This window comes from Oncorhynchus kisutch, linkage group LG7 (genome assembly GCF_002021735.2).
Source record: "Oncorhynchus kisutch isolate 150728-3 linkage group LG7, Okis_V2, whole genome shotgun sequence".
In the NCBI taxonomy this organism is placed as follows: Eukaryota; Metazoa; Chordata; class Actinopteri; order Salmoniformes; family Salmonidae; genus Oncorhynchus; species Oncorhynchus kisutch.
In genome coordinates, this window is record NC_034180.2 from 21,270,610 (window position 1) to 21,342,698 (window position 72,089).

The following is a 72,089-nucleotide window of genomic DNA, read 5'->3' on the forward strand; positions in this document are numbered from 1 at the left end:
GACATATTACATTCTTAACATGAATTGGTGATCCTAACTGACCTAAAACAGGGAATCTTTACTAGGATTAAATGTCAGGGATTGTGAATAACTTAGTTAAAATGTATTTGGCTAAGGTGTATGTAAACTTCAAACTTCAACTGTATATTTTTTTTATATATTTTTTTATTTTACCTTTATTTAACCAGGCAAGTCAGTTAAGAACACATTCTTATTTTCAATGACGGCCTAGGAACAGTGGGTTAACTGCCTGTTCAGGGGCAGTTAACGACAGATTTGTACCTTGTCAGCTCGGGGGTTTGAACTCACAACCTTCCGGTTACTAGTCCAACGCTCTAACCACTGGGCTACGCTGCCACCCATATGAGGGATACAACCATCCCAGCTCTGCAGATTTTGCTACGAAGTGACAGAATCATTTGATAATTTGTTTGGGTTCTGTCCATATGTATCTTGTTTTTGGTCACAGGTTCAGGAATGGTTGAAGAAGTGCAACATTTACCTGGAGCTAACTCTGCAGATAGCACTGCTGGGTGATTTGAAAAGTCATAGTCAGTCGATCAATAATATAATACGTTTCGTAAAACATTTTATCTTTGATTTACAATCTGTAGAATAGAAAGGTTCAGAAGTTTCAAGAAACATCACTGCACAGTTGAAATATACATGGAAATTTGAATAGAAAATGGATGGTGTTGGGGGATAGATTGGAGGGGTTGAGTATAGCTGAAGGGTGGGATTAAAAACAGCAAGATAACTCATGTAAAATACCCTGTGTCTGTAAAATCTATTTGGGTTCGGAACATTTATGAAATAGCACAGATAAAAATATATGGCAAAGTAGAAATCAAGCAGGATGTGCTTTGGAGATGGATGGGAGGGGTTGATGGTAGGGGGAGGATGTGATTTAAAAACAAACAAAATGTAACTATTGTAAGGTGCTTTGTGTCCGTAAAATTCATATAGAATGTATAAGCTGGAAGTAGAAGCCTAAGTGGTGTGGTCCATTATTTTACTCAAATTAGGAGAGGGGTGGGTAGGGTTAGGAGAAAATAAAATATATTTAAAAAAGATATGTATGTATATATAGTACCAGTCAAAAGTGTGGACACACCTACTCATTCCAGGGTCTTTCTTTATTTGTACTATTTTCTACATTGTAGAAGAATAATTGAGACATCAAAACTATGAAATAACACCTATGGAATCATGTAGTAACCAAAATAAGTGTTAAACAAATCAAAATATATTTCATATTTGAGATTCTTTAAAGTAGCCACCCTTCAGCGACATCTCATGTGTTTTTAAATTCTGTGAACGACATGCTGTAGCTTCCAAACTGTTCCTGTTTCTCTCACCATAGTTGACAAGTTTGAAGTGCTAGACTGCAATATGCAGTAACAGCCCAGTAGCTCAAATCTCAGTCTATCCAACCCTCCAGTGCTGGTGTGTTCTCTTCCCCCTCCCTATTGGTATTCATATGGCTCTCAAAAACAGTGGCTCACTAGTTCATAATAGCCCCCGCAGAATCCCTTCCTTAGAATGGATATTAAACTCCTGTAATGTTGAGAATGGAAGAAAAAGTATGCTGCATTTTAAACTACAACATATCTGTCGACTTCAGAATCAGGGAATTATATTTTTATAGCAATAGCACTACCATCTTTATTACATACAGTACCAGTCAAAAGTTTGGACACACCTGCTCATTCAAGGATTTGTTTTACATTGTAGAATAAACTAGAAGACATCAAACTATGAAATAACACATATGGAATCATGTAGTAACCAAAAAAAGTGTTAATACCTTTTTGGGCTAGGTGGGATGCTAGCGCCCCATCTCGACAACATCCGGTGAAATTGCAGAGCGCGAAATTCAAAATAGAAAAATCGTAATATTAAACATTCATTAAAATACAAGTGTCATACATAATTTAAAAGCGTAACGTCTTGTTAATCTAGTCGCTTTGTCAGTTTTCAAAAAGGTTTTACGGCAAAAGCATACCATGCTATTATCTGAGGACAGCGCCCCGCATACAGAAGCATAAAAACATTTTCCAATCCAGCAGGGGAGCGATAAAATACATCACTTACCTTTGAAGATATTCCTCTGTTTGCAATCCCAAGGGTCCCAGCTGCACAACAAATGGTCGTTTTGTTCGATAAAGTCCTTCTTTATATCCCAAAAGGTCAGTTTAGTTGGTGCGTTTGATTCAGTAATCCACCAGTTCCACTCATTCAACATGCATACAAAGGAATCCCAAAAATGACCAATAAACTTCATCCATACAAGTCATACAACGATTCTAATCAATCCACAGGTACCCTAATATGTAAATAAACAATACAATTTAAGACTGAATGTAGTATGTTCAATACCGGAGATAAATAACAAAGTGCGTGCCCTCATCCATGCGTGTCATAAGTCCAAAATGAGAGCCACCGTGAAAAACTAAAATGATTAACTCATTTATTAACTCATTTTTCAAAAACAAGCCTGAAACCCTTTCTAAAGACTGTTGACATCTAGTGGAAGTCTGCAATTTGAGAGGAACTGCAATTTGGGAGGTATTCCTTTGAATATCCCATAAATAAGCATTTGAATGGGATGTGACCTCAACAAACAAAACATTCAGGATGGATTCTCCTCGGGTTTTTGCCAGCCTTATCAGTTCTGTTATACTCATAGACATTATTTTAACAGTTTTATAAACTTCAGAGTGTTTTCTATCCAATTCTACCAATTATATGCATTTTGGTTCAAACCGCAATGTCTTTGTGAGACACAGAATAGGTGAACAGACTATCCCTGCATGTGTGGTTACCACTGTGATGTATGGAAGAGGAGGTGTGATGGTGTGGAGGTGCTTTGCTGGTGGCACTGTCAGTGATTAATTTAGAATTCAAGGTACACTTAACCAGCATAGCTACCTCAGCATTCTGCAACGATTCACGATCCAATCTGGTTTGCGCTTAGTGGGACTATAATTGTTTTTTCAACAGTACAATGACCCAAACAAAAACACACCTCCAGGCTCTCCAGAAGGAGAGTGATGGAGTGCTGCGTCAGATGACCTGGCCTCCACACTCCCTCGACCTCAACCCAATTGAGATGGTATGAGATGAGTTGGACCGCAGAGTGAAGGAAAGGCAGCCAACGTGTGCTCAGCATATGTGGGAACACCTTCAAGACTGTTGGAAAAGCAGTCCATGTGACTACCAAGAGTGTGCAAAGCTGTCATCAAGACAAAGGGTGGGTAATTTGAAGAATCTTAAATACAAAATATATTTTGATTTGTTTAACACTTTTTAATAATTCCATATGTGTTATTTCATAGTTTATGTCTCCACAATTATTCTACAACGTAGAAAATAGCTAAATTAAAGAAACACCCTTGAATGAATAGGTGTATCCAAAATGTTGATTGGGACTGTATATGTATGTATACTATATATTCAGTTGAAGCCTGAAGTTTACGTACACATTAGCCAAATACATTTAAACTTAGTTTTTCACAATTTCTGACATTTAAACCTAGTAAAAATTCCCTGTCTTAGGTCAGTTAGGATCACCACTTCATTTTAAGAATGTGAAATGTCAGAATAATTGTATAGAGAGTGATTTATTTCAGATTTTATTTATTTAATCTCATTCCCAGTGGGTCAGAAGTTTACATACACTCAATTTGTATTTGGTAGCATTGCCTTTAAATTGTTTAACTTGGGTCAAACATTTCGGGTAGCCTTCCACAAGCTTCCCACCAGCTCCTGACAGAGATAACTGAGTAACTGAGTCAGGTTGGTAGGCCTCCTTGCTAGCACACGCTTTTTCAGTTCTGCCCACACATTTTCTGTAGGCTTGAGGTCAGGGCTTTGTGATGGCCCCCTTTAGGATCTTTGGAAGGCTATTCCAGAGGCTGGGGGGCATAATAATTCAAGGCTGCCTCTCCATTCCTCTTGGTCCTAAGCTAAAAAAGTGAAGAATGCAGGAATCACTTTACATTATATTATTGGTGCATATAACTATCCACCTGCAAATAACCTCATCTGGATCTGTGAAGTACATTCCACTTCAAAACGATCACACTTCCTGAACTAGACATATCCATGGTAAAGCTATGGTCTCAGCAGGAGTGTATCTTCTGGCATCACAACCATTTGTCAACTCTTTCTGTTAGGGATTCAAATGCAATAAATACAACCTTAGAAGTTACAGCATGAGTGATGTCTAACACCATCATATCTCTATCAGTCCCAACACTGCCACTGCTTTTCCGATTGGAAAAAAAGAATAACATGAACAGTTTGAGCTGTTAGATCCAGTGCACCAGTACACTGGCGGTACTTGGCCTATCCACAGGGGGTACTTGAGAAGACTCATGAGACCATAGGCTTACTGGTAAAATGCATATGTGGGGGTACTTCAGGGATACTATGGGCAGAGCAGAATTCAGTTGGTGGTACAGTAACCAAAAAAGGTTGGGAACCACTGCACTACACAGTACGTTCATTACTGTCAATGTGGCCCCACTCGCAGAGTCCCAAATGGTACCCTATTCCCTATGTAGTGCACTACTTTTGACCAGGACCCATATGACCCACTGCCATTGTTCCTAATAGACATTACATTTGATAGGGGGAAGGGGGAATTGACTACGATGGAAAAGCATAATTTAAACAATCCAACCTCTTTCTGTATTATGAAGTTCAGCTATCACAGGCACAGTGCTATCAGGGATATTTCCTTTCTCTCACCACCACGCTGTATCGCTCTTCTAATAAGCCAACCGTCTAACTCAAAATAGTGTTATCTAACGGACAGCTACGAAGACGTGACAAAGCCATTAACATTTTATTACCTAACCTTTGTGTCCAAAATGATTCATTTAGATTGTGTCAGGCTTGGGGTTTAACACTGGCTCACTGATGTATTTTCAAAAGCCACTTCTCAATGAAGAATATATGAGAGGCGTCGAGATGTAAAATGTCACTATTAAAAGGCACGACATTGCCCATAAGAAGACACAGTATGCGCCTCCTCCCCGTGAGGGTGAAACATTTTAATTGAGCATGGGTCGCTCCCTGGATTGAGCGGGGAAAATGGAGCAGAGAGCGAGTTGATTCAGGAGTTAAATTAATACTAAATTAATACCGTGCTTCTACACCTGCATTGCTTGCTGTTTGGGGTTTTAGGCTGGGTTTCTGTACAGCACTTTGAGATATCAGCTGATGTACGAAGGGCTATATAAATAATTTTGATTTGATTTGAATACTCAGTGGTGTAAAAGAACCGAAGTGTTAGTGTTAATAGCCAGTGTTGAGTGTGAGAGTGTGATTGTGTTTGTTTTACTCTGTGCTGAGTAAAATGATTCCATCATTACCACGCCCAACGTTATCATATTTCCCAATATGCTCTATTGCAGCTAGATTTTTTTGGGGGGGGATTGTTTTAATTATCTGTGTTTTTAATTTATTGATTCATCTTATGCAACTCAAAGATAAATAACATACATTTTTCTAAACTAATTCAATCAGTTAGTTAGATTTATTGAACCCGTTACTGAAATGACTGTTTCAGTTTAAATGGTTTAGCTAGTCTCCTTTATCAATGCCCTTAACCCAGAAAGTCATTCTGAAAGCAGGTTGTGGGTCAATAAAAATTCAAACTGTTTGTTCCAATTCTGTCTGGATTCCAATAGGAGTTACACATCAATTTACAAGCCAGCATAATGTGACTTGCAGGCCTATTTTTGGCCTCCCATTAGTGGAAGTATTGTACCAGTTTAAGTGGTCTATGGTTATTTTAGTTCAAGTATGATCATGTCTGTTGCTAATGCTGATGTCTTTTATAAACGCTTACATAAGAGCATGTGATAATAACACCATTGGTGCAAACTGTATACACTTCCTAGTGTTAAAGGTAACACAAAATCATGTTTTTCATGAAATCGAATGATAAAAGATGAAAAATGACTTGCTTCTACAGTGTTAAAGTTTCATCATAAAATGACCCCTACCCCATGCCAAACAATTGGATTCATTATTAATGGGACACCTTACACTCATTTTAATACACCAATAGTAACACGATATTCTCTTAACTAATTTAAATAATACCGCCTTGTAACCAACATCGGAAAAGGTATATTTGCAGATAGGCGCGGTTTATAGAGCTACTCTAGATAGCTCCTCTACTGATGCCAAAATTCTACTGTAGGGTGTCAGCAAATATAATTTAAAGTTTACCCTATTCACATATGGCAAATATACTTACATGTTTCCCCTTTCATCTGTGTCTGATGTTGCCCAGTTAAGTCTTCAGCTAGCATGGAACAAAAGGCGGGGAAGGGTCTACAAACTTCTGACGAAGTCATGTCAACACATCTGTCAGTGCTGCTATGAATTGCATCACTAGAGACATGCCAAATGGGAGATGTAACTCAATGTTGTTTGAGTTACTTTGTGTATCACCAAATTAGCTTGAGATGATCTGACTGCAACACTGATCATCTCATCCAAGTTTCTTAACATAGGTGTTTCAAAGAGCTATCAGTCTTTGACTGGTGAACTCATGAATATAAGCTCCCTGCCCACTCAGCCTGTCTTTTCAAACTTCCTGGTAGTTAGCCATACATTTTTTTGCAATTATATCCCCCAAACATATTCTGGGTGATATTTCGGTACCACAAAAGGCTATTTTACATGGAAACCAGAATGACTGTCCGGGACCTTTAACACTGGAGAATTTGCTGTGCAGTGGAATGAAGTCAGTGAGCGGCTTGGCTGGCCTGAAAATGTGGAGTTGTGGATGAGGATGAGCTCATGGGAAGGTAGAGGAGGGTCAAGCATAATACCTGGCTGCATATGGCTCGATAGGGAGCAGTTGATATGTACATACACAGCAAATGCTCTATCAGCAAGTGAGATCCTAAGCTGATATATTATCATTAAAACATAATTTTGTATTTAAAGCTGCAATATGTAACATTTTGGGCGATCCAACCAAATTCACATAGAAATGTGTGTTATATCCCAAGATGGCATAGCAGTCAGACGTCCTTGTCCTCGTCTTGTTGTGTCCCGTTTATATGTATATATATATTTACACCTTTCTTCGCATATCTTTGATATATTTTATTTTCCAAAAACTCAACTTCAAAACACTCTCCTGCAACCCGCGTCACCAATTTAAAAAATAAGTATTATTTACCTCAAATCTGAAATCCACAATAGAAGTTAGCCAGAAGCTAACCAGTTTACTGGCTAACGTTAGTATTCAGCTAACCACGGTTTGTGGTCATCAGCTATCCGTTAGCTCGAAAATCTTTCGCCAGTTATGTACAACCCGACTCAGACCAGATCAAACAGGACCTATTTTTCTCTCCATATCCCCGGATTTCAACTGCAAGCTCTGGACATTTACACCTGGATCTCGCAGCTAGCTAGCTGCTATCCGTGTGACTATTGGCTTACTTCGATCCCGGAGCAAATATCAATTATTTAGGAGCTAGCCAGCTGAAGAGTTCCATCAGCCACTCCTGGGCTACAATCACCTATCCGGATTCTACTATTCTACTGCCGATGCGGAGCCCCACCAGGCCTTCACGACTGGACTACCGACGTTATCTGCCCAAGGGAGTTATCCAATTGGCCCCTCCGTCGCGACGTTACCTGAACGCCCATCTGCGGCCTGCTAATCGTTAGCTGTCTTATCGGCTGCTATCTGAATAGATCTGTCACTATAACTATATCTATTTTGCCAATTGGATTGATCCCCTCTACCACACAGAACCCCACTAATCTACCGGAGAAAACACACGAGGTGGCTAAAAACAGACCTCCATCCTCTGCCAGCTTGCTACCCATGGCCCAGCTAGCTGTCTGAATCGCCGTGACCCCAACCAACCTCACTACTCACTGGACCCTTATGATCACTCGACTAATCATGCCTCTCCTTAATGTAAATATGCCTTGTCCATTGCTGTTCTGGTTAGTGTTTATTGGCTTATTTCACTATGGAGCCTCTAGCCCTGCTCATATACCTTATCCAACATTTCAGTTCCACCACCCACACATGCGATGACATCACCTGGTTTCAGTGATGTTTCTAGAGACAATATCTCTCATCATCATCACTCAGTACCTAGGTTTACCTACACTGTATTCACATCCTACCATACCTTTGTCTGTACATTATACCTTGAAGCTATTTTATCGCCCCCAGAAACCTCCTTTTTCTGTTCCGGACGTTCTAGACAACCAATCCTCATAGCCATACCCTTATCCTACTCCTCCTCTGTTCCTCTGGGGATGTAGAGGTGAATCCAGGCCCTGCAGTGCCTAGCTCCACTCAAATTCCCCAGGCGCTCTCTTTTGATGACTTCTGTAACCGTAATAGCCTTGATTTCATGCATGTTAACATTAGAAGCCTCCAGCCTAAGTTTGTTTTATTCACTGCTTTAGCACACTCTGCCGACCCGTATGTTCTAGCCGTGTCTGAATCCTGGCTTTGGAACACCACCAAAAATTCTGAAATCTTCATCCCTAACTACAACATTTTCAGACAAGATAGAACGGCCAAAGGGGGCGGTGTTGCAATCTACTGCAGAGATAGCCTGCAGAGTTCTGTCCTACTATCCAGGTCTGTACCCAAACAATTTGAACTTCTACTTTTAAAAATCCACCTCTCTAAAAACAAGTCTCTCACCGTTGCCGCCTGCTATAGACCACCCTCTAACCCCAGCTGTGCTCTGGACACCATATGTGAACTGATTGCCCCCCATCTATTTTCAGAGCTCATGCTGCTAGATGACCTAAACTGGAACATGCTTAACACCCCAGCCATCCTACAATCTAAACTTGATGCCCTCAATCTCACACAAATTATCAATGAATCTACCAGGTACCACCCCAAAGCCGTAAACACGGGCACCCTCATAGATATCATCCTAACAAACTTGCCCTCTAAACACACCTCTGCTGTTTTCAACCAAGATCTCAGCGCTCACTGCCTCATTGCCTGCATCCATAATGGGTCAGTGGTCAAACGACCACCACTCATCACTATCAAACGCTCCCTGAAACACTTCAGCGAGCAGGCCTTTCTAATCGACCTGGAAGGATATTGACCTCATCCCGTCAGTAGAGGATGCCTGTTTTTTTTTAAACGCCTTCCTCGCCATCTTAAATAAGCATGCCCCATTCAAGAAACTTAGAACCAGGAACAGATATAGCATAGCCCTTGGTTCTCTCCAGACCTGACTGCCCTTAACCAACACAAAAACATCCTATCGCGTTCTGCATTAGCATCGAACAGCCCCCGTGATATGCAACTTTTCAGGGAAGCTAGAAACCAATATACACAGGCAGTTAGATAAGCCAAGGCTAGCTTTTTCAAGCAGAAATTTGCTTCCTGCAACACAAACTCATAAAAGTTCTGGGACACTAATGTCCATGGAGAATAAGAACACCTCCTCCCAGCTGCCCACTGCACTGAGGATGGGAAACACTGTCACCACCGATAAATCCACTATAATTGAGAATTTCTATAAGCATTTTTCTACCCCGTTCAACGGCACGGCATACTCACAGCAACTCACCCAAGCTTTCTCCTTCTCCCAAATCCATTCAGCTGATGTTCTGAAAGAGCTGCAAAATCTTGACCCCTACAAATCAGCCAGGCTAGACAATCTGGACCCTTTCTTTCTAAAAATTATCTGCCAAATTGTTGCAACCCCTATTACTAGCCTGTTCAACCTCTCTTTCGTGTCGTCTGAGATTCCCAAAGATTGGAAAGCAGCTGCGGTCATCCCCCTCATCAAAGGGGGGGACACTCTTGACCCAAACTAATACAGACCTACAGTGCCTTGCGAAAGTATTCGGCCCCCTTGAACTTTGCGACCTTTTGCCACATTTCAGGCTTCAAACATAAAGATATAAAACTGTATTTTTTTGTGAAGAATCAACAACAAGTGGGACACAATCATGAAGTGGAACGACATTTGGATATTTCAAACTTTTTTAACAAATCAAAAACTGAAAAATTGGGCGTGCAAAATTATTCAGCCCCCTTAAGTTAATACTTTGTAGCGCCACCTTTTGCTGCGATTACAGCTGTAAGTCGCTTGGGGTATGTCTCTATCAGTTTTGCACATCGAGAGACTGAAATGTTTTCCCATTCCTCCTTGCAAAACAGCTCAAGCTCAGTGAGGTTGGATGGAGAGCATTTGTGAACAGCAGTTTTCAGTTCTTTCCACAGATTCTCGATTGGATTCAGGTCTGGACTTTGACTTGGCCATTCTAACACCTGGATATGTTTATTTTTGAACCATTCAATTGTAGATTTTGCTTTATGTTTTGGATCATTGTCTTGTTGGAAGACAAATCTCAGGTCTTTTGCAGACTCCATCAGGTTTTCTTCCAGAATGGTCCTGTATTTGGCTCCATCCATCTTCCCATCAATTTTAACCATCTTCCCTGTCCCTGCTGAAGAAAAGCAGGCCCAAACCATGATGCTGCCACCACCATGTTTGACAGTGGGGATGTGTGTTCAGGGTGATGAGCTGTGTTGCTTTAACGCCAAACATAACGTTTTGCATTGTTGCCAAAAAGTTCAATTTTGGTTTAATCTGACCAGAGCACCTTCTTCCACATGTTTGGTGTGTCTCCCAGGTGGCTTGTGGCAAACTTTAAACGACACTTTTTATGGATATCTTTAAGAAATTTCTTTCTTCTTGCCACTCTTCCATAAAGGCCAGATTTGTGCAATAAACGACTGATTGCTGTCTGCAGTTCATCCAGAGTGATCATGGGCCTCTTGGCTGCATCTCTGATCAGTCTTCTCCTTGTATGAGCTGAAAGTTTAGAGGGACGGCCAGGTCTTGGTAGATTTGCAGTGGTCTGATACTCCTTCCATTTCAATATTATCGCTTGCACAGTGCTCCTTGGGATGTTTAAAGCTTTGGAAATCTTTTTGTATCCAAATCCGGCTTTAAACTTCTTCACAACAGTATCTCGGACCTGCCTGGTGTGTTCCTTGTTCTTCATGATGCTCTCTGCGCTATTAACGGACCTCTGAGACTATCACAGTGCAGGTGCATTTATATGGAGACTTGATTACACACAGGTGGATTGTATTTATCATCATTAGTCATTTAGGTCAACATTGGATCATTCAGAGATCCTCACTGAACTTCTGGAGAGAGTTTGCTGAATAATTTTGCACGCCCAATTTCTCCGTTTTTGATGGTGGTGGCAGCATCATGGTTTGGGCCTGCTTTTCTTCAGCAGGGACAGGGAAGATGGTTAAAATTGATGGGAAGATGGATGGAGCCAAATACAGGACCATTCTGGAAGAAAACCTGATGGAGTCTGCAAAAGACCTGAGACTGGGACGCAGATTTGTCTTCCAACAAGACAATGATCCAAAACATAAAGCAAAATCTACAATGGAATGGTTCAAAAATAAACATATCCAGGTGTTAGAATGGCCAAGTCAAAGTCCAGATCTGAATCCAATCGAGAATCTGTGGAAAGAACTGAAAACTGCTGTTCACAAATGCTCTCCATCCAACCTCACTGAGCTCGAGCTGTTTTGCAAGGAGGAATGGGAAAAAATGTCAGTCTCTCGATGTGCAAAACTGATAGAGACATACCCCAAGCGACTTACAGCTGTAATCGCAGCAAAAGGTGGCGCTACAAAGTGCTAACTTAAGGGGGCTGAATAATTTTGCACGCCCAATTTTTCAGTTTTTGATTTGTTAAAAAAGTTTGAAATATCCAATAAATGTCGTTCCACTTCATGATTGTGTCCCACTTGTTGTTGATTCTTCACAAAAAAATACAGTTTTATATCTTTATGTTTGAACCTGAAATGTGGCAAAGTTCAAGGGGGCCGAATACTTTCGCAAGGCACTGTATATCTATCCTACCCTGCCTTTCTAAGGTCTTTGAAAACCAAGTCAACAAACAGATTACTGACCATTTCGAATTCCACCAATCCTTTCTCCGCTATTCAATCTAGTTTCAGAGCTGGTAATGGGTGCACCTCAGCCACGCTCAAGGTCCTAAACGATATCTTAACCGCCATCGATAATAAACAATACTGTGCAGCCGTATTAATTGATCTGGCCAAGGCTTTCGACTCTGTCAATCACCACATCCTCATCGGCAGACTCGATAGCCTTGGTTTCTCAAGTGATTGCCTCGCCTGGTTCACCAACTACTTCTCTGATAGAGTTCAGTGTGTTAAATCGGAGGGCCTGTTGTCCGGGCCTCTGGCAGTCTCTATGGGGGTGCCTCAGGGTTCAATTCTTGGACCGACTCTCTTCTCTGTATACATAAATGATGTCGCCCTTGCTGCTGGTGTGTCTCTGATCCACCTCTATGCAGACAACATCATTCTGTATACTTCTGGCCCTTCTTTGGACACTGTGTTAACAACCCTCCAGATGAGCTTCAATGCCATACAACTCTCCCTCCGTGGTGTCATGACGTTGGCCTGGGGGGTAGGTTTATGAGTCATAAATACCTCTTCCCCCCTTTTTCCTCTGTTCCCTACTGATGTTAGATTTGCAAAACCCTTGGTTAACCTGTCTAGGACACAGGTTCCTCTAACGGAATCCTCCCCCAACATTCCGCTGAAAAGGCAGCGCGGGAAATTCACACATTAACAAGTCCAATACAGCAAATGAAAGAAACATCTTGTTAATCTACCCATCGTGTCCGATTTTAAAATGTTTTACAGCGAAAACACAACATATATTTACGTTAGATCACCACCAAATCCAAAAAAACAGTCATTTTTCCCAGCCAAAGATAGAATCATAAAAGCAGAATTAGAGATGAAATGAATCACTAACCTTTGATAATCTTCATCAGATGACACCAATATGACATCATGTTACACAATACATTAATGTTTTGTTCGATAATATGCATATTTATATCCACAAATCTCGGTTTACATTGGCGCCATGTTCAGAAATGCCTACAAAATATCCGGAGTAATTACAGAGAGCTACGTCAGATAACAGAAATACTCATCATAAACTTTGACGAAAGATACATGTTTTACATATAATTAAGCACCAGCTGTCCGAGCAGCTCACAGATTACTGCACCTGTACATAGCCCATCTATAATTTAGCCAAACAACTACCTCTCCCTTGACTGTATTTATTTATTTATTTTGCTCCTTTGCACCCCATTATTTCTCTCTACTTTGCACATTCTTCCACTGCAAATCTACCATTCCAGTGTTTTACTTGCTATATTGTATTTACTTTGCCACCATGACCTTTTTTTTGTTGCCTTTACCTCCCTTATCTCACCTCATTTGCTCACATTGTATATAGACTTATTTTTCTACTGCATTATTGTCTGTATGTTTGTTTTACTCCATGTGGAACTCTGTGTTGTTGTATGTGTCGAACTGCTATGCTTTATCTTGGCCAGGTAGGAATTGTAAATGAGAACTTGTTTACCTGGTACTCTCTGGGATAGGCGTGACGCAAATGTCCCACCTTGTCAATTGCCAGGGAAAATGCAGATATTTCAAATTCAAATAAAATACTATAAAATTCACACTTTCATTAAATCACACATGCAAGATACCAAGTTAAATCTACTAATCCAGCCAACATATCAGATTTCAAAAAGGCTTTTCGGCAAAAGCATAAGAAGCTATTATCTGATGATAGCACAACAGTAAACAAAGAGAGAATAGCATATTTCAACCCTGCAGGCACCACACAAAACGCAGAAATAAAATATAAATCATGCCTTACCTTTGACGAGCTTCTTTTGTTGACACTCCAATATGTCCCATAAACATCACAAATGGTCCTTTTGTTCGATTAATTCCGTCGATATATATCCAAAATGTCCATTTATTTGGCGTGTTTGATCCAGAAAAAAAACTGCTTCCATTTTGCGCAACGTCACTACAAAATATCTCAAAAGTTACCTGTAAATTTTGCCAAACATTTCAAACTACTTTTGTAATTCAACTTTAGGTATTTTTAAACGTTAATAATCGATCAAATTGAAGACGGGTCTATCTGTTTTCAATACAGGAGGGTCACAAACTAACGCTACTTTTCTCAAACAGTACACATAACGTTACCCTGATCCAAGATGGCCGTACTTCTTCATTCCACAAAGGAATAACCTCAACCAATTTCCAAAAACTGGTGACATCCAGTGGAAGCGGTAGGTTCTGCAAACAAGTGCCTTAGAAATCTCGTTTCCCAATGAAAAGGCATTGAATGGACAGTGACCTCAAAAAAAAGAAATTCTGAATGGTTAGTCCTCGGTGTTTTGCCTGCTACATAAGTTTTGTTATACTCAGCGACATGATTCAAACAGTTTTAGAAACTGTCAGAGTGTTTGCTATCCAAATCTACTAATAGTATGCATATCTTATATTTTTGTCATGAGTAGCAGGAAGTTGAAATTGGGCACGCTATTTATCCAAAAGTGAAAATGCTGCCCCCTATCCCAATGATAAAGGTGAAATAAAAAAATAGATTTGTCATTCTCATTGAAAGCAAATCTAAGAAGAGGTAGATCTGTTTTATGTGCCCTCCTTCTATGCTTCCTGTTCTTAAGTTTCCTTTTTTAGGTCTTTTAAAACAGCTGAAATACAATATTTAGATTTATGGAAAATATATTTCACAACAATTGGAATGATTATGTACACTATACTTGCTTTGTCACATAAACTGAAATTAGTCAAACTACTAGAATTTTGTTAACCAGGAAATGGAGTAATATCTGGATATCACATCTTTAATAAGACCTTATTTTGAGGGCCTAGTTTTACCCTTTACAGTGGCCTTAAACTCACGGAAAATCACATTATGACAGCTTGTATAGCAGTGTGTAATTCCTGTTGGAATCCAACCAGAATGGGAATAGTCAGCAACTTGAAATTTTACTCACTGACAAAATTGTATTCAGAATGGCTGCAGTATTATGAATAATTGACGTATCACAACCATCTAAACTGGAACAACCATTTCTGTAACGGGTGCAATAAATCCAAGTAACAGATTGGATTAGTTTAGGAAAATGTATTTTATTTATATTTGAGTAGCATAATATTAATTAATCAATTAAATGTACTGTAAATGCAAAAACATAGATTGAGCTCAACAACAACAACAACAACAAAAATCTACCTGCAATAGAGCATGCTGGGAAATATGATAATGATAGCATGGTTTTTGGTGAACACTGGTTATTAACACCAACACTGGGTTTATTTTACACCAATATGTAATAATTTTAACACCTGAATCAACTCTAGAAAAATCAACACTAGGTAACAATGGCCAACTGTAGAACATTTAGATTTTTCTAAACTACTGTAGCCACAAAGATCATATATTTCATTCAGAGGATCACTGTATAGCCGTAATTTTATGACTGAAGCATTCTTAGAATTTCCTAAAATACTATAGCATTCTCAGAATGTCCTAATAACAGTGCCATTTTATCTGTCATTCCAGGGTTAAAAAATGACCTAAAAATGACTCTGAGTTTATCCATCTTTACAGAGAGACTGCGCTCAATGGACATTCAATCCAGCCAACACTGTCTCCAATCCAGTGCTATGGGTGAGAACATAAAAGCCCAAACTGACAATCAATCGAGAATGAGCCGAGTGTGCGATTCCTCTGCGGTCGCGTTGGTCTCGTCTCAGCTTCCATTTGTAAAGCTGTCCCTCAGTTCACCCCATGCATCTGTCTCAATCAATGAGGGTAATAACCAGAGGCACCAGACAGGCCGTCTGTCTGTCTGCCTGTCCCTGACGTTCACTCTCCCATCTGGGGTTACAGAGAGCGGGCACGAGACTGTGCGAGGCTGCTGAAAGGCCCACTCAGCACTGGGTCATGCTTCACAAATCATTATTAGGGCCTGGAGGTTGATATCATCTCTACACAACACAATTGTATGTAGCTAACACAACTCCGTCTCAGGGGAGTGGTGCTGGTGCTGGAATAGGGGGCAGTTGCACTTGAAGCAGGATTAGAAGTGATGAGTTAACACCCTACTGTGGAAGACTACAAGGGCAATACTAAGGGAAAACAATACTACTTTGCATGTTCAGGACAGTAGCTGGTGTAGAATTTGTGTGTAAGAAAGTCAGTATATAGCAATAAAACAAGGTTTTACCTTCCTCCGAAGTATAGACTTATAGAGCCCGATAATGTACCTGATTTCCTGACCTGGGGAAAAGGTATATAATTGAAACTGGGAGAGGTGTACAGGGAGGTCCTTCTAAAGACATGCTCCAAGACACGCTCCACTACTTTGCGCAGAGGTGGGACCAAGTCACTATTATTCAAATTACAAAAATAATTTGAAATTAATTTGAAATTGACAAATTTAGAACAGCCTATAAATAAAAACAGCCTTGGTTTGAGGGCAGCGTGGATTAAATGTACTGTTGCGTAACAATCACATTCTGGAATGGAGAGAACATCACGTGCATCTAACATCACGTGCATAAAAAACTCACGCTGGGGTGACCGTTAGAGATATTTGGAACTCACACATGTAATCATTAATGAGGGACTTGCCATCACCAAATGGACAGGCTGAAATCAATACCAACGAGCAATGGAGAGGAACCACTATCACTTCTCGGCCATCCCGAATTCAACGAGTCAGTCAATTGGGCAGTTCTGCAGTATATTAGAGCATGTCCAATTCAGAATGGTAAATGCCCATTGTCAGACATTGCAAATGGACGGTGTGCAATTGTACATTTCCAATGTGTTCAATGAGGGATTTTCCATCACCAAATGGACAGGCTGAAATCAACACCAACGTGCGATTGGACAGTGTCCATCACACATATGCTATATTGTTAGTGTGAGCATGCTCTTCTGTAAGTTGAGTGTCCATTGCCATTGTATATTCATAAGGACTTCCCATTACGAAATGGATATGCTGAATCAACATCAACAAGAAATGTGTACTTCCTATGATGAAACATGACAAATAGAAATTCTAGGTTGATTCAGGGCTTAACATAGTGTTACATATCATTTGGTCAGTATATATGCCATTTGGACAGTTCTTATGCCCCTTGGACATGTTTAACTGACTTTTGGGTTCGGAAGCCAACTTCCTATGATTATATATGGCAAATGGACATAACATCCTGATTTGATACTTTCAATGCATATATATTTGCCAGCTGGACGTTTCTAATGGAATTTGGACATGGTACACTGACATTTTGGTTCAGAAGGCGACTTCCTATGATCATATATGGCAAATGGACAAAACACATAAGATAAATGTATGTCTATACTGTGGCAGACCAGGGGGTTGGGTCAAAATATTTACACAGATCAGACAAGGACAGAGTAGGATTAGCTCAGTTTCAAAGCTGTTTATTAAAATAATAGTTCGGAAGAAAATAATAGGTCTCCACCAAGAGACCCTCTCCGGGATACCGTCTTCTGGGCTCCGGGTATTGCTGTATCCTGTGGGGATCAAAAACTGAAATCCCTTATGTTCCTGTTACCATCCCCAACTATACAGGTGTCCTTTCCTCCCCTAGTCTCTCCCCTGTGTGCTGCTCTTCTGGCAGCTTTATGGGACTCGTACGGCTGGTGAGCAATCAGCCCTTGATTACTCACCAACCCCAATTAGTCCTGGCCGGAGAACACGTCGAGACCTGGCACGTCAAGCAGAGGGAGCCATCGCCTCGTGATGTATACTTCGTTGACGAGTCTCCCCCTGGTGCCTGACCTGCTGTCTTCCACAATACGGTTACTATGAATGTACATTGGGGCAAAAAAGTATTTAGTCAGCCACCAATTGTGCAAGTTCTCCCACTTAAAAAAGATGAGAGAGGCCTGTAATTTTCATCATAGGTACACTTCAACGACGATAGACAAAATGAGAAAAAAATATCCAGAATATCACATTGTAGGATTTTTAATGAATTTATTTGCAAATTATGGTGGAAAATTAGTATTTGATCAATAACAAAAGTTCATCTCAATACTTTGTTATTTACCATTTGTTGGCAATGACAGAGGTCAAACGTTTTCTGTAAGTCTTCAATGTTTTCATACACTGTTGCTGGTATTTTGGCCCATTCCTCCATGCAGATCTCCTCTACAGCAGTGATGTTTTGGGGCTGTTGCTGGGCAACACGGACTTTCAACTCCCTCCAAAGACTTTCTATGGGGTTGAGATCTGGAGACTGGCTAGGCCACTCCAGGACCTTGAAATGCTTCTTATGAAGCCACTCCTTCGTTGCCCGGGCGGTGTGTTTGGGATCATTGTCATGCTGAAAGACCCAGCCATGTTTCATCTTCAATGCCCTTGCTGATGGAAGGAGGTTTTCACTCAAAATCTCACAATACATGGCCCCATTCATTCTTTCCTTTACACGGATCAGTTGTCCTGATCCCTTTCCAGAAAAACAGCCCCAAAGCATGATGTTTCCACCCCCATGCTTCACAGTAGGTATGGTGTTTTTTGGATGCACCTCAGCAATCTTTGTCCTCCAAACACGATGAGTTGAGTTTTTACCAAAAAGTTATTTTTTGGTTTCATCTGACCATATAACATTCTCCCAATCTTCTTCGGGATCATCCAAATGCTCTCTAGCAAACTTCAGACGGGCCTGGACATGTACGGCTTAAGCAGGGGTACACGTCTGGCACTGCAGGATTTGAGTCCCTGGAGGCGTAGTGTGTTACTGATGGTAGGCTTTGTTACTTTGGTCCCAGCTCTCTGCAGGTCATTCACTAGGTCCCCCCGTGTGGTTCTGGGATTTTTGACCCCACGGGGTGAGATCTTGCATGGAGCCCCAGATCGAGGGAGATTATCAGTGGTCTTGTATGTCTTCCATTTCCTAATAATTGCTCCCACAGTTGATTTCTTCAAACCAAGCTGCTTACCTATTGCAGATTCAGTCTTCTCAGCCTGGTGCAGGTCTACAATTTTGTTTCTGGTGTCCTTTGACAGCTCTTTGGTCTTGGCCATAGTGGAGTTTGGAGTGTGACTGTTTGAGGTTGTGGACAGGTGTCTTTTATACCGATAACAAGTTCAAACAGGTGCCATTAATACAGGTAACGAGTGGAGGACAGAGAAGCCTCTTAAATAAGAAGTTACAGGTCTGTGAGAGCCAGAAATCTTGCTTGTTTGTAGGTGGCCAAATACTTATTTTCCACCATAATTTGCAAATAGGGGGGCATGCTGTCCGGTCCTCTGGCAGTCTCTATGGGGGTGCCACAGGGTTCAATTCTCGGGCCGACTCTTTTCTCTGTGTATATCAATGATGTTGCTCTTGCTGCGGGCGATTCCCTGATCCACCTCTACGCAGACGACACCATTCTATATACTTTCGGCCCGTCTTTGGACACTGTGCTATCTAACCTCCAAACAAGCTTCAATGCCATACAACACTCCTTCCGTGGCCTCCAACTGCTCTTAAACGCTAGTAAGACCAAATGCATGCTTTTCAACCGGTCGCTGCCTGCACCTGCATGCCCGACTAGCATCACCACCCTGGATGGTTCCGACCTAGAATATGTGGACGTCTATAAGTACCTAGGTGTCTGGCTAGACTGCAAACTCTCCTTCCAGACTCATATCAAACATCTCCAATCGAAAATCAAATCAAGAGTCGGCTTTCTATTCCGCAACAAAGCCTCCTTCACTCAAGCCGCCAAGCTTACCCTAGTAAAACTGACTATCCTACCGATCCTCGACTTCGGCGATGTCATCTACAAAATGGCTTCCAACACTCTACTCAGCAAACTGGATGCAGTCTATCACAGTGCCATCCGTTTTGTCACTAAAGCACCTTATACTACCCACCACTGCGACTTGTATGCTCTAGTCGGCTGGCCCTCGCTACATATTCGTCGCCAGACCCACTGGCTCCAGGTCATCTACAAGTCTATGCTAGGTAAAGCTCCGCCTTATCTCAGCTCACTGGTCACGATGGCAACACCCATCCGTAGCACGCGCTCCAGCAGGTGTATCTCACTGATCATCCCTAAAGCCAACACCTCATTTGGCCGCCTTTCGTTCCAGTACTCTGCTGCCTGTGACTGGAACGAATTGCAAAAATCGCTGAAGTTGGAGACTTTTATCTCCCTCACCAACTTCAAACATCAGCTATCTGAGCAGCTAACCGATCGCTGCAGCTGTACATAGTCTATTGGTAAATAGCCCACCCTTTTCACCTACCTCATCCCCGTACTGTTTCTATTTATTTACTTTTCTGCTCTTCTGCACACCAATATCTCTACCTGTACATGACCATCTGATCTTTTATCACTCCAGTGTTAATCTGCAAAATTGTAATTATTTGCCTACCTCCTCATGCCTTTTGCACACATTGTATATAGACCCCCCCTTCGTTTTCTACTGTGTTATTGACTTGTTAATTGTTTACTCCATGTGTAACTCTTTGTTGTATGCTCACACTGCTATGCTTTATCTTGGCCAGGTCGCAGTTGCAAATGAGAACTTGTTCTCAACTAGCCTACCTGGTTAAATAAAGGTGAAATAAAAAAATAAAAAATAAAAAATTCATAAAAAATCCTACAATGTGATTTTCTGGATTTCTTTTCTCATTTTGTCTGTCATAGTTGAAGTGTACCTATGATGAAAATTACAGGCCTCTCTCATCTTTTTAATTGGGAGAACTTGCACAATTGGTGGCTGACTAAATACTTTTTTGCCCCACTGTATAATTGACAAAGAAATTGAAAAATATTTGTTTTTAAATGTTGAAAATACTTTTCACACTTGGGACCTGACTTTGTGACCACGCTCTCACCCCCTATAGGATTTTTAGTTCATGACATTTGGCATTTGCAATGTTCCGGTTGCAATATGATTTTGATGAACTTCTGTCCATTTGAGTGGTATTTGCGATTGTGCATATGGTTCGCCCAATGCCATTACGTTACCATTCATTTTTGTCCATTTGTATTTATTTTTTTCGGTGGGAATGATATCGCTTCCGGAAGCCGCTACAGGCTCTCATGCCACAGACAGATAGCCAGGCTCCCCTGCCTCAGCCGGTTCATCAGGCTCTCATACCACAGCCAGATCGCCAGGCTCCCCTGCTATAGCCGGCTCGTCTGACTTTCATGCCTTCACCGGATCGCCAGGCTCCCATGCCTCAGCTGGCTTGACAGGTAGCCATGCCTCAGCGGGTTCGATAGGCCCCCATGCCTCAGCTGGCTCAATAGGCTCCCATGGCTCAGAGAGATCAATAGGCTCCCATGGCTCAGCTCTAGGTCACCAGGTGCCCACCCACCTGTCACCATTGTTACGCGCATCAGCGCATTATGACACTCACCTGGACTCTACCTCCTTGATTACCTGCCCTATATATGCCACTCCCTTTGGTTCCTTCCCCAGGTGTCATTGTTTCTGTTTCTAGTTCTGTTTCTTGTCTGTGTGATGTTCAAGTTTCTTGTTTTGTATTATGTTCCGTTTATTTATCATAACACTCACTCCCTGAACTTGCCTCCCGACTCTCAGCGCACATCGTTACAGACGAGATTGACTTTATAACCAAAATTATCCTATTTACTCTTTGTAGTCCATTTTGAAACTAGAATAAATGTTTCTGACTCATATCGATGCCACATACTCCGTTTTCAAAAAAGTAGCTTTTAATTGTAAATCACTCTTTAAGACCCTTGATATTTAATAGAAAGGAGCATCAAGAATATCACTGTGCACTTACAAATTTGGTAAAACATCTAAAAACAAAGTGGTATTTGTTTTGTTGTTTTTTGTTAGGGGGGGTTCAGGTATAAATGTCAAATTATAAGTACCCAACCCATAGGTTGCCACTCAAAATATAAAAAATAACAATTAAAAATACATACAGAGTTTAATAACAAATAATACATTCAGGAAAATCAGGAAAAGAAAAGAAAAAATAAGTGGACCTCCACCCCCAACCTTCCATCCCCCCAACATGACTCAATGCCCCCACTCCCGGAAACTCGGTTTCCCACCCATTGCCACCCCTGCTAGCAACTAGGGTTGCTCGTCAGTCACCAACCTTGGTGAACAGTTGGGAGTTGGGGCCAATTTCATCAGAAAACATTTATTTGGTGTTAAATTGACAGTTTTGATTAAGGAATGCCAAGGTCATATTTTTCCATATTTGGGTCCATTTAATTGTTGATCAGATTCAATTAGATATCTGGACCATACTATTGTAATGACTTGCTCAGAATATGAGCTCTCCAAAAGTTGTTTTTCATACAGTATATAATAGACATCCCAGATCATGTATTTATAAATCCCATCATTGGATGGTTCGGTAGTTGGGTTTCTTTATGAGACTCCAAAGGCCAGCATAGCTGGTTGAAAAAAAAAAGATTTGCCTGGTAATGTGTATGTGTCTTTCAAAGCTTGGAATGATATCGGCAAGGGTACTGATTTCACATGTAAACAGTGAAGCACTTAATATGGAAGTGGTCTGATGAAGCAGATGCTAAACTACACGACTGTTTCATTAGAATATGTTCCAAGATTCATCCAATAACATTGAGGAGTTTACCACATCAGTCACCGGCTTCATTAATAAGTGCATCAATGATGTCGTCCCCACAGAGACCGTACGTACATACCCCAACCAGAAGCCATGGGTCTTGGACTTACTGACCGGCTACCCCAGGCGGGGAGGGTATTTGGCAACACATTCGTCGCGCTGACCATCAACACGGGGGCCCCTCAACGGTGTATGTTTAGTCCACTCCTATACTGCGTGGCTGCGTACACCTCCAACACTATCAAGGTTTGCTGACGACACAACAGTGATATGACTGATCACTGACAATGAGGAAGCAGGCTATAGGGAGGAGGGCAGAGACCTAGCAGTGTGCTGCCACGACAACAACCTCTCTCCCAACGTCAGCAAGACTGATCGTGGACTACAGGAAATAGAGGGGCGAGTATGCCCCCATCCACATCGATGGGGCTGTAGTGGAGTGGGTCGAGAGCTTCAAGTTCCTCCGTGTCCACGTCACTAAGGAATTAACATGGTCCACACACACCCACACAGATGTGACGACGGCACGGTAGCACTTCTTCCCCCTCAGGAGGCTGAAAAGATTTTGCATGGGCCGTCAGAAAATCCTACTGCTGCACCACTGACAGCTTCTTCACTGGCTGCATCACCATTTGGTACGGCGACTGCAAGACAACCAACAGCAAGGCACTACAGAGGGTGGTGAGTACAGCCCAGTAAATCACTGGTGCCAAGCTCCCTTCAATCCAGGACCTCTATACCAGGCCGTGTCAGAAGAACGCCTCAAAAATTGTCAAATACTCCAGCCACCCAAGCCATAGACATGTCTCTCTGCTACCGCATGGCAACCGGTATACGTGCAGTCTGGAACCAACAGAACCCTTAACAGCTTCTACCCCCAAGCCTGCCATAAGACTGCTAAACAAGACTGCTAAATAGCTAATCAAATGACTACCCGGACTGCCTGCATTGACCCTTCTCTAGTACTGACACCATGCACACAAACTGGACACCCCAACAGATACATATACACACCCCAGCACATGCACTTTTTTTTTTACATTAAATCTCCTGCACTGACTCTATGCACACACATCGGACTGACACCTTAAAACACACACACGCACACACATACGCCCACACAAACATAACACGCGGACACATACTGATGCCACACACATACACTTTCACACTCACCACATGTCGCTGCTTCTGTCTATTACCTATCCTGTTGCCTTGTCACTTTACCCCTACTCTATGTACATAGCTACCTCAATTACCTCGTATCCCTGCACATCCCTGCATACTCCCAGTATATACAGTAGCCATGTTAATTATTTTATTGTTATTGTTATTCATAATTCACTGTGTATTTATACCTCCTGTCACTTAGGACAGCTAAATAAATAAAGGTTAAATTTGTAAAAAAAAAGATAAAAAAATATGACAAATCTTTAAGTCTGTATTGTTGGAAATGGACCCGTAAGCATTTCACTGTTAGTCTACACCTGTTGTTTACGAAACACGGACAAATAAAATTGGATTTGACGTAAACATGAACTGTGAAAAAGCATGAACATGTTTGCTTAACCCGTTTTTTTCCTAACACCACGTTGTGTCATGTAATTCGAAGATCTGTATACACAACTACAATGAAGGCATTATAATGAATTCTGCGAACTACCGTTGGCTTGAAGTATTTTAAACTACAAATATGCTGTGACCTATCCCATATGTTGATAATGAGAGTTAATAAGAGCATACAAAGTCACTGTACATTGCATTGTTTCTTCACTTTTTTTCCTCACTAAAATACTTGTACAGTGTACTCCTCAAGACCTTGATTAGCTACACCAGGTGTCTTAGTGCTGAGCTAGGACAAAACCTTCTCCAAATATACATCGAAGCCAAACTATGTCAATCACCGGGATGCATGGTTATGTGATATAATAAAGGGAATGTTAACTTGTTTTGAATTAAAACTTGAATTTACTGCTATTCTGAAAATTCAACAACTATACGGTATTTAAACCTTGGAGACATACCTAGGTATGAAACATGAAATACCCCTAGATCCTAGACTAACGGCAGCATAACATAAAACAGCTATGGTCTGGGTCCTTTTTCACCATGTCAATTAAAACAATGGCCTACTAAAGCCTCAAGCCCCTACCGTAGCTCTTACATTATGAATAAATGACTTCTAGGGTTAACCAAGCATGCATCTTAAATTAAACCCAGTGTTCTATTCAAAATTTGATTTGTGGCTGTAATTGCAAAGGGATTGGAAGCAAGCGGTTCAATTACTGTGAAATGATCGATCGGTAAGTGGCATGTCGCATCACGTGTTTGTTATCGAGGAAACGACAGAGGGAAACAACAATGATCCTGTGTGACTGTTCAACTGATCTGAAACCACATCCAAAAGTAGTCCTTTGTGTCTTAACTTAAAGAGGTCAAGTAGAAATAGATGTTTGCCCGCTAATGCCTCTCTCCCACTGTAACATGTCCTAAATGTTCTGGTTGCTGGCAGAGTCATACATATATGACAAAGCTTAGCCGAGTGGGAGGATGGGGTATTAGATAGGGGGTTTAATTTAAGACTATGCCTCAGGCCATTAGCGCTTTTGGGAATGATGGGAAATGGGTTGAGGTAAAAATCTGGTTCAGCAACATTGAATGCATATGTAGACAGAGTGTGCATTCCAAATGGCCCTTCTCCTTATATAGTGCACTAGCAATAGAGCCCGGGTCAAAATGAATGGACTATATCGGGTGCCATTTTGGATGCACACTTTGTGATGCTGTAACATTACTATTTCCTGTCAGCAGTTACTTATTCATGATTTGCTCTGAATATGTAGAGATAGCCACCGTTTTATAGCATTGCAAAGACTGATATATTTCAATGTACTTTCTTAGTGTCACACTGACTTATGTGTCTTATAAAAAGCAACAGGGGTATGAGGACTCTCTGTACTTTCAATTAAATTGTCTTTGCTTTCATAGCGCTTGACGGTTTTATTCATAGCCTTGTTATATGACAACATCAAGCCCTATCTCTTGGCTGCATATTGTACAGAAAAGTAGCAGACATATATGTACTTATGTTCTGGCGTTTAATCGTGTCTCCTCACCAACTCTGCAGTATCATGGCGTTAGGGGTGCTGCTGCTTTACGGCTCTCAGGATTTTGAATATTGTTTTGTACATTTCAGGAGATACCCTACTCGCTTTTTTTATGTCAGTTTGATTTGTCACAAGCAACACCTCACCCTAATGGGGTAATACTGTAGCTATGCATGGATGTATTTTCAGGATGGGCAAATGCAGTATTTGTGTATGTTTTCACCATCTTATCAATCAATTTTGCTTCACAGTACATGCATTAAGGTCTAACAGTCAGGATGCATATGCCGTAGGTATCTATGTTGTGTCTCTTCATCTCACCTATCGACTGTATTACACTCACCTTTGGGTCCTTCCATGTTTTCATGTTCTGCCTGCTTTCTACTTCAACGCAGGTGGTTAGGTTGAGAAGGTCACAGAATCAGCAAGCATTTCTCTCAGGAGGCCATTGGCTTTCTGCTGATGCCTGGCTTGCTGCGTTGTCAGTTTCCTCTTCCCCTGCACTGTCACTGGCTAGGTTTGTTATGTCTGGCCCACCTGAGGGAAGGGGAGAAGGGCCTCTGTAAGGTTAATTGCACCGTGGAAGCAGTATGTTACAAAACGTTTAGTGTCAGAGAGCTGCAACAGTGTTGCCCCAGAAATCATTATCATTCAGAGTACAACTCTCTGTTACAGGATGTCCTGACAAAAATATGTTTCTTTGTCTTTGTGCAAAAATCTTTCATTAGCATCAGAATTACATTACCCCCATTGTCTCTGTACAGAATATATATATTATTTTAACCAATATTAATAATAATACAATTCATTGATATCCTGAAAAAGTCTGTTAGTTTGTTTCTGTAACAGAGAGTCATCATGTTTCAAGGTCAGCCAGTGCTTGACTTAGAATTAAATAGGTGCCATTACTCATTTTGGGTGCCAGTACTGTTTATATTTACACTGAACAAAAATATAAATGTAATATGCAACAATTTCAAAGATTTTACTGCGTTAGAGTTCATATAAGAAAAATCTGTAATTTTAAATAAATGTATTAGTCCCTAATCTATGGATTTCACATGACTGGGAATACAGACATTCATGTATTGGTCACAGATATCTTCTTTTTAAGGTAGGTGCCTGGATCAGAAAAACAGTCAGTATCTGGTGTGACCACCAATTGCATAATGCAGCGCGACACATCTCCTTCGCATAGATTGTTGATTGTGGCCAAGATGTCACTGAATGAACAAGAGCACCTCCTCCCAGCTGCCCACTGCACTGAGGCTAGGTAACACGGTCACCACCGATAAATCCATGATTATCGAAAACTTCAATAAGCATTTCTCAACGGCTGGCCATGCCTTCCGCCTGGCTACTCCAACCTCGGCCAACAGCTCCGCCCCCCCCGCCGCTCCTCGCCCAAGCCTCTCCAGGTTCTCCTTTACCCAAATCCAGATAGCAGATGTTCTGAAAGAGCTGCAAAACCTGGACCCGTACAAATCAGCTGGGCTTGATAATCTGGACCCTCTATTTCTGAAACTATCCGCCGCCATTGTCGCAACCCCTATTACCAGCCTGTTCAACCTCTCTTCCATATCGTCTGAGATCCCCAAGGATTGGAAAGCTGCCGCAGTCATCCCCCTCTTCAAAGGGGGAGACACCCTGGACCCAAACTGTTACAGACCTATATCCATCCTGCCCTGCCTATCTAAGGTCTTCGAAAGCCAAGTCAACAAACAGGTCACTGACCATCTCGAATCCCATCGTACCTTCTCCGCTGTGCAATCTGGTTTCCGAGCCGGTCACGGGTGCACCTCAGCCACACTCAAGGTACTAAACGATATAATTTCCGCCATCGATAAAAGACAGTACTGTGCAGCCGTCTTCATCGACCTTGCCAAGGCTTTCGACTCTGTCAATCACCATATTCTTATCGGCAGACTCAGTAGCCTCGGTTTTTCGGATGACTGCCTTGCCTGGTTCACCAATTACTTTGCAGACAGAGTTCAGTGTGTCAAATCGGAGGGCATGCTGTCCGGTCCTCTGGCAGTCTCTATGGGGGTGCCACAGGGTTCAATTCTCGGGCCGACTCTTTTCTCTGTACATATCAATGATGTTGCTCTTGCTGCGGGCGATTCCCTGATCCACCTCTACGCAGACGACAGCATTCTATATACTTTCGGCCCGTCATTGGACACTGTGCTATCTAACCTCCAAACGAGCTTCAATGCCATACAACACTCCTTCCGTTCCAACTGCTCTTAAACGCTAGTAAAACACTTTTCTGCTCTTTTGCACACCAATATCTCTACCTGTACATGACCATCTGACCATTTATCACTCCAGTGTTAATCTGCAAAATTGTAATTATTCGCCTACCTCCTCATGCCTTTTGCACACATTGTATATAGACTCCCCCTTTTTTTCTACTGTGTTATTGACTTGTTAATTGTTTACTCCATGTGTAACTCTGTGTTGTCTGTTCACACTGCTATGCTTTATCTTGGCCAGGTCGCAGTTGCAAATTAGAACTTGTTCTCAACTAGCCTACCTGGTTAAATAAAGGTGAAATAAATAAATTAAATAAATAAATTAAAATGTTGTCCCACTCTTCAATGGCTGTGTGAAGTTTCTGGATATTGTCAGGACCTGGAACAAGCTGTTGTACAGACCATCCCAAACATGCTCAGTGGGTGACATGTCCGGTGAGTATGTCGACCATGGAAGAACTGGAACATATTCAGCTTCCAAGAGTAGTGTACAGATCCTTGCGACGTGGGGTGGTGCATTATCATGCTGAAACATGAGGTAACAGCAGAGGATGAATGGAAAGACATATATATATATATATATACTTTTAAATGTAACCTTAATTTAACTAGGCAAGTCAGTTAAGAACACATTCTTATTTACAATGATGGCCTACCCTGGCTAAACCCGAACGATGCTGGGCCAATTGTACGCTGCCCTATGGGACTCCCAATCACAGTCAGGTGTGATACAGCCTGGATTCAAAACAGGGACTCTTGCACTGAAATACAATGCCTAAGACCGCTGCTCCACCCGGGAACAAGAATGGGCCTCAGGATATCGTCACGGAATCTCTGTGCATTCAAATTGCCACCGATAAAATTAAATTGTGTTCCTGCCCGGACCACAACTCCACCGCCACCATGGGCCACTCTGTTCAAAACAATGACATCTGCAAACCGCTTGCCCACACGATGCCATACATGCTGTCTGTCATCTGCCCGGTACAGTTGAAACCGAGATTCACCCGTGAATAGCACATCCGCGAAGAGTGCCAGTGGCCATCGAAGGTGAGCATTTTCCCACTGAAGTAGGTTACGACACCAAGCTGCAGTCAGGTCAAAACCCTAGTTAAGACGACGAACACACAGATGAGCTTCCCTGAGACGGTTTCTGACAATTTGTACAAAAATTCATTGGTTGTGCTAACACAGTTTCATCAGCTGTCTGGGTGGCTAGTCTCAGATGATCCCGCAGGTGAAGAAGCCGAATGAGGAAGTCCTGGTCTGTACGGTCCCTCAGTCGAGCAGTGAATTTCAAACACAGATTCAACCACAAAGGGTGGTTTTCTAATACCTCGCAACGAAGGTAAACTATGGTAGATGGGTAACAAATAAAAAAGCAGACATTGAATATGCTTTTGAGCATTGTAAAATTACCACTCTTCATATTTTCAAGCATGGTGGTGGCTGCATCATGTTATGGATATGTTTGTCATATGCAAGGACTAGGTAGCTTTAATTAAATAAAAATAAATGGAATAGAGCTTAACACAGGCAAAAGTCCAAGAAGGAAACTTGGCTCAGTCTGCTTTCCAATAGACACTGAGAGACAAATTCACATTTCAGCAGGACAATAACCTAAAACACAAGGCCAAATATACACTGGAGTTTCTTACTAAGATGTCACTGAATGTTCCTGAGTGGCCTAGTTACAGTTTTGACTTAAATTTGCTTGAAAAGCTATGCAAGTCTTAAAAATGGCTGTTAAGAAATTATCAACAACCAACTTGTCAGAGCTTGAAGAATTCAAATATTGAACAATCCAGGTTTGCAAATCATTCAATTTACCCAGAAATACTCACAGCTGTAATCGCTGCCAAAGGTGATTCTAACTTGTATTGACTCAGGGGTGTGAATACCTATGTAAATTAGACATTTCAGTATTTCACTTTCAATAAATTAGCAACAATTTCTAAAAACTTGTTTTCACTTTGTCATTATGGGGTATTATGCGTAGATGGGTGAGAGAAAAACATATATTTAATGCCACAGCTGTCAGGTGGAAGGTGGATTATCTTGGCAAAGGAGAAATGCTCACTAACAGGGATGTAAAGAAATTTGTGCACACAATTTGAGAGAAATATGCTTTTTGTAAATTTTTGGTATCTTTTATTTCAGCTCATGAAACATGGGACCAAAACTTTTATTTTTTTCAGTATAGGTGCAGGAGCTCCACAATACTTTTGAACTAATATTTTATAAGAGGAAGAGGAGCTCACGTAATTGAAATGTTGAGGTGCATGTATTCCACTCCGGTAAGCTTCGAGCCAAGTCAAGCATTCGCTTGACAAGCATGACACTTCGGCAATTAAACTTAACATCAGTAGCAGCTAGGACAGAGAAGCTGGAAACATTAGCTTCCCAATGCGAACATTAGGAGTGCCTTGATCAGATTTATGAGTGTAATTTAGTCCAGGCATGCTTGGGTTACTCATTTACATATGGTTTATAGAACCATGAGCATATTTGCATAATGTACATCAGCAATATGCTGATGAAGGCAGTATAGGATTACACTTCTACACAAGTGATAAAATCGATACAGAAAAGCATGTAAGGGAAAGGGGGATACCTAGTCAGTTGTACAACTGAATGTATTCAGCAGAAATGTGTCTTCCTCGTTTAACCCAACCCCTCTGAATCAGAAAAGTTGTGGGGGGCTGCCATAATCGACATCCACGTCTTCGGCACCCGGGGAACAGTGGATTAACTGCCTTGCTCAAGGGCAAAATGACAGATTTTTACCTTGTCAACTCGGGGATTCGATCCAGCAACCTTTCAGTTACAGGCCCAGCGCTCTAACCACTCGGCTTCCTGCCGTATGCTACCCTAAAACTAGCATTCTCACACACACACACACCAAATAGCTGCTTACAGTTCAGAGTTAAAAAACAAAGTTTGTGACAGGGTGTCTCAAAGGTCACAATTATGGTTTCAATTATGTGTTTTGTATGAAGTCATCAGTCATTTTACACGCATATGTGTGCGTTATGAGGGAGGCAGACATTATAGAAACGAGGGCCATGAGTAAAATATTGAATATGGCATTGAGTAATCTTAGGATTCTAACAGCGTTATATGGAAATCAGACGTGATGCAGCATATTGGACCAGAGAACCGCTGCAGCCTTACCCATGCACCATCAAGCATGTGACCCAAAGTTGCTCTACAGTGTTATTTTTCTTTCCATCTTAGATCAATCGATTCTGTTTTCACATAAAGAGAATTGTCAGTTTTCACGGGTCGGCAGAAAACAGGAAAACAGCACAGCAGGGCAAAACAGCTGTTAGGAGTGGCAGAGCTCCAGGGCCAAGACAAGAACAAGGGAAAGAGTTAGTCAACGACCACCTTGCTGCTTTGTGTTCTGATGCTGTTTTGTTTCAAAGACACAATATTAGTCTGTGTCTCTCCATGCTGCGTACCCGTGTAGAGAGAGAAAGCTGCCAGCCAGTGAGCCGACACACGCCACATAGTCGTTCTCACTGAAATGAAATTGTCATTGGTCACATGCCCCGAATAAAACAAGTGTAGACTTTACAGTGAAATGCTTACTTATGAGCCTATTCCTAACAGTGCAGAGTTAAAAAGTAAGAAAATATTTGCACCAAAAAAAAGGAATTAGTAACACAATAAAAACAATAACGTGGCTATATACAAGGGGTACCAGTACCGAGTCAATGTGCAGGGGTACGACGGAGTTGAGGTAATTCAGGTAATACAGTATGTACATGTGGGTAGGGGTAAAAGTGACTAGGCAATCAGGATATATAATAAACAGAGCAGCAGCAGCGTCTGTAAAGTGTGTGTGTGTGTGTGTGTGTGTGTGTGGCATCAATATGCATGTGTGTTTTGTGTGTGTGCGCATGTTAGAGTGTCTGTGTAGTATGTGTGAGTGTGTGGGTAGAGTCTAGTGAGTGTGCGTAGAGGCAGTGCAAAACAATAAAATAAATAAATAATAAAGGGGACCAATTAAATTGTCTGGGTAGCTATTGATTAACTGTTCAGCAGTCTTATGGCTTGGGGGTAGAAACTGATCAGGTGCCTTTTAGTCACAGACTCCAAGAACCACTTGCCGTGCGGTAGCAGAGAGAACAGTGACTTGGGTGGCCTGGTATAGAGGTCCTGGATGTCAGGGAATTCGGCCACAGTGATGTATTGGGCAGTATGCACAACCCTCTATAGCACCTTTCAGTCAGATGCCGAGAATTTTCCATGCCAACCGGTGATGCAGCCAGTCAAGATGCCCTCAATGGTGCAGCTGAATAACCTTTTGAGGATCTGAGGGCCCATGCCTTATTTTCAGACTCCTGCGGAAAAGAGGTGCTGCCACCACCATGCTTAACGTTGGGGATGATGTTCTCAGGGTGATGGAGGTGTTGGGTTTGCGCCAGACATAGCGAGTTCCTTGATTGGCAAAAAGCTAAATTTTAGACTCATCTGACCAGAGTACATTCTTTCATATTGTAGCGACCCGCACAGACAGCGGTGTGTTATATGGTAGGCTATTAGTGGGTTGTGTCGTACTTACCGGTGTTCGCGGGGTCCGACATGCCAATCAACCTGCTATCTGCCAATCACGGGGATGCCTGGAATGTTCTGATGCTGGGCATCCTGGTGGTTGAAGGAGTGGTATGGAGGGGGGTTGGGCAGGGGGATGGAGCATTGGAAGTTAAGACCAGGTTTAGCCATTGTTCTCTCTCTTACGTCTGGGCTTCACAAGAGAAGGTCACGGTTGGCTTGTGGAGTATCTTTGATTTATTTGGCGTGGGCTACGGCCAAACAGTAGCATGTGTAAAGTTGGGTTAATAAACCGTCAATTCGTAAACTCAATACTCTGTCTGGACAATTGTTCCTTTATGATCTAGTCAGGTCATTACAATATGTTTGGGGAGTCTCCCATATGCCTTTTGGCGAACACCAAACGTGTTTTCTAATTTTTCTCTTTAAGCAATTAAATTTTTCTGGCCACTCTTCCGTAAAGCCCAGCTCTGTGGAGTTTACGGCTTAAAGTGGTCCGATGGACAGATACTCCAATCTCCGCTGTGGAGCTTTGCAGCTCCTTCAGGGTTATATTTGGTCTCTTTGTTGCCTCTCTGATTAATGCCCTCCTTGCCTGGTCCGTGAGTTTTGGTGGGCGGCCCTCTCTTGGCAGGTTTGTTGTGGTGCCATATTCATTCCATTTTTTAATAATGGATTTAATGGTGCTCCGTGGGATGTTCAAAATTTCGGATATGTTTTTACAACCCAACCCTGATCTGTACATCTTCACAACTTTGTCCCTGACCTATTTAAAGAGCTCCTTTGTCTTCATGGTGCCGCTTGCTTGTTGGTGCCCCTTGCTTAGTGGTGTTGCAGACTCTGGGACCTTTAAGAACAGGTGTATATATACAGAGATCATGTGACAGATCATGTGACACTTGGACTGCACACAGGTGGACTTTATTTAAGGTAAATGGTTGCACCAGATCTTATTTAGGGGCTTCATAGCAAAGGGGGTGAATACAAGTAATTTTTTTCATTTCACTTTACCAATTTGGACTATTTTGTGTATGTCCATTATATGAAATCCAAATCAAATACATTTGAATTACAGGTTGTAATGCAACAAAATAAGGAAAAATGCCAAGGGGGAGACTACTATTGCAAGGCACTGTACCACACCCCATAATGTCCAAGTGGAATTCTGTTTTTAGACATTTTTACACGGTTTGTAGCCAAAATGCTTTGGAAGCTACAGACGTTTTTGTGAGAAGACCGATTTTCAGGATGTCCCATGGTCTGACAAACATCGCTCTGGCTCTGACACCTTTCAATGCAGATGTGGAAGTGTGACATCGGTGGATGCGGTGTATTGAGATGCATCAAATGCTAAAAAACAGATATCTCTAGCTTTAACTGACTTTTTATTTTTTATTATGTTACTTAGATTGACACACCGGTGCGTCAATCGACTCTAGGGGTATAATGATCGTGGACTTCAGGAAACAGAAGAGGGAGCACCCCCCTATCCACATCGAAGGGACAGCTGTGTAGAAGGTGGAAAGTTTTAACTTCCTCGGCGTACACATCACAGACAAACTGAAGTGGTCCACCCACACAGATAGTGTGGTGAAGAAGGCGCAACAGCGCCTCTTCAACCTCAGGATGCTGAAGAAATTTGGCATGTCACCCAAAACAGGTCGGCAGGGTCGACAGAAAACAGCACAGCAGGGCAAAACAGCTGTTAGGAGTAGCAGAGCTCCAGGGCCAAGACAAGAACAAGGGAAAGAGTTAGTCAACGACCACCTTGCTGCTTTGTGTTCTGATGCTGTTTTGTTTCAAAGACACAATATTAGTCTGTGTCTCTCCATGCTGCGTACCCGTGTAGAGAGAGAAAGCTGCCAGCCAGTGAGCCGACACACGCCACATAGTCGTTCTCACTGAAATGAAATTGTCATTGGTCACATGCCCCGAATAAAACAAGTGTAGACTTTACAGTGAAATGCTTACTTATGAGCCTATTCCTAACAGTGCAGAGTTAAAAAGTAAGAAAAATATTTGCACCAAAAAAAAGGAATTAGTAACACAATAAAAACAATAACGTGGCTATATACAAGGGGTACCAGTACCGAGTCAATGTGCAGGGGTACGACGGAGTTGAGGTAATTCAGGTAATACAGTATGTACATGTGGGTAGGGGTAAAAGTGACTAGGCAATCAGGATATATAATAAACAGAGCAGCAGCAGCGTCTGTAAAGTGTGTGAGTGTGTGTGTGTGTGTGTGTGGCGTCAATATGCATGTGTGTTTTGTGTGTTGTAGTGTCAGTGTAGTATGTGTGAGTGTGTGGGTAGAGTCTAGTGAGTGTGCGTAGAGGCAGTGCAAAACAATGAAATAAATAAATAATAAAGGGGACCAATTAAATTGTCTGGGTAGCTATTGATTAACTGTTCAGCAGTCTTAGAGTCTTAGAACAGTGACTTGGGTGGCTGGAGTCTTTGACAATTTTTAGGGCATTCCTCTGACACCGCCTGGTATAGAGGTCCTGGATGGCAGGGAATTCGGCCCCAGTGATGTATTGGGCAGTACACACAACCCTCTGTAGCACCTTGCAGTCGGATGCCGAGAATTTTCCATACCAAGCGGTGATGCAGCCAGTCAAGATGCTCTCAATGGTGCAGCTGTATAATTATACTTTTGAGGATCTGAGGGCCCATGCCTAATCTTTTCAGACTCCTGTAGGGAAAGAGGCATTGTCATGCCCTTTTCACAACTTTGTTAGTGTGTTTGGACCATGATAGATTCTTAGTGATGTCGATACCAAGGAACTTGAAGCTCTCAAACTGTTCTACTACAGCCCCGGTGATGTGAATGGGGCGTGTTTGGTCCTCCATTTCCTATCGTCCATGATAAGCTCCTTTTGTCTTTCCCATGTTGAGGAAGAGGTTGTTGTCCTGGCACCTCACTGCCAGGTCTCTGCCAGGTCTCTGCCGTCCTCCCTATAGGCTGTCTAATTGTAGTTGGTGATCAGGCCTACCACCGTTGTGGTGTCTGCAAACTTAATGATGGTGTTGGAGTCGAGCATGGCCACTCAGTCATGGGTGGACAGGGAGTACCGGATGGGACTGAGCATGCACTGCTGAGGGCCCCCGCGTGAGGGTCAGCGTGGTGGCTGTGTTGTTGCCTACCCTCACCATCTGGGGGTGGCCCGTCAGGAAGACCATGATCCAGTTGCAGAGGGAGGTTTTCAATCCCAGGGTCCTTGGCTTAGTGATGAGCTTGGAGGGCACTATGGTGTTGAACGCTGACCTGTAGTCAATGAACAGCATTCACACATACAGTGCCTTCAGAAAGTATTCACACCCATTGACTTTTTCAGTATGTTGTTGTGTTATAGACTGAATTTAAAATGTATTGCATTTAGATTTTGTGTCACCGGCCTCGGCATATATATCACAGACAAACCGAAATGGTCCACCCACACCGTTAGTGTGATGAAGAAGGCGCAACAGTGCCTCTTCAACCTCAGGAGGCTGAAGAAATTTGGCTCGTCACCCAAAACTTTTACAGATGCACAATCAAGAGCATCCTGACAGGCTGTATCACAGCCTGGTACGGCAACTGCACCACCCTCAACCGCAAGGCTCTCCAGAGGGTGGTGCGGTCTGCATCACTGGAGACAAACTATCTGCCCTCCATGACACCTACAGAAACCGATGTCACAGGAAGGCCAAAAAGATCATCAAGGACATCAACCACCAGAGTCCCTGCCTGTTCACACTGCTACCATCCAGAAGGCGAGGTCAGTACAGGTGCATCAAAGCTGGGACCGAGAGACTGAAAAACAGCTTCTATCTCAAGGCCATCAGACTGCTAAACAGTAATCACTAACTCAGAGAGGCTGCTGCCTACATTGAGACCCAATCACTAACCACTTTAATAAATGGATCACGAGTTTATACAATGCCACTTTAAAGAATGCCACTTTAATAATGTTTACATATCTTACATTACTCATGTCATATGTATATACTGTATTTTATACCATCTATTACACCTTGCCTATGCCGCTCGGCCATATACTTACATGCACATATTCTCATTCACCCCTTTAGATTTCTGTGTATTAGGTAGTTGTTGGGGAATTGTTAGATTACGTGTTAGATAGTACTGCACTTTCGGGAACTAGAAGCACAAGCATTTCGCTACACTCGCATTAACATCTGTATATGTGACAAATCAAATTTGTTTTGATTATAACATGATTTTGAATGACTACCTCATCTCTGTACCCAACCAGTGGTGGTCGGTGCTGTTTAAGATGCTGACTTTTTTTTCATGAGCATGGCCTTATTTCTATTACAGCATATTGGATGACTGTCATTCATATTCCGTTCACCGAGCTCAAAGTAACATTGATAGGTTTAGGCTACAACGTGATACTCTCATTTTCCCTATACCCATCATGAAGTTGCTACCACCTAGCCTATGAATGAAAGTTGACAACGTTTGTTCAAGATAAAAATGTTGTAGTAAAGGTGACAGATGTTGACACATTCAATACCATCTTGCCTGCATCTAGCTGATCTAGGGTATATTTATTAGTCCAACAGTTGCAAGGAGAGTTTCAATTGGACCATTTCAGGTATGTTTATCCCAGTTTCATTCCATTTGCTTACATTTAATAAACGTTTTTCAACAGAATTGGCGGAATGAATACACCTCTGATCAAATGCAAACACAGTTCACTTTCATAACAGCCACATGCAAACACTATGATATTTTGCTCGTTGTATAGTTACTTCTCACATCCACGCTCTCTCCTCTCACATTTCCCTTTGCTTGTGGACTTCAGTGCACAACACATCCGCTGTCTTTGACCAGGCGAAAAAAACTTTCCGAGTCAAACCTTCATATCATAATCACTAACTGCTACACACAGTCTAAATTGTTGTCACCACATTAGTTAATGTCAACATAGCTACTAGAACTAATGCGTTAGTAAACCTGCTACAATCTTGCAGTACAGTTTACCGTCAGCAAGCAGTTTAGCAGTTACACCGGCGGGCCCCGGTGGCAATAAATAAATAAAAACAAAATTACCTTGACTAGGAATATTCCAGTGTTGGATAACCATAGCCAGCTAGCTAACATAGCATCTATCTCTATTTGAATAGACGAATCTAGCTAGCTGCATTTGCTAGCTAAGTGAAAGTGAGAAAAAATATAACAAAATATATCTAGTTCTTTGTCTCGCTCTCACTTGCTTCTTTTTGAAGGACTTAATTTGTTCAAAACTGTAAAACTATTATCTTTCTCTCTCTTTGAGTCAACTACTCACCAAATGTCATGCACTGCAGTGCTAGCTAGCTGTAACTTGTGCTTGCAGTGCAAGATAAATTCACTGGTCCTTTGATTGGGTGGACAACATGTCAGTTAATGTTGCAAGATCTCTGATAGGTTGGAGGAGGTCCTCCGGAAGTTGTCATATTACTGTGTAAGTCTATGGAAGGGGTGTGAACCATGAGACTCCTAGGTTTTACACCATGGAGATACCCTACAGAGTGCTGCTGAGGCTACTGTAGACCTTCATTGCAAAACAGTGTGTTTTAATCCTCTATTATTTGGTGACGTAAATCAACTATAATGTAAACTTAACATACAAGAATGTCAAAGATTTTACTGAGTGTCACGCCTTGACCTTAGAGATCCTTATTCTCTATGTTTGGTTAGGTCAGGGTGTAATTTGGGTGCAATTCTATGTTCTCTATTTTTTTGTGTTTGGCCTAGTCTGGTTCCCAATCAGAGGCAGCAGTCTTTCATTGTCTGATTGGGGATCATCCTTAGGTAGCCCTTTCCCCTCCTTCAGTGTGGGATCTGGTCTTTGTTTGAGTGCATGTAGTTTGCACGACGAAGCTTTTCGTTCGTTGTATTGTTTATTGTTTTTCTTGGTGGAACATTTAAATAAAAGAATGTACGCCTACCACGCTGTACCTTGGTCTCCTTCCGACGATAAACGTTACACTGAGTTACAGTTCATATAAGGAAATCAGTCAATTGAAAATAATTAATTAGGCCCTAATCTGTGGATTTCACATGACTGGGAACACAGACATGCATATGGTTGGTCACAGATACCTTCAAAAATGTATGGATCAGAAAACCAGCCAGTATCTGGTCTATCCACAATATGTCTCATGCAGCACGACACAACTCCTTCACAGAGTTGATCATGCTGTTAATTGTGGCCTGTGGAATGTTGTCCCACTCCTCTTCAATGGCTTTAAGAAGTTTCTCGATATTGGTGGGAACTGTAACACAAAGTCATGATATGCCTGGTGATTATGCGACCCTGGAAGAACTAGGACATTTTCAGCTTGCAGGAATTGTGTACAGATCCTTGAAATATGGGACTGTTCAGTATTATACTGAAACATGAAGCGATGGTGGCACAACAATGGGCCTCAGGATCTCATCACGGTGTCTCTTCCGCATTCAAATTGCCATTGATAAAATGCAATTGTGTTCATTGTCCATAGCTTATGCTTGCCCATACCATGAACCCACCATGGGGCACTCTGTTCATAACGATAACAGCAGCAAATGGCTCACCCACACAACGTCATACAAGCTGCCAACTTCCCGGGACAGTTGAATCCGGGATTAATCCTTGAAGAGCAGACTTCTCCAGTGTGCCAGTGGCCATCGAAGGGGAGCGGTTATGACACCAAAATGCAGTCAGGTCAAGACGCTGGTGAGGACAATGAGTACGGAGATGAGCTTCCCGAGACAGTTTGTGCAGAAATTCTTCGGTTCTGCAAACCCAGTTTCATCAGCTGTCTGGGTGGCTGGTCTCAGACGATCCCGCAGGTAAAGAAGCCGGATGTGGAGGTCCTGGGCTGGTGTGGTAACACGTGGTCTGTGATTATGAGGCCGATTGGAGGTACTGCCAAATTCTCTAAAACGACATTGAATGCGTCATATGGTAGAGAAATTAACATTAAATTCTCTGGCAACAGCTCTGGTGAACATTCCTACAGTCAGCATGCCAAATGCAAGCTCCCTCAAAATGTGAGACATCTGTGACAAACCGGAACATTTTAGAGTGGCCTTTTATTGTCCCCAGCACCTGTGTAATGATCATGCTGTTTAATCCGCTTCTTGATATGCCATACATGTCAGGTGGGTGGATTATCTTGGCAAAGGAGAAATGCTCACTAACAAGGATGTAAACAAATTTGTGAACAATAGTTTTGAGAAATTAGCTTTTTGTGGATATGGAACATTTCTGGGATCTTTTATTTCAGCTCATGAAACATGGGACCAATACCTTAAATGTTGTGTTTATATTTTTGTTTGGTATAGTTTCTCAAAAGAATGTATTTTAATGTTTCATTATTTTTATGAAATTCACTTAGGAGGATGGTCCTCCCCTTCTTCCTCTGAGGAGCCTCCACTGTAACCCACACATACAAATATCTGTACGGTCCCTCAGTCGAGCAGTGAATTTCAAACACATTCAACCAGCCTCGCAAAGAAGGTAAACTATTGGTAGATAAAAAAGCAGACATTGAGTATGACTTTGAACATTGTAAAGTTATTACACATACGTTGGATCATATACGTTGGATGGTGTATCAATACACCCAGTCATTAAAAAAGATACAGGTGTCCTTCTTAACTCAGTTGCCGGAGAGGAAGGAAACCACTCAGGGATTTCACCATGAGGCCAAATGTGACTTTAAAACAGTTAGAGAATTTAATGGCTGTGAAAGGACAAAACTGAGGATGGATCAACACCATTGTAGTTACTCCACAATAGTAACCTAAATGACAGAGTGAAAAGATGAAAGCCTGTTCAGAATAAAAATATTCCAAAACATGCATCCTGTTTAAGGCACTAAAGTAACTGTCAAAAATATGTCAAATAAATGTACTTTATGTCATGAATACAAAGTGTTATGTTTTGAGCAAATCCAACACAACACACTGAGTACCACTCTTCATATTTTCAAGCACGGTGGTGGCTGCATCATGTTATGGGTATTTGTCATTTGCAAGGGCTAGGTAGCTTTTTAAAAATAAATGGAATAGAGCTTAAAACAGGCAAAATCCAAGAGGGAAACCTGGCTCAGTCTACTTTCCAATAGACACTGGGAGACAAATTCACATTTCAGCAGGACAATAACCTAAAACACAAGGCCAAATATACACTGGAGTTGCTTACCAAGATGACACTGAATGTTCCTGGGTGGCCTAGTTACAGTTGTCATGATGTTGGCCTGGGGGTAGGTTTATGACAGTCATAAATACCTCTTCCCCCCTTTTTCCTCTCTCTACCCTACTGATGTGACATTTGAAAATCCCTTGGTTAACATAGAGAATCTGGGAACATCAGAAGGTGGGGGAGATTAAATATAATCTGGTAATCCGACCAATTGAATTTATGTGGTGGTACTTAATGAATATGATGTCAGTTCAGTAGTCATCTGAGACATTCTCATCAATGATAGGATGACATAAACTCTACAGTGGGAAGTCTGCACATCAGAGTATCGGATTCACATGGAATTGTTGTTCAATTTAAATGTTTGAATATAAAATTATTGGTGAAGAGATTAAATGCAATTTTAGCTTCCAAATGAGAGATTTGGGTTTTCATAAGGTTAGGGCTCTGCTCAATCAGTGGCCCGCCCCTGTGAGGAGACATGGGTTATAAAACTTTTCAGACACACCCTTCTCGCGCCACTATATAAAGCCTTGACGAAAATGTAACCTCCTGTTCCAAGTACGTGAGGTCTGCAGCCTCTGCGTTAAAAGGACTAACATGTCAACTACAGAACTAAGCCAACCTCAGCGTGAGCTTTGGTTGCGTATGGTATGAACTGTTAACTCTTATTCACTACAGAAGTGATACCTCCTAGCTGATGAGTCAGCAACAGCAGCTGCAAACGCGGGCTAGGAAAGAACAGACAGAGTATCCCGTCTACCACACAACGACGTTACTACAACGTATCCAATTGACCAACAGAGACATTCTTCAAAGGACAAAGGACTCGGTTTGGCAACACGGCCTTCCATCTACCACCAACCTACCGAAGCGCAGCTCGGAGTAAATATTTATAAAATGTTCCTTTTCCAAATGGCCGGTAATTTAGAATGCATAATATACTGTATTTACGATAGCACAGCTTCTCCCTTTGTCCCTCAGTCTTCCACCTCTTTCACTCAAAACCAGCCCCTTTTCTTTTGTGTAACCAGCTGTCATATCTGTTCTGCCCTCTAGGGACATTTTCCTTCAAGAGTATACTCTGTAATCTAAGAATTTAACATTGTTCTATGATCCGAAAACGGTCTGAACATAAACTAATTGGTGCTCCCGTGCGTGGAATCTAAATAGAATGAGGCTTTCATTTTGATTCAGCCTGTATAAAATTGAAAAACAGATTACATAATATACCAAGTTTATTGTAGACATTTTTGGAGTGATAGAGACAAGCATTATTGGGTGTGTGTGTGCTGAGGAATCCCCGCCTCCGTGTTGTTCTCTGATGTAGTCAGTGGGTAACGTAAGTGAATAAATTTTTGCTTGAGGGCTGATAAAGCTAATTATAGAGATCTGAGAAATAGAGTGTTTGGCAAAAGGGCTATTTCTGCCTCCTGCGTTTCAGACGCGGGTAGGCTTGGTCATTATTCATTTCTCGAGCGAGGTCAAAGAGCCAGCCAATTGAAATTCAGGAGATATAAGCTTGACCAGAGATATATATATATATATATATCTCTGTCTCTCGCACATTTCGTTGTTTGCCGCGTGTTCCAGTTAAAACATCGTCAAAAAACGCAGAAAAGGGTTTGAACATAATACGTTTTAAGTAAAACCTTTCCCTTGCCAAGGGAATCCTATGTGCTGCATTTTAAGGCACAAAGTAGGGTTAGCTTGCACGGCATGCTAAAGCTAACAAGGGAAAATAGCCATTTTGTTTTCTCGTGCCGAGTTGAAATTCCTCCGCCTTGCGGAACGGAAGTCCCGTTCAGATACACCCTTCCATACTTCAGTTTAATTTCAGCGTGTGCAATCATCTGACCGCTGAGGTGTGCCCTAGTATATTCTTTCATGAAGAATTATTCAGGTCACACTCAAGTCATTACTTATGATATCCAATTGAACTAATGAGTGTAAATCTGGCAATTTACATATGTCACGCCCTGGTCTTAGTATTCTGTGTTTTCTTTATTATTTTGGTCAGGCCAGGGTGTGACATGGGTTTATTATGTGGTGTGTTTAGTCTTGTTTTTGTTGTAGGTATTGGGATTGTGGTATAGTGGGGTTATCTAGAAAAGTCTATGGTTGCCTGAAGTGGTTCTCAATCAGAGGCAGGTGTTTATCGTTGTCTCTGATTGGGAACCATATTTAGGCAGCCATATTCTTTGAGTGTTTCGTGGGTGATTGCTCCTGTCTTTGTGTTAGTTTGCACCAGATTAGGCTGTTTAGGTTTTTGTGTTACGGTTTTTGTACTGTTTGTGTTCTTATTCATTAAACATGAATCTAAATAACCACGCTGCATTTTGGTCCTCCTCTCCTTCACCGCAAGAAAACCGTAACAACATAATGAAATATTTTAAATAATATCCATATTGATGAGTTTTCTAAATAAGACATTGTAAACTTTTTCCAAACTAACCTAGATGAAACAACTTCTCAGGTTAATTCAAGTTTAATTCCTAAATAGCCTATACAGGTCTGATTTATCATTAAATTGATCAATCAGTAAAATGTGTTTTTTGCAAAACCATTCAGTAATCCAGTATTGACAGAAGCCCCGCCCAGCGGGAATCCCATGTGGCTTCGGCTTTAGGGAGAAGTGTATCACAGTGTTGAATGTTCCCAACATTTGATCTACTGTTTACACTTATGATATCAATGGAGATTGTATGGATTATCGTCTCATTCAATTTAATAAATTAAATTGTTGAACATACCTTAATGTTCTTCCAATCAAATGAGACACTTTTCAACTTCTCATATTAACCTGGATGAGGCAACATCTCAAGTTTAATACCCAGATAGCCTACCCAGGTAGGATTAATCATTGCCATTGATCAATTAATTAAATTTGCTTTTGCAAATTCATTCACGTCCAACTTCCACATTACTGGTACGGTACTTATGATTCGTCAACATCTATAAATAGATTAAACTTGTCTTTGCAGCTTCCAATGAATTCTAAACCCAAACTTTGAAAAACAAAATAGGACAAATGTTCCTCTAAATTTTTCTAATAATGTGCAAGCTATCAAAGGAGGTGGTCACCACCCATAAAAGGATTGATCTCTGACCTCAGCAGCGATACCAACCCTAATTATGCCATTAGCGAAAAAAAACAGCCGAAATTGCGAACGCTCTCCAAAATCAACCATCAAACACAGGCTTTGTGACGGTTCTCCCCACTTTTGCACTGATGTATTGCCATAAAAATGTGGCATCGGTACAATACCACAGTGCACAGCTGAAGCATGTGGCAGACATGGCTAACATGAGGGGACAGGTGGAGAGAACTGAGCAAATATTGACAAAAGCAGGAAATGAAAACATTCTGCTAGTTGAGGAACTGTGTTTGAAATCTGAACAATTAAAAGTAATCGCAAATACTTATGACGATGAACGAGCACAAACTCTCCCAAAAAATCATTGTCTCCAGGAACAACTCGATTTAGCCAAAACTAAATACGATGTAGTCCAGTCCAAACTAGATAAATCTGTGAAAGGTTGCGAAGAAAAAGATCAAGAAAAAGGTCAAACGCTTCGTTAAAGCCAAGCCCACTCAAAATCTGAAAAGTCGATCTGCTTCCACCTTGAACAGAATTGACACATCACGTCGTTGCAAACGACCACTTCACTTTGTGGGGAATATGTCGACTAAAGACGAATCGAAACGCCCATACCTGGAAACAGTCCTGGAGGACTGCTTAACTTGTCATGCGCTAATTGATTCGGGTGCGACAATATCACTCATCTCTCAAACATTGTTTGATGATCTAAAAAAGGGCTTTGAAGCCAACTAAGCGTTGGTTAAAAGTGGAACGTTTCTACACTACACTTCGAGGGGTCACTCAGACTACCTCGCCTCTCACATTGAGAGTCATGCTGAAACTACACTTCAAGGACGTATCGCTCGTTCACCCTGTGTATGTTACCAAACTCGAAACTGTACCCCTGCTACTTGGAGCAGACTTGATGGATTGGTTACTCCCATTGATGGATTGGAAAACCAACCAGGTATGGTCACAGGCTACAGTGCCTTCTCCACCGACCACACTGTCCTCCCCTAACGCTAGCTGCAATACAGTCATTCATGAGGGGTATCAGTCCAAAGCACCCCTTGGGTAAAAGACGTTTAGAAAACACTTGGTGCAAAATCCGATCCAAGGAGAAATTACGATATCTCGACACATTCCATCAGCCAATCTGATTTTAAAATTATTTTCATGATTTCGAGCCAGCTGTCTCTGTGAATGAGCAACTTCCCTCCTCCTTGCAGTCATGCAATATGGTAGTTGAAATGAACTTCTCTTGCCGTTCGGACACATCCGCAAGCACTGCAGCCATCTCAGCAAGAAAAACATCGATGCGCAGAGTATACTCTGCTTCCGATGACACACCTTCCACTTTGTGGGGGACGGTCAACCCTGACAATGACACTAATGGCGTCAGTCCAGCAACTGACCCGATGACTCCCACTGGTGAAACACTTTGCGATATCAAAGACCGATATCCTCATCTCAGTTTGCAGGTACTGAAGAGGTTGCCACACGCGGACCCGGTGGTGACTGCCAGACCTCGACAGCCACTGAGGGTGTTGAAGCACAAACACCAGGAGATTTGGTTGAAAGGTTACAGCAATTCTCATAATAACGTGGCCACTGACAACTTGTACATAGGGTCCGAACCTTTAGTTTGCGCCTCGGATACCAATACCACATGCTGGTGAGGGGTCCCGAGACACAAAGGGTGGGAATAGTAGCCCAGACCCCATGATGAGGAATTGTGGTTCAATTTAAATGTTTGTAATTTTTGCTTCCAAATGAGAGATTTGGGTTTTCATAAGGTTAGGGCTCTGCTCAATCAGTGGCCCACCCCTGTGAAGAGACTTTTCAGACACACCGTTCTCGCTCCACTATATGAAGCCTTGACGAAAATGTAACCTCCTGTTCCAAGTACGTGAGGTCTTTATGATGTAATTTGTAATCAAGGTATAATTAATTCTGTGTATATGTAATTCTGTGTGATTAGTTAGGTATTTAGTAAATAAATAATTAAGCCCAATTTTGTATTGCTGATTCAACTTGTTAGCCAGGGTTCATGAAGACAACCAAGCATTTACAACTTTCAGTTGAGACTGAATTAAGGTGACGATTCAATATTGACTGCTATTGATGGGGGTTGGGGGGTACTGTCACGCCCTGACCTTAGTATTCTTTGTTTTCTTTATTATTTTGATTAGGTCAGGGTGTAACAAGGGTGATACTATAACACTTCCCGGCTAAGTGTGTTTGGGAGAGTTTGTGGTTGTGTGTGTCAGTCTGTCTTTACGTGTGCAAAACACGGGTCCAAATGACAGATTATTGTAATTTATTCAAAATATAAACTTACAAATGCCTTTAGCACTAGTCCGGAACTCTGGTATCCTGTAATTATTAAATATGATGCATGGAACTGTACAAACTAGGTAGTAATTGCTGCCAGGCAGCACTCCAGGTTTATGGTAATCATAAGCCCGATTCACACGGGACTAGTATTATTATAGCACGTCGGTTGTGTAATTATTCCCCCAGAATGTCAGGTTTTCCAGTGGACGATTCGGGCGGGATTAGTTTTACTAAACTGCCCCTGTAATAATTTTTTTTCCTCATTCAAAATTTGAACATTATGACAGAAGCCTGGAGGCTCTTCTAGACGTGAAGATTTTTCAAATGTATATGGATACCCTAATATTGACCTCATGCCCTTCACTTCGGAGAAAGACAAAATAATAGTGCATATCAATAAGACCTGTAACCTATGTAGAAATGTTATTACCTGGCATATTTGGGAATTTATCAATTCATTTGCACATCTTCCACTTCATCTTTTAAAAGAGAAGTATGACACTAGGAAAGTTGATATGTGACAAAACAGATCATTAACCTGTAGGCTACGTACCTTTTTTGTTTTAAGCATGAATTTGTTCCCATGTTCTTACCCAAAAGCTCAAAACACACAGAGCGCTGAAAATGTTACGTTTTTAGGGCTGGAATATTAACCTTCCTGCCAAGTAGAAATGACTGACATGGAACATTCTGTAGCCCTATTTGCAAGGGATTTGTTTTACTGGGGGAGAAAGGGTTATGTAATTATGTGCAGGAGCACAAATCACCACATCAGTCATTTAAGTCCCGTCTGAATCTGGCATGTTGGTCTTTTTTACAAAGCAGAAGAATAATAATTCAATTTATTAACTAACTCAAGTCCTCTGTTAATACTAGACCCATGCAAATCCCCGTGTTTTGAGAGAAAATGTTGGACTTTGACAGGTGTTGGTCGCAGTTTGAGCATGAAAACTAACTATATGAAGGGCCTACATGTACAGTATGTTTCAACTTCCACAGTGAATGCTTTTGTTTATAAGATTTGACTCATTAGAACATCACCAAATACATCAGTAAAACAAATTGTGCCTATTTAATGTAACCCTTGCTGTTAATAGACTGCAGAGCAGCATCTTTTGGAAATGTTCACTTTCTCATCCATAGCCTACAAACGCATCTCATGTGCGCTGTTTAGCTCACATCTGCAGTCTGGGGGGCAATTAGGATGTTTTCCACTGTAGATAGCAAAAATGATTATGATTACAATTAATCAATTAAAATAATATAGTCACACTATACTAAAGATGGTTTGGTAGGGTTACAAACTTGGGAGCCAAGATCCAGGTTTCAGTGTAGCTTGTTATCGCCTGTACATGTTGATATCTTCACGGCTAGAATATAAACGTTCGGGCTTCCATCATAATGGTCCATTTATAACACATTTTTTTAAATAATTATATGGCAGTTTTGAAAAAAAAAACTGAATCACGTCCAAATCGATCTCTGGAATAAGGGAGGCTCTGGGATAATAATTACATAACTACCGTTCTCTAGTAATAGTAGTCCCATGCGAACAGGGCTATAGTAATGTAATTTTTGTAGATAACTCAAGATTTTATTTATTTATTTTATCACTGTAGCCTGTTGTCACCTGGACATGTTGAAATATATTCATGCCTAGAATAAAAACCTCCAGGCTTCTGTCATAATGGTCAATTTATAAAATAAAAAAAATCCACAACCAAATAATTACATGGAGTTGTTTGACAAAAACTAATTCCCTCCAATTCCTGCTCTGGAATAACTGATTTTTTGGGGTAATAATTACATAACCAACAACTCTAATAATACTAGTCCCATACGAATCAGACAGGATTAGTTTTACTGGGGGAGATAGGGTAATGTAATTATATGCACAAGCACAAAACACTACATCGATCATTTTAGTCCCATCGGAATCTGCCTTGCCAGTAATTCTTACTTGGTGGGAGGTTATTATTCCAGCCCTAAAAACCTAATGTTTCTTGGCAAACTCCCAGGTCCTCTGATAATACTTAAAATACAGAGTTTGGGTAAGAACATTGGAACAAATTGATGCTTAACCCTTGGGTTGTCTTAAGGGTAAAAAATGACCTGCCACTATGTTGAACAGCAGAAAAAAAACCTAAATATAATTTTTTTCAATTTGATATTTGACTACTTTCCTAGAGTGACCCCGACATTAGAAAAAGTGAAACATTGCCTTTGTTCCTATTGCCATGAAAGCTGTACACCACCAGGATACAAAGATTGTCTTGGAGGCCTTTTTTGACCCGGTAGTACACAATAATTTACACACATAAACATTTATTGAAAGCATTGTTTGCTCATGGGGAATGCAGTCGGAGGGTATAACGGTGCTGCAGATGCCCCGCGTCCCCTCTTTTCTGAAGCCATGAGTGCATGGTTCAGTGTCCAACAGCTCGTAGATCTAATATTTTCAAATGTCGAGGAGGAACAAGAGAACAATGATTTAGAAGAGAAGGAGGTATGTGAAAAAGAAGATGGGGAAGAATTCAAACCAGAGCACAATGCATCATCTTCAGATGAAGAAGAAATCCCCCAAGCTGAAAGAGAGACACTTTTGTCAAAGAACAGCAAAATAACCTGGTCCTTGTCACCATTTGACAACCAGGGCAGGATGGCAGCACAAAATGTCATAAGAATGATTCCAGAGCCCACAAGACATGCAGTTGACCATTTCTAGGACATCGCCGCGACATGTTCATCACACCAGCCATCGAAAAAACCATCCTGGAGATGACACATTTGGAGGGTTTCCGGTAAATATGGAGACGACTGGAAAAGGATGGATGAGATTGACCTGTGTGCCTACATAGGGCTGCTAAACTTAGCAGGTGTGTATAGGTCCCAAGGTGAGGCTACATGTAGTCTCTGGGATGTAGAGAGTGGAAGGGTGATTTTCCGTGCCACGATGCCACTGAAAGTCTTTCACACTTTCTCACGAATGCTACGATTTGATAACCGTGAGTCAAGACCTGCAAGACATATGAGAGACAAACTGACGGCCATAAGAGAGGTCTGGGAGAAGTGGGTTGAACGTCTGCCATACCTCTACAACCCTGGGCCTGAATTAACATTGGATGAGCAACTGGTACCATTCAGAGGTACATTATTATTTTCATATCTGTAATGTAAGTGATTTTCACTGGTAATTGTATTATGTATTGCTGTAAAATCATTGATTTATGTGATTATTCTCTGTGACACTGATACTAATTACTGATAGTGATCTCTTTTGTCAAAAGGTTGCGGTCCTTTCCGGCAGAATATGCCCAGCAAGCCAGCAAAGTATGGAATCAAGATATGGGTGGCCTGTGACGCACAATCCAGCTACGCTTGGAAGATGCAAGTCTGCACAGGGAAGCTGACCAGTGGAGGCCCAGAGAAGAACCAGAGGATGTGGGTTGTGTTTAATGTAACAGATGGACAATGTCACGTGTGACAATTTCTTCACCATTTATGAACTTAGCCAGCAGTTCCTGAAGAGGACGATCACCATGGTTGGCACAGTTAGAAAGAACAAGCCTGAGCCTCCCCCTGCACTCTACGCAACAAGGGGGAGAGAGGCCTTCTCATCAAAGTTTGCCTTCACCCCCACCACCACTCTAGCTTCTTACCTCCCAAAGAGGAACAAGAATGTGGTCCTCCTGAGCACACTGCACAAAATGGTTGAGATCAGTGATGGCAGGAAGCCAGCCATTATCTTGGACAACAAAGGAGGCATGGACAAGGTGATTGGAGCTTAGAGCCTAGGAACAGTGGGTTAACTGCCTGTTCAGGGGCAGAACAACATATTTGTACCTTGTCAGCTCAGGGATTTGAACTTGCAACCTTCCAGTTACTAGTCCAATGCTCTAACCACTAGGCTACCCTGCCGCCCCAAAAGACTGAATCCAGGTTGTGAGTCACTTTTGGCAAACTCCAAGCGGGCTGTGATGTGCCTTTTACTGAGGAGTGGCTTCTGTCTAGCCACTACCGTAAAGGCCTGATTGGGGGAGTGCTGCAGAGATGGTTGTCCTTCAGGAAGGTTCTCCCTTCTCCACAGAGGAACACTGGGGCTCTGTCAGAGTGACCATCAGGTTCTTGGTCACCTCCCTGACCAAGGCCCTTCTCTCCCAATCGCTCAGTTTGGCCGGGTGGCCAGCTCTAGGAAGAGTCTTAGTGGTTCCAAACTTCTTCCATTTAAGAATGATGGAGGCCAATGTGTTCTTGGGGACCTTCAATGCTGCATAAAAATGTTGGTACCCTTCCCCAGATCTTTGCCTCGAGACAATCCTGTCTTGGATCCAATCCAATTCCTTCAACCTCAAGGCTTGGTTTTTAGTCTGACATGCAATGTCAGCTGTGGGACCTTATATAGTGTGTCCCTTTCCAAATCATGTCCAACCAATTGAATTGACCACAGGTGGACTCCAATCAAGTTGTAGAAACATCTCAAGGATGATCAATGGAAACAGGATGCACCTGAGCTCAATTTCGAGTCTCATAGAAAAGGGTCTGAATACTTATTTAAATAAGGTATTTGTTTAAAATTGTAATACATTTGCAAACATTTCTGAAGAAACTGTTTTTGCATTTTGGGATATTGTGTGTCGAGTGATGAGGATTTAAAAAAAAAAAACATTTTAAAATAAGGTTGTAATGTGAAAAATGTCAAGGGGTCTGAATACTTTCCGAATGCACTGTACATGCTGGTGTTTTATATATTTGTTAGTACTTTAAGGGGTCTTTAAATTCTAAATCAAATAGAAAAATTATCATTGGTATGAACTTCTTAAAACAATTCCATATAGCTTAGTAGGACTGACAGGACTTAGACTCTTATGGGTTAATTGAATGTCTGCATAAAGTTCATGGTTCTTATTGATATTATTGCTTTCTTAGTACTGAAAGCCAATATTACACTATCCCTAGACTAGTTTTAAATATCTTCAGGCCTAGAACAGCCTCCAGGCTTCCGTCGTAATGGTCAATTTTGAAAGATACATTTATAGTTATTTTTTACTTGGGGGCAGGTTGGTAAAACGAATCCCATCGGAATCATCCACTGTCAAAACAGACATGCTGGGGTAATAATTACATAGCTAACTTTTTATACTATAGAATCTATAGTAATTCTTGTCCCATGCAAATAGGGCTAAGCGTTTTAAATGTTGTTGTTTTGGCTACAGTGTGAGGTCCTTCAGGAGCTGCAGAGAGCTTTAAAGATGGAATCCGCATTAGGGGAAACAGCGCCACTATCTGCACCAGCACCTTTGGTATTATTTTTGTTCTGTGAACTAAACCGAGGTGAGGTCGTATAAAGCAGAAAAAAAGTGCAGTACATTGTTCTATCGCCCGTGCAATGATGTCTGAGGGAAAAATACATGTTTGTTGTTTGCAGTAACTTCTTTGTTGTTCTAATATCACAAAAGGACGTGGCAGTTTCACCATTAAGGATTCCAGCTTTAAAAATCACACCATGGCTGATTGTAACCTGCAGGACACTGCCATTTCTTCTCTCCTCAGCTGGCAGTCTGGCAAAGTGACAGAGTTTAAGGAACATCAGTGGTAACACACACACACAGACCGAGCACTGGGTTGCTGCTCCTTTTGTCACCACCAAGCCAAAGCCTGTGAGAGATAATAAACTGGAGAGAGAGGCTCCTGGCACATGTTCAATAAAATACCCGTTTTTCTGCTTAACAAATGATGCAACTGAGGCTACATTCTTGCAGCGTTCCATAAATAACGTTGGCACGGTACTCTGCCCCGTTTAATTCGTTATTCGGTTAAAGATTATTTATCAAGAACAGTGGAAAGGTAACTTGTCTAAGTGATACAGTACTAACTGACAATACCCGAATGCTACCGTTCATTTCGATATTTACTATATGTATCTCTGAATATCATGTGACGTGTTAAGAGATTTTATGTTTGTGGTGTGTTTTGACCACCTTGCTCCCAGGACCATCCATTTAAACTATTAGATAGGTGTCCTCTCCGTTGCCTCTAACTTCCCAACGGAGAGGAATACTGTTCAACCGTATTTTAAAAATCCATACAGATAAATCACTCGATGCTCCCATCTTAAGTTTTGGGAACTAGTGGCACTACCTTAACAGAACAGATGAGCACCGATGTGGACATGTTGCACAAACCAAAAATAGAAGACATCTATCATTTAAGTTTAATTTATACCCTACACAGTAACTACAAATAGCTACGCAAAATACTGATCCTGTATAATGGCTTAGCAAAATTAAGCAGACGTGTGCAGACCGGCAATTATATTCTTGATGCAAGTATGCAAAATCACCATTTCACATTTGCATTCTTGCGTTGCATACATCCGGTATGAATCAGGCTTAAGTCCTGCAGGTCCTATTTTTTGATTGTTTGACTGTGCCTTCAAGAATGGTTTTAGTAGATGATAACACATATTCACATATTGTAGATAACACACATATTCAATTGTTTCAACATCTAATTTCCCAGAAACAATTTGCATTCGTAGATGGACCTGATAAAATGTGTGTATGATCCTGACAAAACATTGAAGAGACACACTTAAAATTCTATTAAAATTGTAGAATTAGACATGTGAGTATAGAAGGCAGACTGCAAGCATAAACATGAGTTATTTTTCACTTCTCCAAACAGGAGGCTCCATTGCCCATTCCATCTAGTGTAAAATTCATCCACTTGTCAAGACAAGTGCCAGCCAATTCACTGGGTATTTGTCATGCAAGTTACTTTTAGATTCCTAAAGGAGGGTACACATTCTGTGAAAAGTGAAGTCTATTTACCCTATTTCATTCTTTCCTTGGCAGAGAGGGCTAGAGAACTGATTTAGTTATCCACTGGGGTCTGTGCGACTGGTCTCCCAATAGGCTGAGCTGCCACCTCCGAAATCATCAGTGGAGTGCTGTTTCAATCTGAAATTGCCTGGGCAGACGGATATGGCCGAACAACTCCCTTCTTAATTAGCAGACTTCAAACCAGCACCACGCTATTAGTTCTCTCAAGATTAAACTTTCCCCAAAACCAATTTTTATTAAAGCCCCAGTGCAGTTAACGTGATTTTCCTATGTTTTATATACAGTATAGTTCTACACTATGAGGTTGGTATAATATTGTGAAAATGATGACAATGCCCTTTAAGTATAAAAGCTGTTTGAAAAGACCACCTGAAATGTCAGCCTGAGTAGGTTGGAGTTTTGGCCAGCATGGTGACATCACCGGTAAATTAGTTAATAAACCAATATTGATAAAGTGTTCCATTACTCTCTGCCAATAACAGCTAGTTTTTCTCTTTCCCTTCACCTCTCAGACCACTCCTAGCAAAATTCTTGCTGGAGAAATGTTCTTTGATACGAAGCAATTTTTGTTTCGTTCTGACCAGTTTAATTGAAAACAATCACAGTATGGTACTTAATTGTTAAACAGAAATGATTTGATATTGAGATAAAAACATCTGCCTTGGGCCTTTAATAATGCCAATATGTTTTCATCATCGAGATCTATTGAGGGACACAGGTTTGTTTGATTGTGTCCAAGATTTGTATTCTGCTTGTGTCCACTGAGACTGTCTGTGGGTAGTTTCAATTAGGTGAACTTGAATATAATGTTATTCTTCATAACTCTTGAATACAGACCTCAATCCATTGTATTGCAAAAATGAATTATTGATACATTAATGTCAATCTAAACCAAAGTGATGCCACTGAGAAATCTTCATATTTATTTTTTAATTGGAAACTTTATCCCAAACAAGTTGTCATCATCCATTGCATATTACAGTAATTATGACACAATCTGTTTTATGAGACTTCCATTTGAGTAGATTCATTTAATTTAAAGAACTATTTATTTTTATTTTATTTTTATTTCACCTTTATTTAACCAGGTAGGCTAGTTGAGAACAAGTTCTCATTTGCAACTGCGACCTGGCCAAGATAAAGCATAGCAGTGTGAGCATACAACAAAGAGTTACACATGGAGTAAACAATTAACAAGTCAATAACACAGTAGAAAACGAAGGGGGGGTCTATATACAATGTGTGCAAAAGGCATGAGGAGGTAGGCAAATAATTACAATTTTGCAGATTAACACTGGAGTGATAAACTATGTACAGTAGACGCACAGCCAATCTACATACAGTACACCCCACTGAGATGCACTAACAGCTGGCTACAGCGTTTTTCCTAATTCAATGGATTATCCACAATTCCAATCGACGTACAGCACACCCCATTGGGACGAACAACTACAGTTTCTTCCGTAACTTCTAACACTTTGTGATTCTCCCCAATTTCAGCAGGGACTTCATTACTCTTGTATTAATTAACACAACTTGTTAAAAGAAGCTTTACATAAGTAGACCGGGAAAGAAATGTCACAACAACATTTGAATGCATTTAAACCATTGGACCTCGCTTTGTTCACGGGGACATTGACATTGTCACATTAAAGGGCCTTCCCCAAACTGTTGCCACAAAGTGGGAACACAGAATCGTCTAGAATGTCATTGTGTACTATAGATTTCTCTACACTGGAACTAAGGGGCCTAGCCCAAACCATGCTTGGGGCAGGTAGCGTTCTTCTGGCGTCCATAGAACTGCCAGATGGTGAAGTGTGATTCATCACTCCAGAGAATGTCAGCAAGCTTTACATCACTCTAACCGACGCTTGGCATAGCGCATGTTGATCTTAGGATTGTGTGCGGATTGTGTGGATTTTAGGATTGTGTGCGGATTGTGTGGATTTTAGGATTGTGTGCAACTGAGGACAGACGATTTTTACACGCTACACACTTCAGCACTCAGCGGTCCCGTTCTGTGAGCTTGTGTGGCCTACCACTTCGCGGCTAAGCCCTTGTTGCTCCTAGACGTTTCCACTTCACAAGAACAGAACTTACAGTGATTGGGACCAGCTCCAGCAGGGCAAATATTTGATGAACTGACTTGTTGACGGTGCCACGTTGAAAGTCACTGAGATCTTCAGTACGGGCCATTCTACTGCCAATGTTTGTCTATGGAGATTGCATGGCATTGTGCTCAAATGTATACACCTGTCAGCAACAGTTGTTGCTGAAATATCCGAATCCACTCATTTGAAGTGGTGTCCACATACATCACATTTTGGTGATGTAGTGTATTTCAAAGGCAAAGCTTATTAAAAATGAGATATAGGGTAGCCATCAATGAGCAAATTACACAGTGAGCATCTTGTAAGGGTTGCTTTCAGACAGATATTCTGCTAAAATCGTATAAAATATCTGGTTTTGATGGACGGTATGATATGGAGCAATTGAGGACAAGGATCATGTCCTTGGTATGTAGTATGCAGTAACCAAACACTCTAAGCCCAGTTAGCCTCTGAAGGAATCTCTTTCTCTCTCTGAAAGTAATTACAAAGGGATGACATACAAACTGGGGAAGATTCCCCAGGAGGAGGCTGGGTTCGGTTAAATAGGATTTTCCCTAGCACAGGATTACAGTTATCAATTTGGAGTCTGTCATAAATGAATCCCCCCCAACCCAGCCCCTAATAATCCAGCCAGATCTCATAGACTAGACGTAACATAGTAAACACAATTAGTATGATATGTTCTGTTTGGTATGGTTACATAAGACAGAAGGTTACTTAAGCTAAAAATGATTAGTTAGGGTGGATGGGTAAGTGTATAACGTGAATGTCTATAAATCAAAGGTTGCATGTTCGAAACTCATCAAGGACAACTTCAGCATTTTAGCTAATTCTCAGCTTTGCAACTACTTACTACTTTTTTGCTACTTTGCAACTACTTAGCATGTTAGCTAACCCTTACCCTAACCTAACTCCTAATCCTAACCCCTATCCTAGTTCACGTTAGCCACCTAGCTAATGTTAGCCACAACAAATTTGAAATCGTAACATATCATACGAATTGTGATTTGTAACAAATCATACGGAATGGACGATGGACATCCACAAATTAATACATAAAATACTTAACATATCATACTAATTTGAGTGTCCCGGGTCTTCTTTTACTACGTTATGTCTACCCCTGAGGGCAGGTTGGATAATCACAGCCCTCTATCATATCTCTGCAGAGAATCAGACTGCTGACAGTGGAGATACAGCCATGTTAATTGAGACAGCCGCCCCAGAAAAAATATGATCTACCCTCTCACCGGTTCAATCACTTCATCTCTTTGAGAGGCAGGAAGGGTTTTAAACTGAGATGAGTTTGGTGATGAACACAAAGTCATTTTCTTGGTTGTTGTCTCAGATTTCATAATTCTATCTGACCTAGATATTCAGAGATCTTATTCAACTTTGTAAAAGCCCAAGTATTGTTAATTGCCTAGAAAGAATTGGAAGCCATCTCACAGAACTTGGCAAAGCAGTATGATTCATATGAAAAGAATATGAGGAGAGAGAAAGGGATGAAGCATCTCTCTCGCTCCCTCTCTCTTTCTCTCTCGGGCACCTTAATGTGTGTGTGTGAAATATTACTGTTCTCAGATTTTAAATTAATAGCTTTAAATGTTTAACGCTATCCATTGGAATGAAATGTTCGTATTTGACTGTGATATATGGATTTCTCACCAAGCTATCTTAAGATCAATACATTACTGTAAGTCACTGGATAAGAGCATCTGCTAAATGACTCATGTCAAATGTAAATGTTTTACATGCAGATTTCATATTTCTGTATGAATATGTACAGTTCTTTATTAAACCAATAATTTAAGCTTTCAACCAATATAAGACACTTGTATATGTACCTAAATGTTTGATATCCATATTTATTTGAATTGCACGCCCTCGAGTTTCACCGGAAGTTGTTTCGCTAACGGGACGCCTAGCCTTTTAACAGCATAGAAAAAAGAATATAATTTAGGTGGTTATCTTGAAATTTGATTCCTTTTCCTAGAGTGACCCCAACATTAGAAAAAGTGAATCGGTTTTGTTCATATTTCCATGAAAGCTGTACACCACATGTGCAGCATCTCCCCTCCACAACCCTACACATGACCCCACACATGACTCAAGTTCACAGACAAAATAAACATTTCTTGAAAGCATTGCTTACTAATGACAGTGCCCAATAGATCTGCTTTTTTCAGATGTCCAGGAGGAACAAGAGAACAATTATTTAGAAGATGAGGAGGTATCTGAAGAAGATGGGGAAGAATACAACCCAGAGCACAATGCATCATCTTCAGATGAAAAAGAAATCCCCCAAGCTGAAAGAGAGACACAACCGAATACAACGGTTGTAGACCTTACGGCGAAATGCTTACTTACGAGCTCCTAACCAACAACGCAGTTTAAAAAAAATTCAGATAAGAATATGAAATAAAAGTAACAACTAATTAAGGATCCGTCCCTTTTTTCAAATTTGGCCTAAAATGACATACCCAAATCTAACTGCCTGTAACTCAGGCCCTGAAGCAAGGATATGCATATTCTTGGTACCATTTGAAAGGAAACACTTTGAAGTTTGTGGAAATGTGAAAGGAATGTATGAGAACATAATAGGTCTGGTAAAAGATAATACAAAGGAAAAAACAGCTGTTCTTTTGTATTTGTTTTGTACCATCATCTTTGAACTGCAAGAGAAAGGCCATAATGTATTATTCCAGCTCAGCTGCAATTTAGATTTTTGGCACTCGATCAGGCCAACCATTGTTGTGTCATCGGCAAACTTAATGAAAGTGTTGGAGTCGTGACTTGTAGTGCAGTCATGAGTGAACAGGGAGTACAGGAGGGGACTGAGCACGCACCTTACCCTTACCACCTGGGGGAAGTCCAGGATCCAGTTGCTGAGGGAGGTGTTTAGTCCCAGGGTCCTTAGCTTATTGATGAGCTTTAAGGGCACTATGGTGTTGAATGGCGAGTCAATGAATAGCATTCTCATATAGGTGTTCCTTTTGTCCAGGTGGGAAAGGGCAGTGTGGCGTACAATAGAGATTGCATCGTCTGTGGATCTGTTGGGGCGGTATGCAAATTGGAGTGGGTCTAGGGTTTCTGGGATAATGTTGTTGATGTGAGCCATGACCAGCCTTTTAAAGCATTTCATGGCTACAGACTTGAGTGCTATGGGTCAGTAGTCATTTAGGCAGGATACCTTAGTATTCTTGGCGACAGGCACTATGGTGGTCTGCTTAAACCATGTTGGTATTACTGACTCGGACAGTTGAAAATGTCAGTGAAGACCCTTGCCAGTTGGTCAGCGCATGATCGCAGAATAAGTCCTGGTAATCCATCTGGCCCTGCAGCCTTGTGAATGTTGACCTGTTGAAAGGTCTTACTCACATCGGCTGCGGAGAGCATGATCACACAGTCTTCCAGAACAGCTGGTGCTCTCATGCATGTTTCAGTGTTATTTGCCTTGAAGCGAGCATAGAAGTAGTTTAGCTCATCTTGTAGGCTTGTGACACTGGGTGGCTCTTGGCTGGGCTTGCCTTTAGTCTGTAATGGTTTGCAAGTCCTGCCACATCTGACCAGCGTCAGAGCCGGTGTAGTACGATTCGATCTTAGTCCTGCATTGATGCTTTGCCTGTTTGATGGTTCGTTGGAGGGCATTGCGGGAATTCTTATAAGCTTCTGGGTTAGAGTCCCATTCCTTGAAAGCGGCAGCTCTAGCCTTTAGCTCAGTGTGGATGTTGCCTGTGGCTTCTGGTTGGGGTATGTACGTACAGTCACTGTGGGGACGAGGCCATCGATGCACTTATTGATGAAGCCAATGACTGATGTGGTGTACTCCTCAATGCCATCGGAGGAATCCCGGAACATATTCCAGTCTGTACTAGCAAAACAGTTCTGTAGCTTAGCATCTGCTTCATCTGACCACTTTTTATTTATCTAGTCACGGGTGCTTCCTGCTTTAATTTTTGCTTGTTAGCTAGGCAGAAATCAGCAGGATAGAATTATGGTCAGATTTTCACAAATGGAGGGCGAGGGAGAGCATTGTATGCGTCTCTGTGTGTGGAGTAAAGGTTGTCCAGAGGTTTTTTCCCTCTGGTTGCACATTTATTAACATGCTGATAGACATTTGGTAAAACGGATTTAAGTTTCCCTGCATTAAAGTCCCCGGCTACTAGGAGCGCAGACTCTGGGTGAGCGTTTTCTTGTTTGCTTATGGCGGAATACAGCTCATTCAATGCTGTCTTAGTGCCAGCCTCTGTCTGTGGTGGTATGTAAACATCTACGAAAAATACAGATGAAAGCTCTCTAGGTAGATAGTGTGGTATACAGCTAATCATGAAATACTCTACCTCAGGCGAGCAATAGCTTGAGACTTCCTTAGATATTGTGCACCAGCTGTTATTTACAAAAATACATAGTCCGCCGCCCCTTGTCTTACCAGACGCCGCTGTTCTATCCTGCCGGTACATCGTATAACCAGCCAGCTGTATGTTGATAGTGTAATCGTCCGCGTAGGTCATCGATTTTATTCTCCAAAGATTGTACGTTTGCCAGCAGAATAGAAGGAAGTGGGGGTTTATTCGATCCCCTAAGAATTCTCCGAAGGTAGTCTCTGGGATGCAGAGAGTGGAAGGGCGATTTTCCGTGCCATGATCTCACTGAAAGTCTTTCACACTTTCTCAAGAATGCTACGATTTGGTAACAGTGAGTCAAGACCTGCAAGAGACAAACTGGTTGCCATAAGAGAGGTCTGGGAGAAGTGGGTGGAGTGTCTGCCATACCTCTACAGCCCTGGGCCTGAATATCAGTGGATAAGCAACTGGTTCCATTCAGAGGTAAAAATATATATATATACAGTGCCTTGCGAAAGTATTCGGCCCCCTTGAACTTTGCGACCTTTTGCCACATTTCAGGCTTCAAACAAAGATATAAAACTGTGAAGAATCAACAACAAGTGGGACACAATCATGAAGTGGAACGACATTTATAGGATATTTCAAACTTTTTTAACAAATCAAAAATATTATTCAGCCCCTTTACTTTCAGTGCAGCAAACTCTCTCCAGAAGTTCAGTGAGAATCTCTGAATGATCCAATGTTGACCTAAATGACTAATGATGATAAATACAATCCACCTGTGTGTAATCAAGTCTCCGTATAAATGCACCTGCACTGTGATAGTCTCAGAGGTCCGTTAAAAGCGCAGAGAGCATCATGAAGAACAAGGAACACACCAGGCAGGTCCGAGATACTGTTGTGAAGAAGTTTAAAGCCAGATTTGGATACAAAAAGATTTCCCAAGCTTTAAACATCCCAAGGAGCACTGTGCAAGCGATAATATTGAAATGGAAGGAGTATCAGACCACTGCAAATCTACCAAGACCTGGCCGTCCCTCTAAACTTTCAGCTCATACAAGGAGAAGACTGATCAGAGATGCAGCCAAGAGGCCCATGATCACTCTGGATGAACTGCAGAGATCTACAGCTGAGGTGGGAGACTCTTTCCATAGGACAACAATCAGTCGTATATTGCACAAATCTGGCCTTTATGGAAGAGTGGCAAGAAGAAAGCCATTTCTTAAAGATATCCATAAAAAGTGTTGTTTAAAATTTGCCACAAGCCACCTGGGAGACACACCAAACATGTGGAAGAAGGTGCTCTGGTCAGATGAAACCAAAATTGAACTTTTTGGCAACAATGCAAAACGTTATGTTTGGCGTAAAAGCAATACAGCTCATCACCCTGAACACACCATCCCCACTGTCAAACATGGTGGTGGCAGCATCATGGTTTGGGCCTGCTTTTCTTCAGCAGGGACAGGGAAGATGGTTAAAATTGATGGGAAGATGGATGGAGCCAAATACAGGACCATTCTGGAAGAAAACCTGATGGAGTCTGCAATAGACCTGAGACTGGGACGGAGATTTGTCTTCCAACAAGACAATGATCCAAAACATAAAGCAAAATCTACAATGGAATGGTTCAAAAATAAACATATCCAGGTGTTAGAATGGCCAAGTCAAAGTCCAGACCTGAATCCAATCGAGAATCTGTGGAAAGAACTGAAAAGTGCTGTTCACAAATGCTCTCCATCCAACCTCACTGAGCTCGAGCTGTTTTGCAAGGAGGAATGGGAAAAAATGTCAGTCTCTCGATGTGCAAAACTGATAGAGACATACCTCAAGCGACTTACAGCTGTAATCGCAGCAAAAGGTGGCGCTACAAAGTATTAACTTAAGGGGGCTGAATAATATTGCACGCCCAATTTTTACGTTTTTGATTTGTTAAAGTTTGAAATATCCAATAAATGTCGTTCCACTTCATGATTGTGTCCCACTTGTTGTTGATTCTTCACAAAAAATACAGTTTTATATCTTTATGTTTGAAACCTGAAATGTGGCAAAAGAGCGCAAAGTTCAAGGGGGCCAAATACTTTCACAAGGCACTGTATATATCTGTAATGTATATCTGTAATGTAAGTGATTTTCACTGTTAATTGTATTATGTATTGCTGTAATATTATTGATTTATGTGATTGTTTTCTGTGACACTGATACTAATTAGTGATAGTAATCTCTTTAGTCAAAAGATTGCTGTCCTTTCCGATAGTATATTCCCAGCAAAGCCAGCAAAGTATGGCATCAAGATATGGGTGGCATGTGACGAAGATGCAAGTCTACACAGGGAAGCCGACCAGTGGAGGCCCGGAGAAGAACCAGGGGATTCGGGTTGTGCTTGATGTGACAGATGGACTGAGGGGACACAATGTCACGTGTGACAATTTCTTCATCATTTAAGAACTCAGCCAGGAGCTTTCAGGGAAGAGGAAGATCACCATGGTTGACACAGTTAGAAAGAACAAGCCTGAGCTCCCCCCTGCACTCCTCATCAAAGTTTGCCTTCACCCCCACCATGCAAAATAGATTGGGGTTTAAAATTCAATTAAGCTGCTTTAATTTTGGGGTTTAGTGAAGGCGGGTCATTTTTTTACCCTTAGGACAAGGTGAATATACAGAATGTTAAGACTACACAAGGGTTAAGAATGAGAGCCCAGAGCTCTAATGGTCTTGAGAGATGTGGAGGGTTAACACCTTTTCTTGGCTCTCCTACTTGATTTCTAGAAAAAACTATCCTTTATCTGATCTGCCCTGTTTTTCCCCAAAAAACATCATTTCAAACGTGTAAATTTCACATGGTAAATCATGTGATTTTCGACATGTGTATTCATGTGGTTTTTCCATAAAGGCAATACAGTTGAGTTGTAGGTACATACAATGCGCTATAGGTTCTTTCTTTAAATCATGCAACCTATTAACTTCAGCACAATCTCAACCTTTACACCAACGCATTAATGTTTGCAGATATGAATACTAAAACTACAGACAGGTTTATTGTGTGGCATCATCTTGTAGAATAAGTTGTCTTCAAATATAAAATATGGTGTTCCTAGTGCCCCCACACACTGCAGTTATCACTTCAGGGTTGCGGTATGAGCATTTTTTTATAAAAACATCCAAAGTTAATTACCTTCAGCCCAAGCCTCCATGCATCATGTCCCACTCCTGTCAATACACCACTAATGCACATAATTATCTGGCTTCTACTGGCGTATATAACAGATATCAAATCTCATAGCTGCTGTAGCTAGGGCTACAGGTTGCCAGGTGGTTAAATCTTTGTATTGCCTCACATTGCATTTTATAAAAAAATCTATCATGCTGGACCTTTCTGAGTGGCCTCACCCCCGCTTAGTGTGTTTTGTATTTTACACTGTGTGGTCGCAACATGCTGCACTTGTCTTTGTGCAATGGAGAGTTCACATTCAGCGTCTGTATCTCAGCTGTGGTGTCCGTTTGGAGCTAAATGTACGTGATCTGTCTGGCTCTGTACATATTTAAGTACTTGATACTGTCAAGAATATCAGGGATTTTTGATATGTCTTTATAGAAAGAAAAGTGGCAGATTAAATAGTAATCCCGGTTATATACAATAGAATAAATTAATACGGGAATATATTGGATTTTTTTCTTCTTTTTTTTACATTTCCCAAGTTTTTAGTTGTTGTGTAGAGAGAAGCGTATGACAATGTTAAACCCACGTACAGAACTAGAGCCTTTATGAAGACGATCGAAGGGAATTGTTCTGTAGGGCATGTTTGCGTATAGAGAACTGCAGTTATAAACACAGGCTACAACTCAGTGGATGCATCCCCCAAATCACCAGTATGTAGGGATTAGGGTGCCATCAATACGTATGCATCCTGTTGTTTTAACATATCCACAATTGGATTAGCAACGTCTACACTCCGCAGAAGGATAATATATTTAGCCTCAGGCCAAAACCTTTGAATGCTGACTAAAGCTAAATGTCAAACTACTAGACTTTAATTCAATTGACGATAATGACACACTCAAAGTATTACTGAGACCTAATCATCGCAATGCAAACAGTAGAAACTTTGTCATTGGCTATTATTCAATATCAACATGTTTTATGTGTATATAAATGTACATACATTGATTTCCAATGCTTAAAATAGAAACTTAACAATTGGATCAAAAGGCTTTGAGCTGCATCCCAAATGGCATGGACTTCCAAAGTCATAAATCAACATGTGATCAATGAGGCTCAGGTTGATCACAGGCCATTGATCCTAATAGCAATTACTGGACACACGTCCTCATGTCCTTCCCCTTAACTTTGCGCCTCTGATGGAACAAGGGAGTGTGGCACAGTGCCATGCACCAATCGAACTGTATCTCATGCAAATGACTGTCCTCCCCTATTCTCCATTACAACCCCTCTGGTCTGAGATATGATTATGAGTCTGCATAAATGAGGCACACAGAGGTCCGCAGACCAGAGCTTACTCAGACTGAGGGATTGGGTTATGATCGATTACACACAATTTAGCCATTTTGATTGGTCATTCGGTGTAATTACCAAGGCAACGACAAACAAATCAAATGTGTAGTTGAGTTCCAGGAAGTGTTGTCTGTTTGGATATAGATGGAGTAAGTTATCTGAGGAGTTTTGCTTTAGAATTTCAGGACAGTTTCCAAGAGGATCTGTCCAGAATAAGGACAAGGATAAGATGTTAATGTATGGTCAGTCCTGTACTGTCATTGATAGACGCGGTCCATGGTGCTGATTCTGTGGAAAGGTACATGACAGCATAAAAAAGAAGAAAGAACTTTGCAAACTCTCTATATATGCTCCCAACAATTTAATGGGTAAACTTACCAACGTTTCTAAGGCACACATATTTTCAAAGCAAGCATGACGTGTGTACGATGCTGGTTCAAAGCGTCATCATGTCCTGCCACATGAAAACAACACTTGGATGCTTCCTTTATCATTTAAACATATCTGTAACATGATGTGTGATAAACAAACACATTTGAAAAAGGGACTTTCTCAATAGGGTTCAGTGGCAGTGGGGCATGGTAGCGGATGTGATAATAAACATTATAGGTTCTGACTGGGGCTGGGACCCATGCATGCACACTGCGATGTTCTCCTATAGTGGAAAGCAGAACCAACTAGAGATAACCTCCTGACTTAGAGCAGCAGTAGTGTTAGGGGGCTTAGAATAAAGATTATATCTTTTAATTAAACTTTCAAAAATAAATGGAAAAAATACTGGCCAGCCCCCACCATACCTATCCCAGAGTCCTGGTATTTTATCTGTGGGAATTTTATGGTTGGCCAGCCAGACCCATAACATTTACATCACTCTGGTAGATTTAGGGCAGTCAAGGTATTACATATAAATGAGGATGGCAAAAAGGTCGAGACAGAGACTGACATAACAGCAAGAATTCACAAAAAGTGCATCCCAAATGGCACGCTGTTCCCTATGCACTACATTTGACCAGGGCCCCTAGGGAACTACAGTGGGGTCCGGAATAATTGGATCTTGTAACGGTTGTCTTCTGTGGAAGGAGAGGAGGACCAAAGCGCAGCGTGGTAAGTGTTCATATTCATATTTATTTAAACTCAGACCACTAAACAAAATAACAAAGAGAATGAAACGAAACCGAAACAGTTCTGTAAGGTGACGAAAAACACTAAACAGAAAATAATCACCCACAAAACACAGGTGGGAAAAAGGCTACCTAAGTATGATGTTCAATCGGAGACAACGAACGACACCTGCCTCTGATTGAGAACCCTACCAGGCCAAACACATAAACACAACATAGAAAAAAGAACAGACTACCCACCCCGACTCACGCCCTGACCAAACTAAAACAAAGACATAACAAAGGAACTAAGGTCAGAACGTGTCAGATCTCTTGATGAAAATGAGCAGAAACAAAAAACAAATATATACATTTAATACTAATACAAATTCTCACAGAAATAGATTTTGTTTAACAAGTCATAAAAAAGTATTCAAAAAAGATTGGATACCTTGTTTTCAATACTCCGGCACACTCCCCTTGCAAGGATAATGACACAGAGTCTTTTTCTAAAATTGTGAGATTGTGAGGCATCTTAGACCATTCCCCCATACGGACTCTTTCCAGAGCATTGATGTCCTTTGACTGCGCTTATGGCCTGCCTCTTGAATTCAAACCACATGTTTTCAATGGGGTTGAAATCCGGAGAATGAGATGGCCAATTACAAAATGTTGATTTTGTGGTCAATTAACCATTTCTTCATGGATTTTGATGCGTGCTTGCTTGAAGATTAACTTGCGGACAAGTTTCATCCTCCTGGCAGAGGCAACCAGGTTTTTGAATAAAATGTCTTCTTACTTGGTGAAGTTCATGATGGTGTTGACCTTAACAAGAGCCCCAGGACCAGTGGAAGCAAAATAGCCCCATAATTTAAAACATCCACCACTACATTTTACAGTAGGGATGAGTTATTTTCTGCACATTTGGCCATAGCACCACCTGGAGTTTGCTAAAAGGGATTGGCACTTGGATTGGAAGAGGTGCTATGGTCATATGACACAAAAATAGAGGTCTTTGGCCATGCACACCAGCAGTCACTGCATAATGCAGTGGTAGCCATGCTGGTTAAGTGTGCCTTGAATTCAAAATAAATCACAGACAGTGCAACCAACAAAGCACCCCCACACCATCACACCTCCTCCTCCATGCTTCAGGAATCACACATGCAGAGATCATCCGTTCATCTACTCTTCGTCTTACAAAGACACAGTGGTTGGAACTAAAAATCTCAAATTTGGCCCAAGCTTGCCCAAGCTAGTCTCTTGTTATTATTGTCCATTAGTAGTGGTTTATGTGCAGCAATGAAGACCTGATTCACACAGTCTCTTCTGAACAGTTGATGTGGAGTGAAGCATTTACTTGGGCTGCAATTTCAGAGGCTGGTAACTCTAATGAACTTATCTTCTGCAGCAGAGGTAACTTTGGGTCTTCCTTTCCTTTTGATCTAGCATCCTTTTGATTACTTGCCCAACACTCTAACCACTAGGCTTCCTGCCGCCCCGCAAATGGTGACTACTTTGAAGAATGTTTTGATTTGTTTAACACTTTGGTTACGACATGATTCCATATGTGTTATTTCATAGTTTTGATGTCTTCACTGTTATTCTACAATGTGGAAAATAGTCAAATAAAGAAAATCCTGGAATTAGTAGTTTTGTCCAAACTTGTATATACTAGTTCATACTACCGCAGCAACAGAGTAAACAGGTGAATATTCTCTGAGATTTAGATGGCTTTGAGTTATATCAGTAGTCATGGGTTTGTTTTGTTTTGATGAGTCAGAAGCTAAATCCTGAACTGCTTTCAACTTGAAAGTGATGCATGGTAATCACTTCTTAGTCCCCTCCCTCCCTTCTTTCTACACTCAACACTTCTATACGATCCTTTAAAGTAAAGTACCTAAGAGGAAGCATAGTAATAGTAACATAGTAATAGTAACAGCCCAAGTTCATAAACAGATCATTTCCTTGTCATTATACAGCACTTAGCATCAGCTAGTAATTTTTACACTTAACCAGTCATGGCAGTGTATAGAGGCACTATCAATGTGCCCACAGTTCTTTATATTCATCACTGCTGAAAATAATAAATAATTCATGAAGTAGTATAGTGGCCAAATACAACATGTCCAACTGTTTTTCTAGAAAGTCATTTAGATTAGTTAAGGGAATATTTTTTTCTCGACTTTAATGATCTCTGAAATGTATTGTCCATTTACTTTGAATTAAAGTGGGAAATGTCTGTCGTATCAACTCCATAAAGGAGCAAGTAGCCGCTCCCCTATCATTTCTGGACTATTATTTCTCTGCATTTTTTATAAATATTCCCTCCAGATTTATACTGACAGACCTTTTCTTTTCAAATGCTATCCATTCAGACCAGGAAGGACAAAAATATCTAATCTCTAGATTGTGCGATGTATATTTGATGTATATCAGTCAAAAGGCACTTGCACATTAGAGCTATCTTTGTTGCAGGTGCATGGTAACAGTTGAATAAGATGAGAGAAAATAAGAAACCCGCACACTGCTTTTGCTAGTATCAAGAGCAGTGATACCAGCAAGAGTAGTGATACCAGCAAGAGTAGTGTGCAAGTTTCTTCTTGTTTTCTAATATTTCAAAAGTCTTTCCTGCTTTTAGAAAAGGAATACAGCAAGTACCAGCAGCAAGTCAAAAGATGAAAGCAAGTTGAAAGACCTCACTTTCAATAGGCCTCAAGTAATGTTAAAAAATGTGATGTCATGCAGGGTAATGTATTTTCATTTCATTTACAATTGTTAACACAAATACTTAACCCACAACATTGGTGTTTCCAGCACCATACTCTAGCCAACCGAGCAATATAGAGTATAGCTATACCATATTTAACAGACTACTACAGAATGCAGTTAAAGACTGCTAACTTGGCCCTTCGGTCTGAGCTGGTACGTTTAAAAGTAGTGTTGTGGATCCTTGGTGCTCGTTAAGTGTAGGGGCCATCTCATCTCATTGGCACTGATTGAGCCCCAAATGGCACCCTATTCCCAATATAGTGCACTACACACTAAAACAAATGGTTCCATATAGTGCCAAGTAAGGGTTCTTTGGCTTGTAACCATAGAGGATCCCTTTTCGGTGCTACAGTATTTAGAACCTTTTTTAAGGTTCTATAAAGAACCATGCTCATACAGTTCTAAATGGAACCTGTATGGTGCTATAAAGAACCCTTTCTTAGATTACTCGGGCAAAAAGCAAGTTTAGCTTTAAAAAACAGATACAAAAGCATTTTTTATCAAAGCCCCTCTCCTCTTTCTAAATATCTCATTTAAGTTACTGTGTATAAGAATATATTTTTGTTTTGGTTGTCTCTCTGTGTATCTCCTATAACTCTTATTTTATTTTTTATTTAGAGTTGCATGTAATATCTTGTTGCTCTTATCTATTTATCTTCTGTACTTTGGCATGCATTTGTATGTTTTATGTGGACCCCAGGAAGAGCAGCTGCTGTATGTGCAGTAGCTAATGGGGATCCTAATAAATTAAACTATTAACAACCGTTAAAAAAAAAAAGGTTCTATATGGCACCAAAAAAAAGTTTTGATATGGTTACAACCTTTTTTGGGGCTGTATAGAACTATTTTTTATGGTTCTTTATAGAACCCGTATGGAGAATGGTTCTATAAAGAACCTTTCTCAATCTCAACAATTCTTTGTAGATCATTTTGAAGAACCACACAGGGTTTTTTATCTGGTTAGCCATAAAATTCCATAGGTGTTATTAATGCGTTAATTGACAAGTTGAATCAGGTGTGGTATCTCTGGAGCGGCTGGGGGTCCCTAAGGGAGAGAATTGAGAACCGCTGACTAAAACAACAGTTCTCAGTTGACACAAGGCCATATGCTAGTCTTTCACAAGATGCCATTACTAGCCATAGTCATTGATAACATGTTACAACATAAAACAACAGATTAGGTCAACTGGAATGGCACTCTCATCCATGGCTGCACAAAAAAAGCTGTGCACAAACCACGTCCCAAAATATTTAAAGAGCCACTGCCACTACATGTGAATCATCACTAAAAGAGCAAAGAACCCTTTTGTCAACTGTAAAGAACCATTGATGCACTCAAAGGGTTATTCGCATCATTAGGGTTCTATATAGAACCATCACCCTTCCCAAAGAACCCTTGAGGAACATAATTTTTCTTAGAGTATACTTTTGACCAGAGCTGTATGGGCCCTGGTCAAAAGTAATGCACTATAAAGGGAAAAGGGTGTAATTTGGGATGCAAACTCCATGTTTCATTCCTCTACTGCCCCGGCGATCACAGTCACACCCAAGCACACATCTCTCTCTCTCTGTGCAACGCACTCTGCCCACCACCAGTCCGGCGCTCCCAGCCCAATCTGTCGTCACACGTTGTCGTTAAACACTGCCAATGGGCAGAGATGCAATTAAGCATGTGCCATAGCAGCCACACCCACACAGACAGGATGCACAGTGGTTGGAAACTAGGATACCTTTTTTAGAGGTTTTTTTGTGTTTTATTGTTTATTTTAACTTTATTTAACTAGGCAAGTCAGTTAAGAACTAATTATTATTTACAATGACAGCATAGGAACAGTGGGTTTACTGCCTTGTTCAGGGGCAGAACAACAGACTTTTACCTTGTCAGCTCAGGGATTTGATTTAACAACCTTCTGGTTACTGGCCAAACACTCTAAGCACTAGGATACCTGCCGTCCAAGGTCGTATACAGAGTCAATTTTCCTTGTTAAATCAACACTTATAAATATTGCTAATTTTAAAACTATTTGAGATAACATATGATCCCACTTTAGAGTGTAAAATGTACTCTGATTATAGGGTTACATTTTTAGTTTTAATTTAACACTTTGTAGTGTAAAAATGTATCACTATGGGCTAATTAACTCTCACAGTGCTATTTATATTCAACACTAGTATTAATATAGAGTTAACTCCTATTAGTGTTATGCAAAAACACTGCTACGGCAAGCGATTTTGGGGTGTTGTTTTTAACAATAAATGATGCAAAGCCGAATTGGCATATTTCCCATGATACCTTTTCTTTTCAACTGAATTGTAGAGTTTCCACCCATGACTGTATTATTTGTGATTGACAGAAGCTAGGTTTCCATCCAATTGGCAGAAGATTGCCTTGTTACGCATAAAAGGATGTGTGCGATGACGTAGTGCACTTAACAGTATTTGCAGGTAAATTCCCATGTACCGAATACAATAAATTTTCATCGCATTTTCAACTCTACTGAACCAACACTGGGGTTATTTTACGCCACTGAGTGTTCATTTCACTCTAACAGATTTAATTGAATTCTGCATAAACACCAGAAATGTTACACAGTGAAAAATTAACACAATTTTCTGTGTATGAGTTTTTTTTAACGAAATATCCTTCTGTGGAATAGACCAGTATGTTTTTTGTATTAATCTGCTATGTTCAAACTGTAGCCTACTGTAAGGAAGTCTCATGGGAACACTGAAATATTAAGTCTGTAAGAAGTATATTCATTTATTGATATTGAACTGAGGGACTTGATTCTCAAAACGCCATGAAAACCTAGTGAAATAGAATGGATGAACAAGAGCAGAGCAGCTGCTGCTCGTCCCTGGCTTTCAGAATAAACTGGGACTTCTTTACTTTCACTGAGAAATGGTGTCAATTTTATCTCTCCCCTGATGTTTAAACTTTAGAGGCCTCTGACTGAGTTGTTTGATATAGTTTTCATAAAAGCCTTTTCGGCGTTTGATGTGGTAAATGTGGACTTGTGAACTTTGCGTCTGACTGGACGTCACTTTCGATACTTTCTGATGAGGAGGAAAAGAAATTGCTGGCGACTTGATAACACCGACTGATGGCAATTTGCTCTGACAGTAATTTGTAATCTGAGCATCCAGCACTTTTTCCACAAGGGTTGCGGCTGTGCCTGGGTCTGTGGGTGGGACTGCAGAGAGGACACTCTCTTCATGGTTACCTCCTGACATCTCACATTTAGAGACTGTCACAGCTCTACTATGCTCACCTGTCCTCCTGAAAATATACCTCTGGGTAAAGCAGCTGGAAGGTACGGTTCATATAGCATACCACCCTGCATCCCACTGTTGGCATGCTTCTGAATCTAAGCAGGGTTGGTCCTGGTCAGTCCCTAGAAGGTACAGCAGATGCTGCTGGAAGTGGTGTTGGAGGGCCAGTAGGAGGCACACTTTCCTCTGGTCTAAAAGAATATCCCCAGTGCCGTGATTGGGGACATTGCCCTGTGTAGGGTGCTGTCTTTTGGATGGGATGTTAAACAGATGTCCTAACTCTCTCTGGTCACTAAATATCCCATGGCACTTACTGTAAGAGTAGGAGTGTTAACCCCGGTGTCCAGACTAAATTCCCAATCTGGTCTTCATACTGTACCATTTAGACCACCTAATCATCCCCAGCTAACAATTGGCTCATTCATCCCCACTCCTCTCCCCTGTAACTATTCCCCAGGTTGCTGCTGTAAATGATCATGTGTTCTCAGTCAACTTACCTGGTAAAATAAGGGTCAAACAAAAATGTTTTGAAATCAAACACTTTGCTCTCCATATCCCCCTCCCGTATTTGTAAATATACATACTGTCAAAATTCTCAGTGGGTTCTTTTTATATTCTATTTTATTATACTGAAAACTCTACTTACTTCAATTTTACTGTTGTTGCCATGTTGAGAGATGAACATGCAAGTAAGCTTTATGACAGTAAACTTTGATTTTGGTTCATATTGTAGCCCTGTATGGAGCATATTCAAATATTTCCACTGTGTTGTTCTAGTATCATTTTGTTTAATCTATTGAAATAAAGACGGTATTTCTCTTCAGTGTCGTAGGGATTGTGCACATTTAGAAAAAAAATAGCTTCGGTAATACATTTGTCCAAATGGTTTTACATAATCCTCAACTCCCAGTGCTCCATAGGGATCCTTCATTCAACTGTCCATGCATACAAACCCTACGCAGAGTGCGAGTGGTAGAATCAGAGACAGAGGGATAAAGATGAGAAGAAAGAGAAGGAGAGAAACGGACAGAGAGAGAGC